This window comes from Pinus tabuliformis, chromosome 8, assembly GCF_031772625.1.
Source record: "Pinus tabuliformis cultivar Carrire ecotype Pingquan chromosome 8, CPIR1, whole genome shotgun sequence".
Taxonomy (NCBI): domain Eukaryota; kingdom Viridiplantae; phylum Streptophyta; class Pinopsida; order Pinales; family Pinaceae; genus Pinus; species Pinus tabuliformis.
Genome location: NC_142294.1, coordinates 651553164 through 651625252, shown reverse-complemented (window position 1 = coordinate 651625252; position 72089 = coordinate 651553164). Strand labels below are relative to the sequence as shown.

At 37.0% G+C, this 72089-nt stretch overlaps 1 long non-coding RNA gene across 2 annotated transcripts; it reads right to left on the bottom strand.

The window, feature by feature from the left end:
- Positions 1–46822: 46822 nt before the first annotated feature.
- Positions 46823–48370, bottom strand: LOC149237229 (uncharacterized). Of its 2 annotated transcripts, XR_016245243.1 has the most exons (3): positions 48207–48370; positions 48039–48100; positions 46823–47189 (listed from the first exon to the last, which is right to left on the bottom strand). It is a non-coding gene; the product is annotated as an uncharacterized LOC149237229 (long non-coding RNA). The 2 variants fall into 2 exon arrangements; XR_016245242.1 differs by lacking the exon at positions 46823–47189 and having other exon boundaries at positions 47542–48100.
- Positions 48371–72089: the final 23719 nt, after the last annotated feature.

Below are 72089 nucleotides of genomic sequence, written 5' to 3'. Positions count from 1 at the left end.
GTCAATTGTTCACCTCTCTTAGGCAAACCAGTCAAAAAGTAAATGTATTTCGGCTCCATTTCGAGCTGGTGGCCACCAATAAAGAAACACTGGTCCTGTACATTCCACCTGTCTACCAGCCACTACAAAAAGTCCACTTGGGCCCTCATGCTAGGTATGGCCCAGAATTTGAATAAATTGCATGCCTTCAATGCATCAATCGAAGGTTGATGATTAATCGCGGCAAGTTCCACATCCTCGTGCTCTCGTTCCTGCCAGTCAAGCATGATGTATACCCTACATTCAATAAAAAGGCAGATTAGAATATTATAAATCAAAATTTTTGGGTGGAATTTGGAAAATTTAAGTTTGAAAACCTATGCTGCGAGGACCGCACCCTCTATATTAGAGACAGTACGTAGGTATGCACTCTAGCTATACAGCAGGTGCGGGCCCCTGACTTTTTTCCTTTTACGAAAAAGTCGGGGTCCGTAGGTTTCCTATACTGCGCCTGCGGACCCCCGCGCGCAGGTTTTTAACCTAAATATTTCCTAAAAATCAAAATAAAACCCTAAAAACAAATCTCAAATGGATGAAATGCAAGAGTAAGATGATATGGATTACCTGTAGGTGACGGTGTTTGATTCCAATGGACGGATTTTCCGCAATCTTCACGGGAAGTTTCTTGCCAAAAGCTCTCTTTTCTCACTCTGAAGTCAAACGGTAAAAATGAATTTACAAAAGCCCTTTTTATAATATTTTTTGAATAAATGAATTTTTAATTTGTTTATTTTTCACTTTAAAGAGGCAACTTTTGAAGCATTTTTATTTATTTTAAACAGGTATGAGTAATGTTTGAGTTTTTGTGTAGAATAACAGATTTTTCAGGCAAAATTGATCATTTTTGACAAAAAACATTAGAGTCATCTTTAAGCTCTTTTCTGACTCCTAAAAGATTTTCGAGTTTTTCTTTTTAAGCTCGTTAAAACGGAATTAAAAAGACGGTCCACTTATAGCCCTTTTCTGACCGTAAAAACATGAAAAGATTGCCGGATTTTGTCATTTCAAATTCGATATTGGTTATAAAACGACGTGTCATTGATCACTTTTTTACTTTTTCGGATCAGAGGCACTAATTATGAAAAGTACTCCTTGATCGTAATGGTCAAGCAATTCTCTCAAGTATTATTTTATACTTTTTCGGGCTTGGGAGACAAAAATTTATGAAAAAGGACAATCATGGAGTTTTCTTAAGTTTTTCAGACTCCCTAAAATTGAAAAACGCCAAGTTTCTCCTATACTGGACTCGTTAAAATTTAACAGTAAAGGACATGTTCAATTACAAACAGGAACATACCACTCCTTCTTAGGGTTCGAATTTAAACTAAGTTGGACTCATCTGAAGGATGAGCTTATAATCAAGCAAATGTTATCCTCCTCAAGCTTGTCAAAAATAAAGAGGTACTTGCCAGAAATGGTGGGGGAAAAGAGAGAAAAATGAGCTTGTTTGCTATACTTTGTGTCTCAGAAAAACATTTAACCACTCTTGAACACGACACTTTTTATTCACCTGGGTTGGGAAATCCTTTGCCTAATAGTTGATCAAACCATATTGAAAGTCTTCAGCCGGTTTCTGGGTATTAACTTTGGGTAAATTGTCACCAAACCATCTGTTGTATCGTTATGTGTTCAAGAGGTTAGTGCAAATAAACCATTCATCTGCGAAATATCTGTCATCCATCTTGACCATCCTTGAGTCAGTCCTTGCAACTATATTTCTTCAAACTTGATCTATGATTTCGTGTTGTGGGCTTGCCTACGATGGATCGCTTTCTATCGACTTCAGCTCATTATCTAGAAATCATCAGTACCTTGGAATCTGCATGCCTCAATGGCAGGTTTCTCGCCTTTGACGACAGGTTGCATCATTGACCTTCGATCAAAGGATTCCGTGACATGTTCGACATCAACACATCTATTCACATTTCATGGATTGTACTGAGTACTTTGAGAGCCATTGACATTACTGGTGGTTTCTCTCACACTTGTTAACAGTTTACATCATTGACTGGTAATCAAGTGGTTTCTACCATGTTTGACTTCGACACATTCATTCACATGGATAGAATCGTACTATTTCGAGAAGGAGAAATCAAGACCCTGGATCTAGTTTCCACCATCCAGGCTGCAAGGAATTTTGTATTCATTATACAGTAGACTATTCATAAACAGATGGCTGCGCCCATACTGTGTCTACATGTGTCTATACTTGTGATGTATTGCAAGATCATTCCTATATCAGAGCAGTTTAGTTAGTTTTCTAGTAAGTTTTGATCTGAGTATGGGAATGCCTACCTCAACGATGATATGATCTCATATATATATCTTGCATTGAATGTTTTTACAGGTTCCAACTAGGCTCTCCACAAGATGATCCTCGAAATGATAAAGTACTTCACTCTTCTTAGATGATAAATGAAATCCTCATCTACTACAAACTTCGCACTTTAGGGGGCAATCTGTTACACAAAATATTGTCACCATGACTTTCTGTAATCAGTGTGGGTCTATCATCACTCATACTGACCTCCTATGCAAGTCTCAAACCTCAGCTCTTCATGTCAAGCTTTAAAAATGAGAGAAAGTCCTTGAAAATCAATAAAACTCTGGTTCTGCACTTTCTCTTACCATTACCTGTGGTCCCACACCCCTTGGTCATGTTACCTGCGGACCTGCCCGCTCTGTCTCTAAAGGAGTGAGTGCGGACCCCTGTCAAAAAGGCGCAAGTTTATTTCTTAAAAACTCACTTTGGGTTAATTCTGGACACTTCTAGAAGGAATCTAGAAGTGGTTGGTTCGCCCCTAGGTGGTTCATGCATCCCATAATTAAAGGAGCTAACCCCTTGATGAGAGGAGCTTATCCCTTTGAAGGAGGGCTCTATCCCTTTGAAGGTGAACCTAGTAACTTCTCTCCTCTGCTCTATAAATTAAGGCATTGGGCTGGTTGCTAGGGGGGTTGAAAGCTGAACGTTTTTTAGGGAAAATGATATTGGAATTGAGACTTCCTAGTTAAGCTCGAGAGGAGAGATTACATACCTTTTGGCTTCATTGGGAAGAGAGTGAAACTTGTCAAAGTAGAGGAGATTCTTGCTGGACGTTGGGAGGAGCTTGTACAACATCAAGGCACCAAGGTTGTAAAGTTCTTCTTTGATTAAAGTTAATACAATCAGATTCATTTTTCTCAATAAATTGTCTTATATGGTTTATTTCATGAATTTCTTGATCATCATGATAAATATGGTTTATTATATTGACTTTTCAGATGCTATTTGATGTGTGTGCCTGTTTGCGTTTGCAGATTCTTTACAAAGGAGCTCATTTGGATCAATGGAGCGTGGCTTTCACAAACTAGCACTGGACCTGAGGTAGGCCTAAAACATCTACTAGCCTTTATTATAAATTGCATATTTAGAGAAAGATAGAATTTGTTTGGTTTGCTTGTCGCTAGATATCCATAGATACTAGGGAGGTCGGTCTTGTCGGCAAGAACGATTTATCCGACCGACAAGGGGGTCCCCATGGAGGTATAGATGTGGTTTGGTTGGGATTGTAATATGCATGGGATGACCCTTGCATGCCATGTTGGTATGGTCTAGGCCTAGGAGGTCTCCTTCAGTTGATGTAGGAAAGCTTCTCAGTGACCCCTTCAACTCCTTGATATACTGCTTTGAGTCTGGGAAAATAAGGGCACTTATATGTGGAGTGGTTTTCTTCACAGACCAAGAAAATCTCAATATAGTTCAATGGACATTCGTTCTTAGGATGCCTCCTGGTGCATCTAGGGAAAAAGATGGCCAAGGATCTCTCTGCTTACTATTGCTTCCTTTTGATGTTCATGGTGTCTAATTACAAGGCAAGGGTTTGTATCATCTCACTTTTGAAATCTTCCAACATATTTCCAATTTCACCCTTGATGGATGAGTTGGAAGACGATGTACTGGCCATAGGTTTACTACCCCTACCCCTTTTCTTGGTTTCCCTAGAATGGTTTCTAAAGATAGTATTGATATCCTCATAGGGTGATTGGTAGATATCTCCTTCTTATAACAAATGTAAGGTATCCAGAAGATCATCCCTTACTCCTTTGAGCAGGACCAACTTTAGTGACTCGGGTTCAAGTGTGCACCTAGCCCTTTTGTAACTCAGCTGGAATCTTTCTTCATAATCTTCTAAGGATTCATCCTGGCCCATGGTCATCTTGAAAATTTCTTCTTTAGTATCCTTTGACTTACAATAGTCCCGATATTTTTTGTTAAAATCTTGCTACATCTGAGCCCAATTTGTGATGCTATCTCCAAGTAAACCCATGAACTAGCACAATGCTACATCCTTGAGGGTAGATGAAAACATTTTTAATTTTTTCTCATCATCTGTATAGTCATAGGTTCAACATATAACAAGAAACTCAAATAGGAAAGTGTCGGTGTCCTCTGTGGTCAGGCCATGGAAATGAGGTAGGGTAGAGGGGGCTTATATTCTTCATCTTAGTGTCCCCGTTGGTTTCCCTGATAGGGAAGGCACCTTCAACTCTCTCTTTATTCTCTCTGTCATTTCAGTTTTCAACCATTGGTTTAGTAGGAATGGGTTCTTATTCTTGTTCTTCCCCTGTAGGTTCTTCAAATATGTCAGGTTGCTCACCTAAAGGTTCCTCTAGTTCACAGCCACCGAAGAAGAGAGAAGGTTGGATGTTGGATGTAGTGGGGGTATTTGGCAAGAATTTCCCTAAATTGTCCCTATTCCTATGAGGCATGAAAGAAAATGTTTTTGGGTTGGTTTTTGTAAGATTTTTTTTTTTTTAAGATGGAAAGTACTTTGCATAAATGAAATTGTTGATTGAATGAAAAATAATTGATAGAATGAAGAAGCTACTTGTTGAATTGAATTTCTACTTGCAGAATGGAAAGGAATGTAGATAATGAAAGATGAAAGAAAGTAAGCTACTAGATTACTTTTGCATAAATAAACTAATGGAAAAAAATTGAAGACAAGAAGTAGAAGAAAAGAAAGTAATAATCACATTCTACTCAGACACCTCCCCAGCAATGGCGCCAAAAAGTGATGAGCACCAGTATTGCAGCAAGGATGTTGCAACTCCTAGGCTACCAGCTTTACTTATCAACCCAGGCTTCGTACAAACTTGGAGGTGATAGTGCTCTATGCACAAGTAAAAGTGAAGTTCATGCCCGTTGTCATTGTTCATTTAGCGAGAGACCCTAGGGGTTCCAAGACAGACTTCTATAGAGTTAGAATAAGCTTGATTCTTTGATGGAAGAAGAGAAAATCTATTCTAAGAGAGCTACTCTACTGCAGTAATGACGAAAACAACATGTAATTCTAAATCACACCATATCCTAATTAACCATTTAAACAACAATGCTAAGTAGAATTGCTAAATCAACACTAATCTAATGCTGCTATCTAAGTTACAGAAGTAAAGAGCATCAAACCATACTAATGTGTGTGCAAGAAAGCTAAACTAAATTTGTTTTCACTTTTTTTGTTTTTCTTTTTTAAAATCAAGCATGTAGTTTAATTGTTCTTGTGGATGTGACAGGTGGATGGAGGGTGGTTGATGATGGCTAGAAGGCTTATGGAGTGATTGGATGGTGTGGAAGGGTCCTAGGAGGCTTTTTGTGGCTTCCTAGAGGTTTCCCATCAATTCGGCCTCAAAAAAGTCCGTTTAAGGAAAACCTACATGTTGTACTAGAAACCTCTAGTACACCTACAAGATACAGCTGAGAGCTAATTGTGAGGTGTTGGGAAGCTTGGAAAGGGTGCATGATGAGTGGGATAGGGTGTTAGAAGGTCTAGGAACACTCATGGGTCAATATCCAAGAGAAGAGATGGCTAGATTCACTCAATGTGTCTAAGGGAATTTCAATAAAAAAGGACAAAAAACTAGTGAGGGTGACAGTGGAACAAGAGATGGTTAAGGTTGATGAGGTGGAAGATGGATACTGGTGATGAATTCTAGACCTCCTCCTAAAGTACCTATAGTACTTAAAACATGTGTTTCTTTCAAGAACTATGCAACAAGATACATCTTCATAAACTAGAAAAGCATGAATCAATTGCCCATATTATGCCTGAAGAAAGTGCTGAAGGAAATGAGAACATGAGTGAGATCTTATTGCAAAAATAGAGTAATGGAAAGGATGACAATGAAATGAACCAAGTACTGAATCAAGACAACAAACTCCAAAGCTCATGCAAGAACTAGAAATATGTGTTTCTGTTGTTGCTGAAGGGTCTCTTCCTCAAGTCATGGCCCCAGAGGGAAGAGGTGAGGCCGAGACACTTGATGAAAACCTTATGGTGATATTTTTCTCCTTGCTAACCTGCTAATTGAAAGAAGGCACAAATGGAAGCAAACTAACATACAACCAATCTACTCTACACTGTTGTAATGGAAATGCAGCTACTTAAGCAAATGAACAATTAAACTATGAATCTATGCTAGCATACATGTAAAATAAAGAGGAGCCTTGGCTGGTAGGGTTGGGCCCTAACCCAAGAGCTTCAGCCCTTTGAGCTAACTCAGTGCTGGCTCAAAACAAAACTCATTCTTATTATCAAAACAATGGATTACATCCAAAACTGTCACAAGTCTTGCAGCTCGAAAATAGAGTAGAGTTTTACAATAAAAAATCTGAATCCTACTGAGGTCCTAGGCCTCTCTACTTATACATCTGAAGTCTCCAACAACTTCCTTAAAATTAGGGAGTTTCGGCTCCCAAACTCGAGATAAACTGGTGCTTTGTCTTTCACTTGCTTGGCTGCCTTCTAGTCCTCATGATTTGGTTGTTTTCACTCCGAGTTGATGGAGGAATATTCGAATGGAGGGGTAGTAAATGAGGAGGATTTACCTCCTATAATTCCTCTCCCTTGTCCCATTCGAGTTTTGACCAAGGTATTTGCCAAAATTCCTTGCTTTTATCCTTTAATCCCACATTAAATGCACATTAGACCACAAAGAAAAATATCCAACTCTAACTCATCTCATAAACAATATATAATCAAAAGTATGCAATAAGTTGTGAGAATAGTTGGTTTGAAAAGGCTAGGAGGTGAATTAAGGCCCATATAATTACCCAATGATGAGGCTTATCAGTAGATCTCAATGGAATTCCACTAACGTAACCTAGGAATGGGCTATACCTCAAAAGTACTATGCTTGACCCCATGCATGGTACATTGTGTACCTACTGTCTATATGTGTGTTGAGTGTGTTTGCAATGTGTTTTTTAGAGATTCCCATGGTTTTTGTTGATTATGTTTACTTTTGGATTGCAGATGTCAACCTCTATCGAACCATATATTGGTTATGACGATGATTCTATCCATAGTACTCGGAACCTGTCCTCCACAACATGGGCTATCATTGCTCCAGATGGTGAGCTAGTGAGTATGCAAGGGATTTGAATTGGTCGCTCGACTAAAAACATCGCTAAGTATAGCACAGTAGTTGAGCTACTTTATGATGCTATTTCACATGCTATTCGTTGTATAGTCATCAGGCTTGACTCACAGCTTGTAGTACTACAACTCGCGAACGTCTATTCAGTGAGAAATCCCACCATCCTTCGCATGGTTTTGAGAGCGCATCTTCTGGAAAGACATTTTGATTTCATATGATATGAACATATTTCTAGAAATATGAATAAATTAGAAAATTCCCTAGCTAATTTTGTTTTAGATCAACATTTTCAAACAATGAAAACAACTTTCAATTCACATCACATCATATTGAAAGCATAATAGGAGCTAGGAAACAATATCTATCTATCTATCTATCTATCTATCTATCTATCTATATATATATATATATATATATGAAGTTTGGTTTTACAAAATGTGTGCCCCAAGACACATATGGCTACATCGTCCATATAAAAACTACATGTGAAACATCTAAGTAGACAAATCAGTAGTGCTCATGATAAATGACACTGCACGAGATATTTTCCACAATAATCGACAAATATGACTAGGCACTCCAATTGTGTGTCGTTGAAGTTGCAATGGAAGTTGATCGACCATGGTCTCATCAACCCCATGTGCCAGTCCCTCCATGTTGCGCTCTACCTCTGATAGAATCTCTACTACAGATGGATCTCGTAGTGCATCCCGTCCTACTGCAACAACCTATACTGGTCTCTCTACCTCCTCCTATGTCTGTCTCTCTCGGCGATGAAGATATGTAGCACCCACTGGTCGAACAGGACCAATGTCTACATGAAAAGAACAAATATTTTAGTCTCAATAACATAAAAAAAAAAACAAAAAAAAATTGTAAAACTTTAAAAAATTTAATGGTCAAAGTATCTTACTTGAAACATCCCATTTCTCACCCTCAAGGAACTCAAGCTCGGGATCATCACAAAAATCCATCCCTGTGTAAGGATAACCATAAATGATGATGAACTGCCTGCGTAGCCACCCAAAGAAGGATGGTGAAAAATTGATCGCTGATGGGCCTTCATGTCGGCTCATATGGTTTATCCACCTCCTCATCCGTGGGGTGCTCGGATCGATGGGCTCAAATACAATCTATTGAGGTTACAGTAGTGTCACTCGCTCTAGACAAAAGAGGCTAAGATCACTCCATAGCCGAAGTTCTTCATCTTTCCCTCCTTTTTTTCGTAAGTTGTTCCTTCAAATTGACCAAGACACCCTCACTCCAGTTGAATATTGCCAGCTCTAGACAGTCTATCCCATACTGTATGTATGATTTTCTTGCCATATGTAGTGTCGCATTGCCTGCCAATCTTGTTATAATGAATAAGTTTGTTCTTAGAGGTAATTGGGTTACATCCTTTATGCTAATATTCCCATCCCTAGTAGGAAGGGATCGAGGTCTGCAATAGGGAGTAATATAGTCTTTCACCATCTTGCTACCACTTCTTCCACCTAGAAGAGAGACTGGAGCACCTCGCTTTGACAATCATGTCAGAAAATAAATATCCTCTACCTGTAACTCGAGAAGATTCTCCCCAAACTTGAACGCTTGTGCCTGAATATCCTATGAACAGACAAAGTACTTTAACAAATCCATTTGTTTCCTCATACTAGGTAGCCAAAATAATTTCAATAACCCAAACTTTTCTAGTGCCTTGATGGTAGCAGGGTCATTTTCTGCATCCTAATATTGTTCCTCATGTTCTCTTTCTCGCCATATGAATGCCATTTTGTACTGATGGGTACTTGAAACATCAACAAGGGATCCATTAGGCTCTTTCCCATGTAAAAAACTTGACAAAATTTGAGGCAAAATTGACAAACAACTTAGGAAAATGCAAAAAGCGCACCCAACAGTGTCTATGAGAGCATTTCACCTCTGCCTACAATGTTCCCCTGCCTAGATGCAATGCAGATTTCAACACTGTGGGGGTGTGTTGGTCCCAGGACATCTTTTATGGACCATAGGGGCCTCAAAGCCTAATTTTTTTTGCATGAAATTACAAAAATGGACCGTAGAAAGATAGAGAAAGGTTTCAGTTCCTACCTGGAAGTGATGACACTTGAAATGGTTCCCTGGATTGGCAGCAATCAGCTTAAGAAAATTGAGGGAAAAATGGCTCCAAATACTCACCACTGAAGGTAAAATGGTAAAAAAGACAAGTCACTTTGAATATTTATGGTCAATTTCTGGTTATTTTATTCATTTTTAGTGTTTTGACATATATATATGCTTCATTTTTACTATGAAACGGGTATGTTTAATCCTTTTTGTGGTGTTTTCAGGTATGTTTAATCCATCTTGTGGTGTTTTGAGCAAGTCGACAACTGTTAGCAGGTTTTCATTATATCTTGAACAGGTTACTTTGACCAAAAAATACACTTTTATCTATTTTTTAGGCACTTTAAACCTACAAAAAAGGAACCCCCATGGAGTCCTCTTTCAGCTCTTTTCAAACTCCCAAAATATGAAAAGACTGTCAAGCACTTGCCTTTTTGAGCTTGTAAAAGTAAATGAAAAGACGTCTACTCAGTATAAGTTTAACCCTTTTCCAGACCCATATATACTAACTACGAAAAAGGAAAACATTAGTCGAACATGGCTATGAGGTTCTCTTGGGTATTTTTTTCTACCTTTTCAGACCTAAGGGACTACCTATGAAAAGGGACATTTGGAGTTTTCTTTTTCGCCTCTTTTTCAAACTCTCTAAACATGAAAAAGAAGTCAAGTTTTACCTTCAGTGGACTCGTTAAAACATCAAATAGTGATGGACTCGTTGATCATGACGAGGTTGAACCACTCTTTCTTACATTTCATTAAATATATTAGGAGGGATCATCCAAAGGATGAAATTACAGATCAAGCATATGTTATCATCCTCAAGCTTCTTAAAAATAAAGAGGTACTAACCAGTATGGTTGGGGAAATTGGGAAAACAAGGGGTTCCATTTTTATAATGGTAGCAAGTCGCTCTTGGACATGAAACTCTTCCACTTCATCTCTATGGTTGTTGGGTTGGGTAATATTCTTGTCTTTTGGTTATCATACCATTTTCAGAGCCTCCATTTTGGTTTTGGGTCAATGTTGCCAACTCCATTCATTGTCACTGGTGTGTTCAAGAAAAGTCCTTTAGTTGATCTCTACTACAATACTCTTAAGCCTTTATTTCATGTCTGCCTTTCCTGATCTAGTTCCATGTTAGCAACATTCTGATCATTCTGTCTCAATCATCATACATGTTTCATGTCGTTGATGGGGGATACATCAAGGCCCTCCTGCGATGGGTCACTTCCTGTTGACATCAACACATCATCTAGGAGGTTGACTTAGAAACACCCCTTGATACCTTAGTGCTTTCATAAATTAATGATAAGTTTCCTCGCTCTTAGCAACAAGTTTACGTCAATGGCCTTCAATCGAAATATTTTGTGTGGTTTTTGACATCAACTCATTCATTCACGCCATACAGACTGTAATGCAGTTCCTTAAGAGCCATTAACATCATCGGTGGCTTCTCCCGCGCCTATTAATGGCTTATATCATTAGCCAGTAATCAAATGGTGTCTACCATGTTTGACTCCATCTCATTGATTCACGTGGTTAGACTTGTACATTGGTTGGTCATGTGAATGAGATAGAATACCCTGGATCTAGTTTCTGCCATCCGGGTGGCAATTTTAGGATTGTGCAAAGATCGCAATGTATGATGGCCTTGATCATATAGACAGTCATCCAATCACAGGTCCACCAGTTACATCTGTGGATGCGTCTTTTGATCATTGTACATGTTATGATTAGCTTGTGAGCTAAGTATGGGTATGCCTCCCTCAAAAAACAAAGACGCCATGTTGTAAATGTATTGTAATAGATGAAGCTCGCCAGTTGTCCTTGATCCCTACTTATCACAAGGTAAATCACTTCAGTCATCAGTCATCATCTCCGACTTTGCGCTTTAAGGGCATTCTGTTATAGGCCATTTTGTCACATCCAATCAGTGAGCCTCCTAATGGGATCAATTAACATCATATTCCCCCTTGTCACCATATTGCATAAAGCCATATGCATGTACCTTTGATTTTCCAATGTTTGAGCCCTAAACTGCTTCATCTGAGCCAGTTTGAGGACCAACTCTCCCTGTAGTTCTATTGCAGTGCATTCACCAATAGGTTGCTCCACTGTGGAAAACGTTGGTCACCAACAAGTTCCTCCCCTTTGCACTTGTGTTGGTTCTAAAAATCTGGGAGAATGATTGGGAATCCGGAAGCTTCCCCTTATAGGAGGTTCTATAAGTTGTTTCAACTACTTACCTTGGATAAAACATTTTGATCGTATCCTTCCCTACATTGGAGTTTTCACCACTTATCCCTTGATCCTATCCCTACTTCAAAGGGAGATATATTACCCTATATTGGTAATTGGATAAGAACTCCCAACTTACCATCATGGAAAAATTTAGGGGCTAATATTCACCCAGCGGGCTAATTTTTCATGATTTTTCCACAAAAAAGATTCGCCAATTTCCAATTTTTATAAAAGATGATTCGCCCAAATTTTAGAATATAAAATTATTTTACCTTATAAATCGCCAACATTATATAGAGAATATATATAAAATCATTATAAATTTGAATAATTTTACAAATATATCAATAAACATTTTATAGTTTGCATATTAGGGATTAGTGAGAGTCGCCAATGATTTTAAACTTCAAGAAAATTTTCCATCCTTAAAATTTTCCTTGCTTACCATACTTCTCTATATATTGCTACCCTTCTATGTGGTTGGGGGTTGGCGTTTGGAAAGTGATTCTGCCCTTATGTTGTTGTAGTGAGTCGCCATAATATCATGCATTTAGGGTGATTGGACATGCATATTGTGACAAGGAAAGGACAAGTCAACAACTTGGAGGAGCTCTTCTACAAGATGAACTGCTACTTATGGCTGTAATATCCCTCCATTTATAATAATGAAAAGAATTCATTATTTTCCTATATGTGATGTTGTTATTTCACTTATTTCAATACCATGTTGATATATTGAATGAAGTACTTAGATGATATTGCATAGATCTCATAGTTTGTTGGCTTGTGTTATCTAACTGTGCAAGTTCTAATTTTGGCAATCAGAGTTGGGATTGGAAATTCCAAGCTGAAGAAGGAGTGAAGTGTGTAGAGGATTCCAGGTAGGACTCACTCCATCATCTATTTACTTTAAGGAAAAACATTATGTTCCTTGTCTCTCTGTTTTTCTAGGTTAGCCACCGACCTAGGGGATATACTTTTGTCTGCAATTGTAAATCCTGTATAACAACTAGGATAGTTTGTTGAAGCCCTTGTGAAAGATATAAATACAAGGTGATTTCGAGGTCATTTGTCATCATCTAAGTGCACCCATTCATATAGAATACATCTTTGAGGTTACCAAGATAGAGGAGGCTATACAAGTTTTCTTGGGATTATTTGTATTTGTTTTTTATGTCTCTTATAGGGATGAGTAGCTGCAAGAGGTTTTTGCATTTGTTGAGGGTGGATTGGATGGTGTATTGGGGACAATTTTGGGTGGTTTCTCTTCCTATCAACAGGTCTCATCCTTGGGAGGTTGCTACAGGTAGGTCTCATGCCTAGATCACCTTGGATAGGGAGCCAAGAGGCTGGAAGGAGGTCGTAGGCCTTGGTTCTCTTGCATAGGGAGGTTTTGGCACATGTTTGAGGGATGGTATTAAGCCTAGGACAATGACAAGTTCGAGTAGAAGGGTTTGGAGGGAGGTCACAGTTTTTGAGGAGGCCTAGTAGGCAAGAAAAGTGTGTTGTAGCAGCTTTCCAATAACCCTAACTAGAGATCAGACTTGCAGTAATAAGACACCAACCATTGAGAATGCAAATATGTGATTTGTTTATGTATTTGTATTGAATTGGATGTTAGTGGATGAGAGGTCCTAGTTTGGACATTTGTGTTGGACACTCATGGTCTATTGGAGGGCAGCGTGAGAGTGGAACAAGAGTATCCTAATGCAACACCTTGATGGACTAAGGTGGTTGCTAGGAGAGGTAGTGAAGAAGAGCTTGAGGTTTGGCTAGCTAGGAGCAATTCAGTATAGCCCATGTTCATTGTTGGAGAAGCGTCATTCGATGATGATAGGTGGAAGCCCCCCTGCCCTATGTTGGTCATCATTGGAGTAACATAAGAAGACTATAGTGGGAAGAAAAGTCCCAAAAGAGTTGCGAAGTAGTAGTGGGAAAAAGTCTCAAAATTTTGTGGCCTTGAAGGATGAAGGAGCGGCTACTGAGCGTGAAAACCCTATGTGTTGGTTGTAGATGGACTTAGAGGGTAGATTCGATCACCGATTTTAGTGGCCTAAAGGAGTTGGTGCATTGATAGAGGCAATTTCTATAGAACGTAAGTGAAGGAACCGTGATGTACATGATATGACAAAGAAATTGTGATCATCGACTACATCAACTAGATTGTCAATGTATCTTGTATCATGTATTCTTATACTAGTAGAAGTATGAGGGCCATCATCCCTAGTACAAGAGCCCTAGAATGTTGTATTATCAATTTGATTAATATAACGAAGTTGGGTTGTCATATAAATTTATAAAAAATTGTGTAGATTTTGTGCACTAGTAGATTTATTATTATTTTTTTGCAAAGTAGACTTGTTGTGATACTTGGATTGGTGGCATCAATGATTTAATATTCTATTCTAGACTCTAGTATTGTGGAAAAACAACATGGAGGTCTTTCCATTTTAGTTAAATATTTTTGTGTTAAAGCTCTAGGATGTGTCTAATTATCTTGTGTGCAAGATAACTAGACAAGTTGTAATTGTTTCCATAGGTGAAGAGGAAGATTTTATCCTAACGTTGACTATAGCAAATCTAGAACTCATTTTCAAGTATGATATTTTGAGAGAGACTACCTCCAATTTTAATTTTAATTTAAAGAACAAACTTGGCGATGGAGGATTTGGATCTATCTTTAAAGTGTGCATTCAATATTTCTTTCAATTATTTTTTATAGAATTAGATATTTTAAAGCAACAGATCCATGTAGAAATGAAGAATAAAAATGATTTCTAAGTGAGTGGATCTGCAGGGGGTTCTCCCTAATGACGGAGAGGTTGCAACTTGTACATGTGTACAAGGCACGCAGGTGTCAAATTTTTGAATGAAGAAAATCTCATCAATCATGTTCAACACATGAATCTAGTGGAATTTCTTGGTTTTACTACTAAAGGTTTTGAAAGGATACTAGTTTACGAATACTTGCAAAAGAGTATCCTTGACAAGAATCTATTCTGTATACACTTGTTCTGAATCGTTGGATGGGTCTTTGGTTCCTTTATTGATATACGTAGCTTGCAGATAATATATTTATGGTCTGTGATGCATTGAAGATGCAACAAAAGCTCATTTACTTAAATGGAAAGAGAGGTATGAAATCATAGTTGGATCTGCACATGGTCTAGCCTATTTTCACGAGGAATCTCATATTTAGGTCATCCACATAGATATTAAAGAAATAAATATTTTACTCAATGATAAACACATACCCAAATTAACAGACTTTGGATTGGCCAGATTCTTTACAAAAGATCAAAGACACATTAGCACTCGAGTTGCAGGAACTTCTCTTATGGTTCCCCAAAAATTATTTTAAAGAAATAGAGAAAATGAAGCAACTACAACTCATACATCTTAGTATGGATCATGCAATTTTGAAGCGGGTAGGTTATGGGGATTTGATTGCATATGAAATTGTGAAAGGGTTACATGGTGCCTAAGTAAGCCTTATGTGAACAGTTGAAGGAGAAAGTAGATGCATTTTTTCTTTTTTCTTTTTTTGGCATTGTCTATCGAGGCCACAATTTTGCTCGGAAGGTTATTTTTAGTCAGAATCTGGTCATTTTTTTAATCCTACCAATGGAGTTTTTGAATTGTTTTTTGATAGTGGAAATGGATTGAACACCATAAAAAAGCCATTGGGAACCCACAACCCCGAAGCTTGATAGTTGTAACACATATTTCACAAAATTTTTGCCAAATTTTATAAAAATGACGTCAAAATTGTAACCTCAATAATCTACTTTCTTTTTAAATTTATTTGAAATCTAGTTAGGTGAAAATCAATCAATGACTTTTGGGATTATTTTTTATTATAAGATCACATCATCCTGTATTGTCACAAAATATCATTTTAAATTTCAAGATGACATCATTCTCTCTGTGACAGCCCCACCCATGGTTCTCTCATAAAATCCACTGTAAATATTTTTTTACAAATATAAAATTTAAAAAGGGGGATTGAGTCAAAGAGACACGAATTTTATAGCCGAGGAGGAGGATTGCTTGCTTGGGATGTTGAGGTTTTCTTGTGTCAAAAATATGACTTATTGGACAACCATTAAAGGTTGGTTGGTGCATGATTTTCATGTACTAGTTCCTAAGTTAAAATGGGTGGCAAAGAAGGTACACACGCCCATGCACTTGGGAACCCGCATAAGGAAAAAAGGATAGGAAAAATTCAAGGAGGACGAGAATAAGCAAGGCAACAAGGACTAGGATGGAACACCCCTGCAGAAAAAGGAAAATAAGTAGCAGAGAAAAGAGGGATGGACTCAATGGGGAGGGAATTCCATTCTCTCATTTATTTATGCAGGAAAAGTGACAATTGGAATAACAATTAGCAAGGAGCAAAGAGACGAGAAGAAACTCACAAAATATAAGACAAATGAAGGGATTGGTCTTTTGGTTCCCTGGAGGGTATGGGTTGGGACACTAGTCTCTAGAGCTCTATGGCAGCTTGGGGTCCTTCAAGGCTATGGGTTGAGATAGGTATCTCTGGAGCCCTGTAACACCTTGGGTTCCCTAGAGGTTGTGGATTGAGATAGGAATCTTTGGAGACCTATAACAACTTGGATTCCTTGGAGGTTGTGGGTTGAGATAAGAATCTCTGGAGCCCTGTAACAGATTGGGTCGTGTGAAGGCTGTGGGTTGATATAGTTGTCCCTATAGCCCTGGAAAAATTGGAAAGATACCATTCTTGACTTGTTATTTTAGTGGATTCTAGACTTCTTGGAAAGGAGGTGAATCCTTGGTATTATTCAAGAGGGTGGAGGGGTGAACCTATGGATTCCCTTGGAATATTTTACTACTATAGGTAGTTGGTGGGATTGAGGTAGAGGTCCTCTGGAGTCCCTGTTCTAGCTGGAATATTGGTGTTATAATCCTCTAAAGAAACCCCCATTAGTCTCTGGAATCTAGCTCAGGGGTGATAGTTGCAAGTGAGCTTGGTTGCAACCATCTAAGGTTGGGTGGAGATTCCTTGTCCCAGACTCATTTTCCCCACAAATCTAAAGATAAATATCCTTTTGTATTTGTTTAAATGTTAATGAACTTGTGATGCATTCCAGTTTGAAATGGCTTTGGATTCTGGATCTTTGAGCTGAATAATGTCATTAAATAAGTTAAGTTTGAGTGTGCTTCAGGATTAGAAATGAAGTGTTGCGCAAAATGTTTGTTTATAACACATAATAAGCAGCATAATGTATTCTTTACATGATAACAAGCGTTATGTTATATTCCATAGCTGGAATGTCGTATTGTAGGAAATGCTTATCTATACTGATTATCAGCACATATGAAAATAATACAAAGAGATTATGAAATTCTATAAGAAGTGAAAGGATCCATAAGGATATGGATTAAAAACCTGAAAACAATGGGCAAAAAGACCCTTTCTATTAATCTGAAATGATTACATGGGATACTTCCTACTTAGAAGATTCTAGGAATCAACATGAATATTTATTCACCTAGCTACAAGCCTGTGAATATATATAGGAGACATTATGTTAACGCTGAAAGAGATTTTCTATATTTTTAGTGTAAGGATAGCCTAAAGCCCTTGCATGAAGTCTTGGTCAGCCTTGCATCTTGAGTGGCCTGGATGTGTTCCACAAGCCTCAAGGCATAGCTAGTTAGGCCCATGAAGCCCTTTCATAGCACCATGGAGCTACATAGAGGCCTTCCTTGAAGTCTGGAGCTCCTGACATGTGGTAGGAGATGTGCATCCTTTCGAGAGTTCACTGTAGATCCACAACAGAGTGTGGCTACAGGAGTGCCTTTGCCTACATGTAGGGAAATTACCTATTAAAATTTTTGGAATGTCGGAGGGCAAGTAACTCTTTGGAGAGGCCTTTCACCCAAACTCAAGAGGGGTAGCACCATAGGGTGTGTTAGCAAGCCACTTTCGCCTTCGTCGCCACCGAGCGATGATGTTATTCTTGATATTTATTGAACCCCTATGGTAGAACCCTGGTTAGAATTATTAGTGAGAAATAATCGGTGAGGATCTGAAGGAAGCTATCATGACACTTATCAAAATCCAAATTGGGTTCATCGCACAAATCTTGACAAGGTTTCCCTAGTTGGGCCATGGCAGGGATCATGAGTAAGCTTTGATATGGCCCAGGGATGGCCAAGCTCTGGACTTATAGGATAGGCTTGGGAAACATTATTTGTTAACTAAGCAGAACCCTAGTTATGGAAACTTCCCATTAGGGCGCAGAGATTCTTATCTATTGTGATTGGATGAAGTCAATAACGACGTAGCCTGGAGGTGAAAAACCTAGAGAGTATAACCGAGAGGTTGGTTTTACATGTCAATGGAATCGACTAGAATGACGTTAGCTGGGATGAGCTAGATGACACACAAGCCCAACGATACTACCATTGATTTGAAGTGGAGCCCATAGGCCACATAGGGCTGGAATCTCTTTCCCGAAAGAAAAGAAGAATGCACCAAGGGAAGCGTCGAGAATATAAGTGCGAGATGACATCATCTCACATTTCTTGTAAGTCTCATCCTGAAGGAATTCTGGGTGTAGGAAGTGAAGGCACTGGGAAGGACTCAATGAGGTGACGTGAGCTAGTTGCGGTGGCAAGACCCATAAGGTTGACTTTATTTCCATTGGTGAAGGAAAGACACATGGCTAGGTCAGCCCAGGAGTTCTAGTTAAAGTAGAAGGTGGAGGGACATTGGGATAAATGACTCAGGGTGACGTGGCATGGGCTGCAGTGTCAGCCATTAGTGGGGAAACATACCAATAGGAGGAGGCCATGTGAGACTACTTCACACGTAAGCCCAAGAGTGAGGCCCAGAAAGTTAACAAGGTGCACTCTCTGGAAATTGCTGAGAAGGTCAGAGCGGGACAATGTAAGGTGAGTATGTGGTAGGGTCCTCACTAATGGAGATATCCCATTGGTGGGATGGAGGTCTCCCCTGACAGGTCAACCCTCCATAGAGACCCTAGGAGTGCATAATGGTGTGATAATAAATGCGTTGGGTGAGTAAGTGGAGAAGGTCGACCCCCTCGACTGCCATGCAGGATAATGAAAAACTTCCACGTGGCAATTAGATGATGTGGTAGGGCCTATTCTTTGAGAGGTGATATCTCGTAATCTAGAGGTTGGATTGAAATAAAATTTATATCACTATATTTTTCTTGAATATACAAACACACTAATGATGGTTATATTTGATTTAAGTGAAGTTGGAAAAATTGAAACTTTTACACCCCATTTTCATAATGATGCCTTGGATATTGGATATGCATAGTGACCACCTCTCACTTTGGGTATTGGATAAGGGGTGTTGTTAGACTCTCTTGTTGCACAATACAATTTTCTTTGTGATGATGGAATGATTTTTTAAATCTAGGAATTATTGAGATATATGTAACTACTCTTCTCTTTTTTTTGTAAGCTTCTGCCAATGATTCCATTAATAAAAGAAAGTATTACATTGAGTACAAAAAGTATTTTGCAGTTCAAAAAGAAAAATCTAGGAGACCATAGCTTCAACCAAGTGTACCCAAATACCCATCAGAGCTACTAGTTAAAATTTGGAAATAAAACTCAACTAAGACATCGAACAAAAAAGAGCCAACCTATGAGAGTTTGATTTATCTATGGCCACCACCAATACAATTTACAAAATATTGAAGAGGATGACAAGATTAGAACCATATTTGATATAAGAAAAATAATATTCATACTTCAAAGACAAAACAAGAAGGTATTGACCAATGAGTTTCCTAAGGAAATAATAGTCGCCACCACAAGTTCCACATCCACTACCACCTCAATACCAAACTCCACAAACCAAAACTGGGCAATTGAAGGAAATCCCTGCTGAATCAGAACTCTGAAGTGATGAGGTAGGAAGAACTACCACCAGTTCAAAGGCTAGACTAGTTCTTGATATTGAAACCAAGAGAAAGTGGGAAAGAAGAAATTCTCTTCACCACACTAGGAAATGTTGCAAAGTCGCCACCCTTATAAGACACCCACGCACTTATAATGGAGGGATGACGTCTCAAGACCCGACGTTAAAATGAATTTACCATTGTGTGCAAGGTCCGGGCATGGACAAGTGTAATGTTTGTTACGCTGCTTGAAACCCAAATTCCTCCCATAGTTCATGCATTCATCAATGAGGCCGTTGAACTGTAGGTCAGACTATTCCAATATAGTAACCAATCTGCCCAACAAAAACTAATCCATGACAATTGTTAAATGAAAATCGAGGAAGCCACATAGAATTTCAGACCTCTCTCCTAATACTACCTCCTCTGGGCATTTATCATGACATGACTAGGTTAGGTGACCCCCTTCCTGGGAATGGGGCTTACACCAAGTAATAGCAAAGAAGTGACAGGTGTGGCACTCTTTTCAAAGGTCATCAACACATACTCCACTCGTACTCGTCGCATGCTAATAGATTATTATCTGCCGTTACATACCTCATTAGCACCCCCATTGAGGGATATTTACCTACTCTTCTTAGGGGAATATGTACCTACTTTTCTCAGTGACGATAAAATCTTTTTAACTTTTGGAATTATTGAGAAATATGTATCTACTCTTTGAAATAGAATGTATTCATTAAATATTGATTATGAAAAGGTATCCTTAAGTGTCATGAGTTGGCTTTGGATTTATTGAAGATACTTCATTCTAATAAGCATCTTCTAAATTGTTTCTGTCGCATCTTATAGTTGAGTTGTCTTTGTCGAGAATGATTTGTCCAATTGCATCATTATGATAACCATCTTCTGAGATGTCTTTGTGGCATATAACCATCTTCTGAGATGTCTTTGTGGCATATTATGGTTGAGTTGTCTTTGTCAAGAATGATTTGTCTAGTTATGTGATAGTGTCTCATCCTTGATTTTTAGCATGGGAGATTTAAATATTTAATATCATTTATAATTTCTTCCATACAATTTAAATATGTAATATGGTTTGTCCATTATCTGATAATGTCTCATCCTTAATTCTAGCATGAGAGATTTAAATATTTAATATCATCTATAATTTCTTCTATACAATTTAAATATGTAATTTTATTGTAAATGATTATTAAAAAAAAAAAAAACCTTAAATTTATATTGTTTATTTGATACAAATAAATTAAATAGTTGGTAACCCTGGATTAACATTAAAACATTTATGTTATAATGAGTTTTCTATTATCAAAAATTAAAAATCATAAAAATTAATTAAATTATATATATATAGTTATTAAAAAAATTAATATATGAGCTAAACATATATAAAACATAATTCTTTAACCATGGAGATATCTCACTTTATCATGGGAAACTTTAGGGACTAATATTGGCAATGGCAAGTGGGCTAATTTTCCATGTTTTTTTTTCCCAAAAATAGATTTGGGAATTTTCATTTTTGGTAAAAATGATTGGCCAAATTTTATAATATAAAACTATGTTACATTAAAAATCACAAAAATTTTATATAGAGACTATATAAAATTATTAGACATTTGAATTTCTTTTTACAAATTGCATATTATGGAATAGTGAGATTCAACAAGGTTTCTAAACTTTAAGATAAATTTCCATCCTTCAAATTTTCCCTGCACTTTATCATAAAAATTCTTAATTTGTAAATAGACTTTGTTACAATACCATAGATTTTCCCTAAATATTGAAATTCCTATTATCCATTTATTAATTATTAATAAGTAAATTAAAATTCTAGAAATCTTATCACAAAATAAACACACTAAAAATTAGATAAAATAACTCATTTTTTCTAAAAAAGAAATATTATAATTTTTTTATCTAATAAAATTTTGATTAAAAAACTTAATATAAATATAAATCATAATTTTTTTGGGAATTTTTTGGGAAGATGGTTATTCGAAAATAATATGTAAAATTAATATAAATATAAATCATAATTTTTTGGGAAGATTTCTCTTATATTTGGGAAGATTGTTATTGGAAAGTAATATGTAAAATTAATATAAACATAAATCATAATTTTTTGGGAAGATTTCTCTTATATTATCCCTGCTGCAGGCATGGTATAAACCCCAAGGGCATCGAGGAGATTTGAGCTCATGACCTCCCGACAGACAAGGTACTTAACAACAAGGGCTCAACCAATTGAGTTATCCTTTAGCCCTATGAAATGTTATATTTATTTATTAGTACATGTCAATTACTTATTGATCCTTATTAATTTAGCATTGAGCCAACTTATAATGTTTAACTTTAAATAATTAAATATATATTTTTTAATATTATTAAAAAAACTATTTTTCGACCATAATTTGAAGGTTTTCTTGTAGTCTTTGCACAATATAATGCCATATGGATAACTACCGCACATATTTTATGCCACAATTTATGGATATGGTTGCAATATTCATGCATGATTTTTATATATTTGTTTAGTGATTTTTTATTCTTAACCTTTTCAAGAAATCCATCTGAAGATAAAATCCATGAAAATAACTCATATTCAGGCAAATAACATATTTACCATCAATGACCTCCGACCATAATTTAAGCGAGACTTTGCCTAAAAAATGTAAATAAATATACTTATTATGAGTTCCTTCCCACCATTATTTATGTTCTCGACACTTAAGCAGGAGTAAAAATGTAAATGTGTAAACTTTGGTTTCCACCATTAGCAAACAATTAATTTATCCACTTCACATTTTAATTTATTAATTTTTGCCCAAGCAAGACAATAAGATTTGATTTGTCTATTAACCACTATTAACCTACCTAACATTGACCAATATATATTATCATTTTTTTACAATTTTTCTCCTAACATAATCTCTAATTTGAATAATAAAGCCTAAACTACCTTAATTTATTCCATTAATAGATGCCATACATATAAGATGATTAATTATAATTTTCAAAGCCAAAAGGGGAAAGGTTTAAACCTCTTGTTAAAGCAAAGATTTTCCAAGGTTAAAAAAGTGGATATCAATTATAAAATGAACCAAATCTCTTATAAATACTTTTATCATATATTAAATCAACACGATTAATTTTATAAAACATGTCTCTCATGTGTTTAGATGGGCTCAACAATGATTGCTAACCATGTTAGCATGGATAACGTGATCGCGCGGGTATTGGCATGGTTAAACATTAATACCAAAACTTTCAACATGAAAACGTATATATATATATGCATGAACATCAACATCAAAACCTTGATGATCCTAAAACAGGGAGATTATAAACTTAATTGGATAATTCAAACATGGCATGAATCCAATTCATAGAGCCCTAACCATTGGATTTATGGAGCTCTAACCAATACTCTAGGGACTACCATTTGCAATAAGGGAAAGGCCACATGTCTTAGCTATCCAAGAGGCTCTAACATATAGTTGATGGTTGGGAAATTCCAAATATAGAATTTGGAATTAATTCCAGATTTTGTTCTCATGGGAAGATATATGTTTTTTTTCCACAACACTTACATGCTTATGTGCAACACCTTTATTTATTTATTTATTTTTTTCCAAAGTACTACATAATATGTTATAGAATTTGTTAAATATATTGAAATGGGTATAGATTTATCTTAATTACAAATCATTTATCTCGAGAAGGATTAAATGTTTTGATATGTAAACTTTTTTAGAGTGCAAAACTTGAAAAAAAGTTTGCACCTCAAGAGATTTAATCTTTCTCATGGTTAAGATGGACACACACGCCATGTGTAATTTTTCATTTTTTAAATTACATTTTTGAATGTATAAATGAATACAAAACCTTGAATGTCTCTTTGGACTTGGATTATATAGACTACATAACTTAAATTTTCAATTTCAACAAATCTTTACTAAATTTTAGACTAAATTAACTTTTAAATATACTTGAAAAATGACCAAAATATAAAATGGTAAGAATATTTGAAATGTTTGTTTGTTTGTTTTTTTTTTGTATGTTTGTATGTTTGTTTTTTGTTTTGTTTTGTTTTTTGTTTTTTGTTTTGTTTTTTGTTTTTTTATTTTCAGTGCATTCTATAGCCTAGAGCGATAAGTGATTATGTCCATGTGCAACCTAGAGTTGACACGTGTTCCTTTTAAAATAAAAGTAAGATATTCTCTAAATTAAAAAAACAATGTCAATAGCCCCAAGGGATAGCTCAATTGGTCAAGTTCTTGTTGCTAATTACCTTGCCAATTGGGAGGTCACGGGGTCAAATATCCTCGATGCCCTTGGGGTTAGGCCCAATCAAATAAACCGATGAGTAGATCCCTTCGGGTGGATCTGCCCGGATTATTACCCATGGATGTAGCGAAAACTCAGTGACTGTGAAGTATTCGAAAACATCAATGTTGGCTTGGTTGATATTACAATCCATTGTCAAAAATCGTGGTAAAATTATTTTGCTCTTACTCTTAGCCATAAGTAAAATATTTCAATATTCATATGAAGTAACATAGTTTTATACCAACTTTATATATATATATATATATATATATATATATATATATATATATATATATATATATATATATAAAGATAACCATTATAACCATTATAGAATATCTTAATATCCAAATAAAATAAGTAATTGAAAGTAAAACAAATCAATTATTTTTTAATAGGAGAAAAACATATGTAATTCATTCAATTTTTAATATAAAATTAATATGTAGTATTTAAATTTTTTATTTTAAAAAAATCAATATGTGTGATAAATAAAATATTTGAATATGCACGATCAAGTAATATTGATGTGTATTTAAAAATATATTAATTAATAAAAAACACTTTAATGTTTAAAATATGATTATAAATAAACCAACCTAGATCCATGTTAAGATGTGATCCATCAAGCGTTGAGAGGGATCAAATCTCTCGAGGTGCAAACCTATTTTTTGAGTGCAAAATTTGAGGAAAGGTTTGCACCTCTAGAGATTTGATCTCTCTAGGTGCTTTATAAATCTAGGTTAAGATGGATCTAGGTTGGTTTCAGTCGTGTGCAGCCATGGAAAATTTGCTGAACATATAATTATTCTGGTCATTTTAAATGTGCTAAATATGCATAACATTAATCTGGTCATTTTAATTTTAAATTTGCCTAATTACCTCAATTTATTGAGATGATAGATAATGTTAATAACTTGAATGATGAGAAATGATGAAATATAAATATTGAATGCAAAGTGGCAATGTAACATTGATGAATGATAGAAAACATGATTAATAAGAATGTAGTCTATTATAGCCTTCACTGTGATCAATAACAAAGTATTTTTTTTATTGTTCTTAGTGTCACACCTATTAGTTTTGCCATCTTTTCATATGGATCATATGAAAAGGGCAGTTGGATTCGTAGAACATTCAAATATTTAACTTGAGTTATTGTAGTAAATGTCATACCTTGTTTCTCTTGCTCTCCAATACTAATAGTAGTTTCTCCAATGTCAATTATTGTGACTAAGTCAATCATTGTGAATTATGGAGTGTTAAACCCCAAGTAAATTTCAATGGTAGTTGTTTTCTATTACCTAAGTGAGTAACAATGTTGAATGATGGAAAATGGGAATAATAAGAATGTATTAAACAAAGTCTTTCGGTAGAAATCACATGAGAGAATTTTTTGGCCAAAGAATTCTCTCATGTGATTTCTACCGAAATACTTTGTTTAATTCATTATGGATCACAGAAGCTTGAATACAGAAAGAAGAATGTAGTCAATTACAAATAGTTTGCAGTTTCAAGAAGAAAATATTTCATGTAAGTGAACATTTTATTTAAGATGAAAATTCAAGTATGTTATTTATGGTTAAACTATTGTAATACAGAAATCAATGCATGTCGTCAATATTTTTTTGTGCTTACACTGAAATCAGTGCACACTATTAATCTAATTACTTAAAATTAATGCACATCATACATCTAGTTACATCAAATAGAAAATCAACATCTACACTGAAATCCATGCATGTAGTACAAGAAATCAAATAGGATTAGAAATCAACATTTACACTAAAATCAATGCATCTAGTGCAAACAATCAAATAGGACAAGAAATCAACATCTACACTGAAATCAATGCATCTAGTTCTAACAATCACATAAGATTAGAAATCAAAAACAACATTGAAATCATTGCATCTAATGCAACAAATCAAATAGGATTAGGAATCAACATCTACACTAAAATCAATACATCTATTTTAGTAAAAACCAAAATATTCATGGCTTTCTAAATCCAACTTATTTTACTTTTTGTAAAATATTTACTTCCTCATCCTTTGTGGTTAATAATGTTAAATATTATATAATACTATAAAATATGTGTATTTATCTCTGTGTGTCTCTTTCTTATTCCCTCTCTCTCCCCCCTCCATCTCTTTGTCTATCTCCCTCCCTCCCTCCTCTCTCTCTCCCTCCATCTTTCTCTATCTCAGCCTCTCTCTCCATTTGTATCCCTCTCTTCATCTATCTCTTCTTCCCTCTCTCTCCCCACACCATCTATATCTATATCTACCTCTATCTCTCCTTGTTTGTCTCTCTATCTCAACCCCCAAAACACACATTCTCTCTCTCTCTCTCGTCTTCCCCGCCCATTTATATATCTATCTCCCTCCATCTCTCCTTCTTTTTATTTCTTCTTTCCTCCCTCTCTCTCCTCCTCCAACTCCATATCTCTCTCAGTCCCCCCACCTCTCTCTCTATCTCACTTTCTCTCCCACCTTCCTCTGTCTCTCACCCACATCACTCTCTCTCTCTCTCTTCACCCTCCAACTATGTCACTATATCCCTCCCTCTCTCCTCTCTCTGTATGTCTCCTTTATCTCTCTATCTCACCCCGAAACACACACACACTCTCTCCACCTCTCCCTTGTCACTCCTTATCTCTCTCTCCCCCTTTCTCTCTATATGGTTTTCTTCTTCCATCCTTCTCTCTCCCCCTCCAATTCCATATATCTCTCTCCGTCTCTCTCCTCTTTCTCAAGTATTCTCTCTCTTCCTTCCTCACTCTCCCTCTCTCCCACCTCCTTGTACCTCCCTCTCTCTCTCTCTCTCTCTCTCTCTCTCTTCACCCTTATCACTTCCTTTCCCTCCACCTCTATCTCTCTATGTCTTTCTTCTTCCCTCTGATATATATATCAAGAGTTGACATATATCCTAATATATTAATATATATTATAATATAGAAAATTTAATATATATATATAGTATCCTAGAGCAACCTTGCAGCCTGCCTGATACGTAACTACTAGTAAATCTCTAGGGTTCTACGACCTGTCCTCCTCTTCGTAATCTGGGTTGCAAACAGGGGGACTTGAACCTTGAGTTTCTCAATTTTACATATTTCACATTACTTCAATCACCAATTGAGCTGCCCGGAACATATAAAATTTAATATTATATTAAAATTAACATTATATTAATATTAATGTTTATATTATAATATTTCAAATATAATATTATATTAATACACAATTATTAAATTAATCATTATATTGAACTTAATAATATTAAGATTATAATATATTATAATTAAATATTTAATGTTAATGTTAGAATTAATAGTAACATTAAACCTCATATAATTCTAAATTATTTTCTCTATAATATATTTTAAACTTAATATTATATTAATTTCTTTAGGTTAAATTATTAACATATATTAAATTTAATGCATTATTGGAGAGATTATAAATTATATTATTATTACAAATTTAGTAATCTGGGCATTTAGAAAACTATGTTTGATACAATGAGAGTCACGATGTACTGTTGCCTACTTCTATTATAGACTTACAAAGAGGTGCAAAATCAAAATTCTGAGAGAAGCCTCGACTCCTAGGGTAGTTTTGTTTTGGTGAAGAATATTTTTGCAAATAGAAGGGCTGCCATAAGGAAAATCTGTCTTATGACTTTTTTGCTCTCATTACTGATCTTAGCACTACCTGCTCGCCAAATATTAGAATAACTATTTTTCCTCGGTCTCACATGGTGTTGTACGTTTAGCTTTATATACTATTTATTATTTTTGGCTCGGTCTGTTGGATGATGCGTGTTATGGGACCAACACAAACCTCATTAGACTTTGTCTTTACTAGGCTCTTTGTCTCTTGTATGACTATTGTTGGTCTACTAATCACTCCACATTTTTTGTTGACCTACACTTGGAGCCTTTAAGGTGATGCTCCCCTCTGTGAGTGGGGCGGTCATTGTCTTCTTTTAGTCTGTTTTGCCTATTTTTACTCTTTTCTCTTGACTATGCTTTACATACTCACGTCTAAGATTCTCCACATTTTTATCATATTCCTCATTGCTATATACATCCTATACTATATCATTGGTGACCAACTGGGGAACTTCAGACAGAGACCACATGCAGCTATGGGTTAACATTTTGAAGGTTGCATGTCCCACTTCACAACGCGACCATGGCTCCTGTTTTGACGCCACAGACTATACCACCCTCTAGTGGAAGTGGATGGACTCTTTCATCATCACTAGACCTTGAAAAAACATAGGTTTTCGATGTTACAGTAGATGGTGGACGTGTATTGGATGATGATGATGATGTTGTTGTCCAGATTAACCTCACCAGACCATGCCCTTCTTTGCCTCTGGTTAATTTCTTGCATTACCTGCAACTCATTTCATTGGGGTGGCCAACGTTTTCTGGTTGGATATCACCAAATTTTACTTGAGGACGTTTTTAGATTATTTCAAATTTGATCTGGGTTGGCGCTCCCAAGGTGTCGTGGGTGGGTTTTGGGAAATCTATTATTTACATCCTCCTCTGCCTACATATGCCCCCCTCTTTTGGTATTTTCACTCAAAAAACTAGACAAACTCTTGATTCGGGGTTGGTTTTCTGTGATCTCTTTTGCATTCTTCATCAAATTTCCATTTTGGGACGGGGATCAATGGCGAGAGGGTGGGGGCATTTTATGTCGTGGGTGCTACATGCACACTCATTTTTCCACCTGATTCGACATGCTTGCTTATATTTTTCATCCCAAGGTGATCTATCATTTACTTCGCCATCCATATTTATCATCTATACATACTACGGGATCCCTTTTTCTTGATCTACCTACCCTTGCCAACTGACATTTCCACACCTACCCTGCCCCTTCCCACTAGAATTTCCACCTGAAAATAACTTGTTGGAAGCCTATGGACCTATCAGATTTATTTAGGTCGGACATCTCATAACATGAGGCATTTATTCGCGCCACCCTAGAAGCAGAGCTGACCCATCCACATGGACCTCCCCCGGACCCATGCCTCACTGGGTAGAATGCTTTGATGTTGACAGAGGTTTCCACACAATCTAGGCTACATGGTGGGTTCACATACACACCAAAATTACATGCAGGTGATCATCCAGATGTCCCACTTGTGGCCCCATCCTGTTTTCATAGCTACCATGACACATCTTGGGCCCCAAAGTCCAGAACTCATTGAAAACTATCACACCCAACCCTCAAACAAAACTATTGAGTTTCAGCTATGATGTTCTACTGGACAATGTGATTATCCTTCAAAAGCGGGCTCTAGTGGGGCATTGGTATTTTTTGGACATGCAAGAGATTGAGATGCAAACATGGGTGGAGGAAAAATGGAAATCCATTCTCGGTTATTCACCCACTGTGATTCATTTGATGAACTCTTGGTAGAATTTTCATTTTCTGCATATGGAGGACTTGGAGAAAATACTCAAACTGCCATGGGTGCAAGGGCGGGCATTGTTGGCATTGCACCAGTGGTATATCGACTTCAATCCACTATGTGACACCTCCAGCAACAAGTTAATTTGGGTTAAGCTGCCAGGTCTACCTATCGACTTATGAACCAGATGAGTTTTCACAGAGATCGGGAACACAATTAGTAAATTTATTTATGCAGACCCAAAGTGCTTGGGGGCTAGAGATATTGATTGAAGGTATTTTTGCGGTGGACTTTCTAGAGCATATAAACTTAGTATGGGACAAAATTCATACTCCTAGATTATTGGTGCATTCCCTTTCGGTGTCTTTTTTGTCACCAGACAGGACACCTATTGGCACAGTGTCCTCAAAGAATCATAAGGAAGGGGCATTGGGAACCTTCGACTATTTTTACAAATGGAATGGGCTGGATGGATGATCAACACCACGGAGGAGGGCCAAAGGAATCCATTTGGAACTTCCATTATCATCGACCACGCTACACAAGTACTTCTCCACAATCACTACCCTCCTTATCTAATTTTCTTGCTAAGGAATCCCACAACTCTTCACCTCCCAATTCCACACTATCCCCTCCCCATAATTCACCTGCTTCCTTTGCCCTCACATGCTACCCCACATTCACAACCGCCCTCGACGTGGCCGTACTCTTCTCCCTCGTCCGCGGCTACTAGGTAGACCTATAAGCTTTTGGATCCAAAACTTGGTCTGTCTCTACTAAAAACCCCTCATAATATGACCCCCAAATCAACCTAAAATCTTTTGTTTCCCCCCAATCTCCAAGATCACCTATATCTTCCCCTAGGAATTCGATCGACAATGACATTGAGTTCCTTCTTACCAACCCAAAACTTGACCTGAGAACTTTGTCCATTTAGTAGGAGCGACCTTGGACTTCTCCGACCATTAGCCCCAATTTGGCCCTCAACATCACAATGCGACAAAAGGAAAAGAGGGGTAGTCGACACTTCCGGGGGCGACCCAAAGTCAAATCGATCACTTTTTCTGATTCTGCCTCTCTCATGGACATCTCTATTGGATCCACATATGACCCTCGGGCCCTTATAACAAGATCACCCCGTTCACTCGGCCACATGACCCTCTGCCTCAATCTGGATTTGTGGGGATTGGGGGACTCGCTGAAATTCCTATCTCTTAGAGAAATTTTCACCTATGTGAACCCTCTTATCATTCTGCGGTAAGAATCCATGATCAATGCAAAAAATATCTTAGAATATTTTAGAAAGATGTTTTCGAATTTGGACATGGTAGTTGTTGACTCCATAGGCCTTTGGGGGGTATGGAGGCTTTATTGAATCCACGATGGGTACAATTTCGAGCATAGAGTTGTTTTGCTGGTATCTTCCTATCAGACCAACTCATGGGTTTATTTGGTCGTGTGCACATTCTTAACTTGTATGCTCCATACCAGGATAGGAATACTTTTTGGAACATAATGGAATCCTTTGATCCCCTAAAAATTGAATCCCTCATTGTGGCAGGAGATTTCAATGCCACCATTTCATTGGATGAATGTTGGGGCACAGTTCAAAGGAGAGATCCACTAGCAGATAGGCTAAATTCCATTTTTTGTGATGACAATTTGCTGGACATCCGACCCTAGATAATGGATCCCACCTAGCACAATGGCAAGGTTGGAAAAAAACACATTACCAAATGGTTGGACATATTTCTGGTGAATGAAGAACTCATGGAAAAATTTGGATACATACATTCAGAAGTCCTAAAAACTTTCATTTCTGACCATCTGCCCATCACTTTACTTTGGAGAAGGGACGAGGTGCGGCTGGGGATGCCCTATAAATTCAATCGGATCGAAGATGAAGATCTTAACATTTTGATTTGGGATTCTTGAAACTACCATAGGATTGATGAAAACTCTCCCATGCTAGCCATCCACAACAAACTTCATGCCCTAAAAGCGGAAGTAAAGAAGTGGAAGAGAAGGAAGAAAAGAAATATGTACAGGGAACTTGCATAAATTAAAACACAACTGGAAAAACTGGGCAAGGAATTGGATCCCCAGACCTCATTATAAGCATTAAGAATTTGGAGGATAAAAAACAAAAGATCCTTCATATACAAGAAGTCACATATTGGAGATTGAAAAACAGGGCACTGTGGATTAAAGAAGGGGATCGAAATACAATTTTTTTTCACAGGTATGCTAACTACAGAAGGCAAATAAACTCCATCTGGAATATCAAAGAAACATATGGGAACATGGTACATTCCCTCCCTAAGATCCAGAATGCAGCTGTAAATTTCTTTGAGGAAGCTTACAAAGCTAGGATGGAAAATGGAATTAAGGACCAAATATGGGGATTAGATTCATATCCCAATATGTTCGCCGCAGAGACGAACGAGGAGTTATATAGACATGTCAATCTCGAGGAGATACATTTTTTCCTAAAATCCTTTGTGAAAGATAAATGCCCTTGGAGCAGATGGATAGACGGTTGAGTTTTTCTTGCATTTTTTTATTTGATTGGATCGGACTTGGTGGACATGGTAGAAGAATCTAGATGGGAGGGACACATCTTGGGGGCTGTCAACTCTAATTTCATTGCCCTCATACCAAAAAGTAGTGAGTTGATCTCTTTCGCTGATTACAAACCCATCTCTCTCTGCAATATGGTATACAAGCTTATATCTAAGATCATTGCTATCAGGATAAAACATTCCTTATCCTCCCATATCTCTCTGGAACAATATGGATTCTTGCAAGACAAATTAATACATGATGTGGTGGCCACAATGCATGAATGCATGAATTTCATCCACACAAGGAAAACGGAAGCAATTTTCATGAAGATAGACTTACAAAAAGCATACGATAGTGTAGATTGGGCATTCCTCCACATAATCCTACATATGTTTGGGTTGGAGACAAGAAATATTGATTGGATCATGGAATGTGTCACTTCTGTTAACTATGTTGTTATCATTAATGGATATCCCACTAAATTTTTTCGAGCTAGTAGGGGACCCCGACAGGGATGTTCACTGTCTACCTTGCTTTTTATTCTGATTATGGATGGAATCAACCACAAAATTAGACATTCTTGCTTGGAGGATGGTTTCTGTGGACTGGCAGTTGATCGAGAGATTAGAGTATCACATAGTTTCTTTGTGGATGACATTTTAGTTTTTGGCATGTTATTGAGAAGGTATTTGGCTACCTTATATCATATTTTTTGCATATTTGGCAGAGCCTCTGGACTGTTGATAAACAAGGGGAAGTCCTTGCTATTATTTGTAGAGGGGAAGCAGGAGGACATTGAATATATAGAAAATATTTCTGGTGTTGATTCACTACACATCAGTAATGGTTTAAAATACCTAGGTTACAACATTAACCCAATAATTATAGAGTCAACGACTGGTGGTGGATTGTTGACAAATTCCATAAGAAGATCTCGGGTTGGGAACGCCGGTGTTTAACTCTTGGAGGTAGAGTCACTCTCAAACAATTGGTCCTACAACAACTGGCGGTATACTCGGCTCATCTTTACTGCCTCCCTGCCAAGATTATACAAAAGATAAACAATATTATGGCAAGAGTTATATGGGTCGGCTTAGGGAAAGCATTCAAGTACCACCTCACAAAACTTGATAATATCACTATTCCTAAAAGGCTTGGTGGATGGGGATTATTGAATTTAAAACATTTTGGATGGGCCTTACTAATCAAGTCCCTATGGCACGTAATTTTTGGGAGGTGTATATGGGGAGACGTCATAAGATCGAAATATCTAAGAGGCATCAAGGCTAGATAGTGGATGAGAGATGGGTTCATTGGCAATACATAGGGATCCACCATATGAATTAGTTTCAACAAGGTAAAATTATGGTTATTAAAGAGACAATGCTGGACATTTGGTTCAAGAGAGGAAATCATATTGGGAAGAGATCATATACTAGCTCTGATATTGAGAAGCACTACATTGTATCATTGATCCATAGTCTCAACACGAGGGGGTACTTATAGCTGGCCCAGAGCATAAAAACATGACATTTTATCACTCCTATCTGGATGAGGACGAAGGAGATGGGACTACCTGGAGAAAACATTGAGAGATGGGAATGCTTGACCAATGAACTACGCAGAGAATGGATTTGCAGAGACAAGGCATGGGACCAAATTGGATGGGATGGGAGGATACATAAAGGTGTGATATCTATAGCAGATACATATTTATACATTTGCTGCACCACACACAACATACATAACGCTGTCAGGTTTTCCAAATTATGGAAACTATAGGTCCCATACAAGATGATCCTATTTACTTGGCTGACATGGAGGGACAAAAATTTAACTTGGGAAAAATTTAGGAAGAAGGGCATCAATGGACCTGGCATATGTGCTTTTTACAAAATGCAGGAGGAGAATAACACACATATTTTTCTGCATTTCCCATGGGTTGTACATGTATGGAATAAGACCCTTGATATCTTAACTTACAAACACAGTGCATATGACACTATTGAAACATGCTTAATATGGTGGAGCTAGAGGTCTCACAAGATAAGGGTTGTTCCCATTGTAATTCTCTGGGAATTGTGGAGAGCCAGGAACTCCAACATTTTCATTGGCGAAATCCTTAATCACAATAATGTCATCAATAACACCATTTCTTGGTTGGGACCACATTTTCATACTAATCCATTTCATAAGAATGTATTACATAAAAAAGCGCCCCAAATCTATCTTTCCCTACAGGTTTCTTCGGTGGAGTAGCACATGATGGGAGATGTGGATGTGGAGCTTGGATCTGCATGGACTACAATCAACATGACAAAATTCACTGGTGTGGAGGCCTGGTAACAAATATGAGAGCAGAAGCGATTGCTTTATGGGGCTTAATGTGGTTCGCTAGCTTCCTTAACATTCCCATAATGCAAGTATACGGGGATTCTCTGGCCATAATCAGCCATGTATAGGGCTTGGTCCCCATAACACACCCACACCTACAAGCATGGCTTTGGAATATTGATTTTCACAAGGGCTCCTTTCAGCAGATTCAATTCCAAAACATCCATCGTGAGTTCAACAGAACTGCGAACAATATGTCCAAATTGGGCTTCTTGGACCGCCTTGGCAGCATGTACATCACTCTTGGGATTAACAATTCTCTCATGGACATTGGCTCCATGCCCCTGCTTGGTTAACCATTTCTGGAATATGGATCCTATGACCTTTTGATCCATGGTTGTCACTATTAATTTTTGTGATTTTTTACTTCTACACTTTAGACATTGTATATGATTTATGTTTTTTCTTCTACTACAGTGGAAGTGCTCTCCTCTGACTGACACTTTCCGCATTATATTCACTGAGACATATGATCTCACCCTGGTTGATATTGACTTTTTCACTATCTCTGTTATATGATGGACAAGAATGAGGAATATATATAAACAATATGCACTAGTTTTCATTTCATATTAATAAAAACACATTTTTTCTTACTGAAAAATATAAAAATATAAAAATAAAATAATTCTAATATCAATTTTATAATCTATTTCTACTTCTAAATTTTCACTCAAATTTATTTATAATTTATTATTCTTTCCAAAATTATTTTCACCCCATTATATTTTATTTATCCATACACGTGTTCTCGTTTTTATTTTTTATTAACTTGATAAAAAAATTATTCATGAAATTCCCATCGTTTTTAATTTATCCATATTTTATATTTTATAAACTCGATAAGAAATTTATTCATAAAATTCCAATAAGACATTGAAATATGATATCGTACAAACCCTTCAATTTACTCTGTAATGCGGCCCAAACTCATCCAGACCATTGCTCATAGGTGCTCGCTTAAAACCACAAATCCTATTAGGTCTCTTCATTTATGCTCACTGCCAAAATCCACTCATCCTCTAGCTCTTCATCATCTCCTCAACATCATCCTGCTTCTCAGATTGTTGGAAATAATACTGAGAGGGGGGGTGAATCAATGTTATCAGGTTAATAATTTTATTTCCCAAACAGATTTGTATACGCTACTTCAACTAAGTGAACCAGCGTGTACACGTGACTGTACTTAAAGCAACCAACATATATGTAGAGAACTTTTGATTTACCCAATTTATCATGCATTGAACTTTAACCAGTATATCAGAGATTTATTAGACAGTGCAGTAAAAGCAGAATAAAGCATCACACATAAGCAACACACATGAACACCAAGATTTAAGGTGGAAACCCAATGTGGGTAAAAACCACTTGCTGTTGTCGTCTTTGTCTTCTTTTAATAATAATAAAATCTGTTTACAATCTTGTACTAGTGCAAACTTATACCAGTACGCAGGCTTCTACCTGCAGAAGGTTACAGCCTTCTCTCGTTCTCCAGCTTCTACTGGAAGGGAGCTACAAACCCCTAACTCTTGTACTAGCTCTTATGTTTACTAGTACGTAGGTGGTGACCTAGAGAAGGCTACGACCTTCTTTCTTCCTTCAAGGACCATGTTTCATAAATTTTCAAACTGGCTCCATCAACAACATCATAATTCAATCATCAAATACATCTACATCAACCAATCATTGAAACTCAACCACAACTAAATCAATCAATCATTTTGACAACCCATCGTTAAATCACAATCAATCTTACCATTTAGAATACTGTCACTAGAATACATTAACCGGAACCCAAACCAGAACCCAGAATTCTGCAATAGAAAACAGAAACAATTGAAACATACTTTATGAGGTATACACTACTTCCATGTGTCGAACCTGTGTGTATACGTGCTTTTATCAAAGCCAACCAGCGTACACATCTGCAAATATTAATTCATAATTCTGCAGCTATTCCGAACTTCAGTTATACCGAAATCATAATATTTACAGAATAACACATGCTTCAGTATTCAGATCTAGACTATACATGATCAAACCATATAATGATAATTCATTTCAAGCCTTAAGATCTTGATTCATCATTAGATCTTATTCTTCATCAACCGCTAAGGCTCATCCTTGGTTCAGATCAAGCACAACACCATAAGCCAATAACTTGCATACTAGATCTCACACTTCATCAGATATTCGATACTTGCACTCCTGGCCTAATGATATTCTCCTCCTTATATAGTTTTAGGCCCTTCTCAATACCATGGACCAAAACCACTTAGGACCAATACCTTGGGCCAAATACCTAGGGTCAATACCTCGAACAAAATACCTTGGACCAATACCATGGATCAAAATACCATGGACCAAAAACTTAGTTTTCCAAGATATACGCACTTTTCCTTCTATTAAAGTGTGTGTGTACGTATACACTACTTGTGTTCAGTGAAGCTACGTGTATACGCATCTTGGTCAAGTTGAACCTACATATACCTCTCTTTATTCATTCTTTGTAGTCTGATCTATAATTCTTTGTTGTTAACCTACTGTCCTGTGATCTTCCATCTGAGTGAGTTGCCATCAAGGACAACACCTATATCATAATGCCAACAATCTCCCTCTTTGGACTTGATGGCAACAACAACACCAAGTCACTCTCCCCCTTTGACATCAAGAGCAAAGGGTCATGCTCCCCCTTTGACATACATTATGCTGGTCATGCTCCCCCTAAGTACATGTTGAATTCTCTGATATGCTGAAATGTACTGATTGAGTCCACGCTCCCCCTTAACACAAGCAAAGTCCGCAAAAAGATTTTCTAAAAGAATAACATGACTCTATAACTCAACTATGTGAGGATGAGCTTCCTATCACCAATGACTCATACATACATCCATCTCCCAACGAAGTGGGGATATACCAAATTTTAATCATCCACCCAACCAAGTGGGGATATACCAATTGTTTATACATGACAAAGACAAGAAATATTACATCATCCATCCCGTGTAAAGTGGGGATATAAATTACATCATTTGTCTAAGAGGACCCATTCAAATGTATGAGAAGACTTTTACATGACTTGAGCAGCAAATGGTATAAATATCTGAAGCCATAGCTGGAGTCAACAACCATAATGCCAACAATGTTGAATGTATGTGAAGGCTAATGCTCCCCCTAAACCGGTGCTACCTGTGCATTGTTAACAAGTCAAAGATCAAGGCATCTTTTTTAGTCAGACAAAATTAATGAACATAGCATATCATCAATATCAGTCAGAGCACCCATATCAAAGCCAACCCCACTAGTTTTCTTGCCTAAAAAACATATACGCTCCTTGACCCACAGAAACCCGCGTGTGTACTCGACTACACTTCAGGAAACACGCGTATAATCACCTTTCTCTGAAAGGTTTGATTTAACAGTAGGATGATGTAGTAACTACTCCCATATTTTGTCTAAGATATTCAAATGTCTCTCAGGGCAGTGGTTTAGTGAATATATCAACAACATGTTCTTTGGAGGGAACATATTCCAATTTGACCTTTTGTTCAAGCACTTGTTCACACAGAAAATGGTATTTGATGGGTATGTGCTTGGTCTTGGAGTGCATGACTGGATTCTTTGAAATACTAATGGCACTTGTATTATCACATAGAATGGAGATGGGTGGAGGACATGTGATCTGAATGTCTTGCAATGTTTGCATCATCCAAAGTAGTTGTGCACAGTAAGATGCAACAGCGACATATTCTGCTTCAACTGTAGATAACACAATTGAAATTTGTTTCTTGTTGAACCAAGACACTAACCTGGAACCAATATAGAATGCACCACCACTAGTGCTTTTTTTGTCATCAACACTTCCTGCCCAATCTGCATTTGTATATGCATAAAGAGTAATATCTGTATCTCTAGGATACCATAAACCAAAGTTCTGTTTTCCTTGAAGATATTTGAAAATCCTTTTGACTGCCTGAAGGTGTGATTCCTTTGTATTTTCTTGGAATCTTCCAACTATTCCTACTACATGCATGATGTCAGGTTGGGTACCTGTTAGATAAAGCAAACTGCCAATCATGGATCTGTAAGTTGGTTGATGTACTACTGCTGATTCATCATTCAAGCTGAGATTGCATCCTGTTACCATTGGGGTAAATACAGGTTTAGAATCTTCCATGCCATACTTTTTCAAGATCTGTTTGAGATATTTGTTTTGTGAAAGAAAAATACCATTTTTATTTTGTTGAATTTGTAGACCAAGAAAATAGGTAAGCTCACCAAGCAAGGACATTTCAAATTCTTGCTGCATTACTGAAGCAAAATTCTGACTCATGGATTCTTCACTGCTACCAAAAATGGTATCATCAACATAAACAACAATTATTAGCAATTTATCAGTGTCATATTTGTATATAGATTGCTATCTGCTGACCCTTTTGAAAAACCCTGTTGGTGAAGATATTTGTCAAGACGGTAATACCAGGCCCTTGGAGCATGTTTTAGACCATAGAGAGCCTTTCTGAGTCTGCATAGAAGTTTTGCATCATTTCCAAGAATGAATCCTTTTGGTTGTTCAATATAGACTTCTTCTTCTAAGTCTCCATTAAGGAAGGCAGATTTGACATCCATTTGGTATACTTTGAATTTCTGAAAGCTAGAAAGAGCAAGAAACATCCTTATGGATTCAAGTCTAGCAACAAGTGCAAAAGTTTCTTCAGAATCTATCCCTTCTTGTTGATCATATCCTTTACAAACAATTCTGGCCTTGTTTCTAATAACTTATCCATTTTCATTCAGCTTGTTGTTGAATATCCATTTAGTTCCTATGATATTTTTATAATTAGGTTTAGGAACTAATTCCCAAGTATTATTCTTTTCAATTTGCTCAAGTTCTTCATTCATGGCCTTGACCCAACATTCATCCTTGCATGCTTCATTTACATTTTGAGGTTCGGTGGAGGATAGTAATGTTATATAGCTTGAGGTTTCTGTAACAGTTCTTCTTATTTGTACACCTGCCTCTTTTTCCCCTAAAATTTAGGTTTCTGGATGATTTTTCTGAACATACTTGGACGAAGTCTTTTCTTTTACCGTTATCTCTTCTTTTGGTGCTTCATTGGTTTTTCTTCAGAATCATTGTGATTTGATGTGGGAAAATAATCCCCATCTTCTTCATTGTCATAATCTTCAGTTTTTATTTGTTTTGGATTTTTGCATGCTTCATCAACTATAACATCAATACTTTCAACAATTTTCCCAAGTATTTTATTATAACATTTATATCCTTTACTTCGAGAAGAGTAACCAAGTAGAATACCTTCATCTGTTCTGGGCTCAAACTTACCAAGTTTTTCATCAAACCTTTTGATATAACATTTTCTTCCAAAAACTTTAAAGTATTTTACAGTAGGAGTCTTACCATACCAAAGTTCATGTGGATTTTGAGTGTTGTTTACCCGAACATTTGCTTGGTTGAGAATAGTTACGGCGGCGAATGCAGCTTCACCCCAGAAGGTTGCAGGTGTTCCAGATTCATCTAGCATAGCACAAGCCATTTGTTGAATAGTTCTGTTCATCCTTTCTACCACTCCATTTTGTTGAGGAGTCCTTGCGGTGGAGAACTACCTTTTTATTCCATGTTGCTCACAAAAGTCAAAGAATTCATTCGAGGTAAATTCCCCTCCTCGATCAGAGCTGAGGCATTTGATTTTACGGTCTGATTCATTTTCAACCAAATATTTGAAGGCTATGAAATTTTCAAATGCTTCATATTTATGCTTTAGAAGACCTATCCAACACATTCTGGAAAAATCATCAATGAACACAATAAATTATTCTTCTCCACGAGGTGATTTTTTCCTTCATGGTCCACATAAATCAGTATGGAAAAGTTCAAGAGGCTAACTAGCTGACCTTGCTTTTCAATGAAGTGAGCTCTGGTTTGCTTACCGAATTGACATGGTTTGCATACTGTATTTTCAGGGATGCTAATATCTGGAAGATCACGAACAACCTGGAATCTGCATGCTTTTATTATTTGAGAAAAGCTTAGATGTACCAATCTTCTATGTCACAGCTAGTTTTCATCATTTTTTCTTAGATAGCACTGTTGTTGTCCTCCCTTGAGTATGTATAAGTTGTTTGGAGTTCTTGTACCTTTGATCACAGTTTTTCCTGTATCAAGCTCACGAACAACACATCTGTTTGATTGAAACACCAATTCATTTCCTTGATCACACATTTGACTGACACTCAACAAGTTATGCTTTAGACTGTCTACATACATAACATTCCCAGCTTTAACATTTTCTTTCAAGAAAACAAAGCCTTTAACTTTTATGACAGTAGGCGTGTTATTTCCAAATGACACATTCTTTTCCTTTTCTAAGGCATTATATGAGTGAAGTTTTTCCTTGTTACCTATCATATGTTTTGAGCATCCACTATCAATGTACCACTAATTTTCTTGTCCTTCTGCATACAAGACTATACTACATCTTTCTGTTTGAGGTTCTTTCCTTCTCCGTATCTTGCGATTTAATGGAGTTTTCTCCTTTGGAGATGTTTGCTGAAATTTTCTCCTGCATTCAGATTCTTCATGGCTAAAGTTGTTACAGATTGAGCATTCTATATCATTTTCAAGAAGAGAAAAGTTATTATAGGAACTTTTCTTGATCCCTATCACATTCCTTTGATTTCATGCTTTTCTAGTCATGATGGTTTTTTAAGTAACACATTGAACAGCTTTGTGTCCAAAATTATGACATGAGAAACATTGACCATTAAAGAAGTTCCCGTGATTATCGAATCTATTGACTTGGTGATTATAATTTCTATTGATATTCATCTTTGGAGCAAATTGAGTATGGTTTACTTGAGGTTGGTTTTGGATTCTGTTCATCCTTGAAGCAAATTGAGTCTGATTTACCTAGTGATCTGCTTTATGCCTTTGCTGATGATTGTCATACTGTTCACTATTCTTTGCTGAATCAAGAGAGATTTTAGTGGAGGTTAACGGCTTCTGTGATTGAGATGCTTATTCAGTATATCCAAGACCCGTCTTTATCAGAGGAGAATGCTGCACTTTGATAATTTCATTTAAGGTTTCTGATCCTTTAGCAAATCTACGATTGAGAGATTTCATTTTCTCAAGATCCTTTCTTAGACCCACAATTTCACATTCTAGTTTTTCATTGTGTTTTTCTTTTTTAGCAAGTTGGTATGTCAAGGTATTTATAATCATATTATCTTATTCTAAATAGATTTTGAGTTTAGAGATTTCTTAATGAAGGTCATCTTCTTCTAAAGCATCCTAAAAATTATCATCGTCATAGGCCATTAGAAGTCTATAGTCATTACTATTTTCATCTTCATCACTATTTGATAAACCATCGCTATTTTCATGAGTATAGTAACTCTTTTTACTTACAACTTGTTTTATATTCCATTTTGCATATTCCTTCCCTTTATTAGATTTATCTTTATGAGGACATTTGGCAACATAATGACCGACTCTACCACAAGCAAAACATTTGAAGGGTAGTTTACCTCTAAATCTTCCGGAACCCCGTTGAAGCTTCTTGACAAAGTTTACTTCATCTTCTTCTTTTGAAACATGTCTTGATTCATCGAGTTCTTCCTTTCCTTTTGCTGAAGATTTAAATGTGGTTTCTCTCATATTTGATGGACCTCCTTTTCTCATCTCAAAGGCAGTTAAGATTTCGTGAAGCTATGTCAAGTGATAGTTTGCAGATCCTATTTTTCTTCTATGGTAGACACTTTTGATTCAAATTTAGCAGACAAGGATCTTAAAACTTTCTCAAATAAGGTAACATCCTTTATATCTTCACCCAGATTCTTCATACAATTGACAACCTCATTTATACGTAAGAAGTAACTAGCTATATTTTCATCATTGTACATCTTAAGAGTTTCATATTGAATTCTGAGAGTTTAAAGTTTAGCACGTTTTACCTGAGAGTCTCCTTTGTAGCTTAGAATGATTTTGTCCCATATTTCTTTGGCTGATTTGAGATGCATAACCTTGAAAAACTCTGATTGTGACAGACTTCCCAATAATGTATTGACAACCCTAACATTGGTTTCATATTTCTTTTTACCTACCGTATCTGTAGGAATTGTTGATGGAAATGTATATCCCCCTTCCACGATTTCCCAGAAATCCATTCCAAGTGATTGTAGATAGGTTGTGGTTCTTATCTTCCAATAAAAAAAGTTGCTCCCATCAAATATTGGCGATCTGATGGATCCCACTCTTTCTTGATTGCTCATGATGATGGATCTCCCTTCAAGCGATCAAACTTCTTCTGAAGGATCTGCTCTGATACCAATTGTTGGAAATAATACTGAGAGGGGGGGTGAATCATTATTATCAGGTTAATAATTTTATTTCCCAAACAGATTTGTATATGCTACTTCAATTAAGTGAACCAACCTGTACACGCTACTGTACTTAAAGCAACCAACATATATGCAGAGAACTTTTGATTTACCTAATTTATCATGCATTGAACTTTAACCAGTATATTAGAGATTTATTAGACAGTGCAGTAAAAGAGGAATAAAGCATCACACATAAGCAACACACATGAACACCAAGATATAAGGTGTAAACCTAATGTGGGTAAACACCACCTGCTACTGTCATCTCTATCTTATTTTAATAAGAAAATCTATTTACAATCTTGTACTGGTGCAGACTTATACCAGTACGCAGGCTTCTACCTGTAGAAGGTTACAACCTTCTCTCATTCTCTAGCTTCTACTGGAAGTGAGCTACAATCCCCTAACTCTTGTACTAGCTTATATGTTTACTAGTACGTAGGTGGAGACCTACAGAAGGCTACGACCTTCTTTCTTCCTTCAAGGACCACGTTTCATAAATTTTCAGACTAGATCCATCAACAACATCATAATTCAATCATCAAATACATCTGCATCAACCAATCATTGAAAATCAAGCACAACTAAATCAATCAATCACTTTGAGAACCCATTGTTAAATCACAATCAATCTGATCATTCAGAATACTATCACCAGAATACAGTAACCAGAACCCAAACCAAAACCCAGAATTCTGCAATAGCAAACAGAAACAACTGAAACATACTTTATGAGGTATACGCTACTTCCATGTGTCGAACCTGCGTGTATACACACTTTTATCAAAGCCAAGCAGCGTACACATCTGCAAATATTAATTCATAATTCTGTAGTTATTTCGAACTTCAGTTATACCCAGATCATAATATTTACAGAACAACACATATGTTAGTATTCAGATCTAGACTATACATGATCAAACCACATAATGATAGTTCATTTCAAGCCTTAAGATCCCGATCCATCATTAGATCTTATCCTTCATCAACCGCTAAGGTTCATCCTTGGTTTAGATCAAGCACAACACCATAAGCCAATAACTTGCATACTAGATCTCACACTTCATCAGATATTTGATACTTGCACTCCTGGTCTAATGATATTCTCCTCCTTATATAGTTTTAGGGCTTTTTCAATACCATGGACCAAAACCACTTAGGACCAATACCTTGGACCAAAGACCTAGGGTCAATACCTCAGACCAAATACCTTGGACCAATACCATGAATCAAAATACCATGGACCAAATACCTCAAACCAAAAACTTAGTTTTCCAAGATATACACGCTTTTCCTTCTGTGAAAGTGTGTGTGTACGTGTACACTACTTGTGTTCAGTGAACCTGCGTGTATATGTAGCTTGGTCAAGGTGAACCTGCGTATACCTCTCTTTCTTCATTCTTTGTAGTCCGATCTGTAATTCTTTATTGTTAACCTGTTGTACTGTGATCTTCTATTTGAGTGAATTACCATTAAGGACAATCCCTGTATCATAATGCCAACACAGATTTGGTAGCAAAAGCCATGGAGCACAAACCATACTAAGGTAGAATATGAGATGTATAATGACCTAAGCTTTTTTTAGGTTTAATATGCTTAATATAGATGGATGTATTTTCGCATAATTTATTTAATTTATATAGTGGTACTAGTTAAATCAATTTTATAAACTAAATCTCGCCATTAATATAAATAAAAAAAATAAAAATAAACTTATGTTAAAATAAAAATAACTTCAAACTAAAATAATAAAAATAAAAGCTTTATGTTATTATTATTTGTTGGGTAGTGAAGGTAAACTTGACTTGATCAAGTTATAGGTGATTTTTGATCTCTAGGTTTACGAGAATCTATGGTATTCATGTGAGATATAACCAGTTTAAATGGGGAAATTAAAAAAGACTAAATCCATGTTAACTCAAATTTAATTGCTCTCAGGGGTTTAATAGATTTGGAGTTCTGATGAATCTAGGCTAGTGTTATTAATATGATTTAAATACATGTCAATATTACTTAATTTTCCATAGTAGAAACTTTTATTTATGACTCACATTGAATATTTGTATTATTATTAATATTTTTTAAATCCCACATATCAATTCTATATTAAAAATTGAGTAAAATAAACTATTTTACTTTTAATTACTTGTTACTTCTGAAATATTTTCATATGCATATTCATATATATAAAGTTAATATTGAAATATATTATGTAGCATGGATATTTAAACAACTTATTTACCTTATATTGGAAGATTTTGAAGGAAAATATAAGTTTTTTTACTTTTATATTTATATTTTTACTTTATCTCGGGAAACTCTTAACATAAAAATATTTTATTTATTGCTCCCATAATGAAAGTGAAATATTTTAACCATGTCTCCTTCATACTGGGTTGTAAGATTAATTACTACATCCTCTTCATAGTGAGAATATTGATGTTTTATAGTGCTTTTAATTAAAACTAATTAAATATGTATAGCCATTTCTATTTTTACTATAGCCATAATTCCTTTTTCTTATTTACAACATATTTAATTTTTATTTTAAAAGGACACCTACCAAATTCACATTGAGCATGGATGGAATCACACATCCTTGTCATACTAGGATATAGAACATAAGAATATAAGAATATATCTTGGGGCAAGTGTCTATTATGACCTTTGGCCATTTCTATCAAGTCAATGAAAACATACCACTTCATGCACTTTATAATGGAGTATACTAGTTCGCTTTTAAATGTGCTTCATCACATCAAATATCATGGACTATCTAATACTCTCACCTCAAAAGTAGTCATCATTTCACCAAAACATCTAAAATAATTACTCTTAGATATCATTTTTTGGGATTCAACTGTGTTAAGTAAGTCATTCATCTGTGACCATTTCCATGAGAGGTAGTCATAAATGATGAATTTCTCATGATTTTTGAATAGTCCACTAATTCAAGATTCCATTTTAAAATTTAACTTGGGATCAAGAATAATTTTAAGGATGAAAATTTATTTTAAAATGTAGAAACTTTGACTAATATTATCTATAAAAGTTTGACGATAGGGTAAAATAATCATGTGTAACACCCTTGAGCATAGGACAATTGGAAATTATCTTTACTGACATTTACTTATCTTTCTTTTATTATTTTTTGCATGAAAAATTTAGTAATTTAAGTCCGAAAGATACTTTGAGGAAAAGAATGTATGGTTATTTTGTTTAAATATTATGTTGAATTCTGCTTAGTTAAGGAAATGATGGGAAATACTTGATGAGGAAAATCTTGGCTTGAAATGGTTATTTTTACCTTGAAAGGATTAAAAAGGAAAACTTTTCCCTCAGGAGGGGGACAAAAGGAAAAGAAGAAAGAAACAGGTTTTTGGTAGTACACTGTTAGAAGAGAAAAGATCTTGCAGAATGGGGGTCTTCTAGATTTGGTAATAGCCAGTGGAAACCCAAATCAGAAAACCATACTGAATTGTACTAGGGTCTTGAGGTCCTAATGGTTATCGTTTTTAACTACTCTAGAAGCTAGGAGGCTCTGGGGGAGGCCTGGACGTAATTTCCAGACTCACGAGTTGGGTGTTCAACAAGTCACTATCGTGATCAATTCCTTAGTAAGCAGATTATAACATATAAGTATCAATATCTTGAATAAATAATTATTTTTTTGTTGTGGTAGGAAATTTGTCTAGATAATATAGCACTGTTTTGGTATAATATTCTGCTAAGATATTAAATAGAGAAGAGAAATGATTGAATTGGAAACTAGAGAATTTTCTAACTGCTCTGGAATTAGTTAGTATTGCGATTAGAGAAAATAAAAGATTCTTTCTCCTGGTTTATACTCATGAATGATTGAGTATATAATGTTTGGAACAAATATTCTTATGCATGATTTTCTGTAACCCTTGAAAAGGTGTCAAAGCCTGAACGGTTTTAGTCAAATGTGTCTATTTTAAGTGATAACAAAGAAATCAGAGTACAAGATTAACACACCTGGTATTAATGAATTGTGGTAGTGCAGAAATAAAGACTAAACAGTAGTTTAGACCATGTAACCTAAGTGGGTTACGTTAATCTCTATGAATGGAACATTATTCGAGCAAGTAATCAAGAATCTTGTAAACAGAGACGAGGATAGTTAACATCTTTTTAATGGACTTAGCCCCAATTGAAACGAAGTCTGGAAGATGGTTAGCTATGCCCAGTTTGAAGCCTAAGAGCTCACTGTCCACTTCAATTTCTAAGGGAAAACAAGTACCTGGAACATCCGAACATAACCCAAAATCAAGGGTATCGTTCTTGCTGGTACCTTTTCACAACCTGGGTTAAATTAAAAATTGCAGGATTTAGAGATTGGCACGCAGAGCTAGCATCGAAAAAGTTATATATACATATTATGTAACTATCCATAGAAATATTACATTACACAAACCATGAAATCTAAAACATTGAGGCAATTAACCTCCTACATGATATAGACACTTAACACATTGAACTGGGAATTGCATGCATATTAAATAGAAACATTGCGTATTGAAAGACTGTAAATACAAGTATATTATTCAAATCATGCTTATCAGTCCATTACAACTATCATAAATTCAGTAACAAAGATTGTGGAAGCTTTAAACTGGAAGGCACATGATAAATATAACTAAAAGCCATTATAATCTAAAAACAGAGAGGAACCGTCTCATATAATTGTGTCAAGAGCTAAATATCAACTCAAATATCCATACATTGTCTAGGCATGGGAAGGAGAGTATTACCATAAGCCAAAATAAAAACAAGAACAAAACAACAAGAAACCCTAGCCAGAATTTAATCACCAAGCTATGGGAAGAAGCAATGATAGAAACCTAGTACATGTGAGAAAATTGTTAGTTGCAATCTAGCCTTCAAGGCCGATGCGCAAATGAGGCTGTGTGGGTATGGGTTACAAAAATTACCTGAAAAGGGGGAACAAAGGATGAACAGTGAGTAAACATTAGGGAGATACATTTACCAAACCCTAGGCGAGAAAACAACATTCACTTCCCTATGATGTTGTCTAGTGAACACAAAAGGTGCTGCAAACTAATCTGGGTGACAAGGGAAAAGAACTATTAACCAGAAAAATGATGTGAAACCAAAATCGTAAAGTGGGAAAACAACGAAACCATGTCATACCTTGACCATAGAAATTTTTGTCCGCAAAAGTGTTATTCTTGTTGCGATAAACTATCCAAATCCTGAAAAAGGAACAATAGATGTTGCTGCCATGAGTTAAAAAAGGAGGAACTCTGTTTTGCATCAATAAACTAACAGGAAATGCGAGCTAAGGTTCAGGGCAGAAACTTGTAGTAGAGCAGTAAACCATGCTCAGAATGGCAACGAGGACGATGACCAAAGGCGAAATTGGTTAACTCAAACCACCCCTTTCCATTTCCACTATTTGATGAGATCCAAGACAAGTGAACAACGATGAGGAGCCTAGGTGTCACAAGCAATGAGAACAGGGCCAGAGCTAGACAACTCATATCAACGAGCTCTAGAGGGTTCTCAATTAATATCCAAGACAAAATTAAATAACTTAGCTCAGTACTAAGGTGAATACAAACGAAATATTAATGAGAAAATTGAAATGAAGTCTACAATTCAACCATTGAGCCGAGTTCCAAAAAATGTATACTTGTGTAAACGATACATTATGATCCACATTAACGACCATCACATTATAAAGTTTATGACTAAGGTTTCACTAGTACAATTACATGGGTTCATATAGTTTTATGAAATGCAAAACCTTGCCATTGAAATAAGCCTAAAATAACTTACAAAGCCGTATTTATAACACCATATTATCTACAATCGAAACATAGTTGTAAATTGATTATGGTAATTAAATAAAAAAAAAATTCTCTTTATTCCATTATATTACTTCTAATGTAATTATATGTGTTAAATATTGTTACAAGTGGTATCAGAGCTCGAATACAACACTGTGGTTGGGTTTGGGCAACCAATTAATAAATTTATATGGTGTGGTCACAAAAGAGTGGAGAAGAAATTAATCCAATACACAAATAGAAATGATTCGCGGGGGAGAAAGAAGTACTCAGCCCATAAGACCGTCTATAAAACCCAACCATACATCTGGTGTAGGTATTAACCTAGCAGTATGGGTGCAGTTAGAGGAAATCGTCAAAACCCCATTGCCATGTTCATGGAAACAATTCAACAGCTAAGAGTTGAGATGTCCAATCTAAGGGTAGACAATGAGAGATTAATGTGGGATCAGGAGTGAATACAAAAGATTTTTGTTATGAAACTAGCTCACAAAAAGATAGAAAATATAGGTCAACGCCTTAGAAATCAACCTCTTCGAGGGGGAAACCTCTTTTAAATTACACAAATGAACAATTCTTGAATTATAAAAATGACTTGACCTCCTTTCTATATATAGGAGTCTAAGGGGTCATAATATAATCAGAGTCGACATAACAATAATAATGTAAGGTGTTTTTGGGAAAACTAGTATTCCTAAAGAATGCTAGCCCTCTAGGTTCGGCAGCTACCCTAGAAACAATAGTTTAAAGAAATTCAATGGTTTATTCTATGTGTAACAGATAAGAGAAAGATAATGGAACCAACCTGGAACTTCCATTTAATCCTTTGCTTGATCTCTCTCCCCTTTGACAGAGCCTGCAACTCCTCCCCGTACTTAACATGCTTGGAGAGTACCTGCACAAGTACAACAACAAAGAACCATCAAAGCATTGTGATCTATTACAACATAAACATTATAGAATCAGATATATAATGAACAAATGATAGCATTCACAAATGATAACATTCACAATTGCACAATCATATGGAAGAAAACTTGAAGAACTTTATTAATAGAAGGGAGAATTACAACCCAGTTGTCTGATCCAGCATCATCCTCCCAGCTTCAATCCTTCTTCACCTCATGAAATAGCAAGATCACTCCAACAATACAATGCTCCTTCCTCAATTACAAACTATCAGCACTTACTTGCAATTCACCACATTCTAGCCTCTAGATCTCTTGGATGATGGATCCATTTATAGATTTTTGCAAGGGTGTGAGTCATCCATGGGGTTTGATTAGTGTAATTCCACTTGTTACAATGGGTTCCACAAGAGAAGGGATTGGATTTTCTTAGATTCCTTATTCATCCTTGGGCGAATTCAAAGAGGCAAGTGGCATAGGAGAAAGTTCTGGAAGATTCCATGAGCAATCAACTGACAAATGTCTCAGACATTTGTCCATCCTCACCCATTGCACCCTATAGAAGGCCTAAACAGTATGCATCACACCCTGGCAATGTACCACTCAATATGCATTGCACTTTGCCAATGGAGCAGTCAGTATGGTTCAATTTAAGCAGCTTCGGGATGGTTTCTCAGGTGGAACTTTTGGGGAATGATGTATTTAGATGACTATGTTCCTTTAGGGTATGAAACAACTCTTTTAAGGGTTGATGAGCCCTAATACATATCGACATATAAGTTTTGGGTTGATGTGTCCAAATATGTTTATAACAGTTGCCCCCTAAAGCATTAGGTCGTAAATATTCATGTCAGGTGAAATGCTTTATCATTAGGATCCGAATTTTCGAACTGGAAGGTGACGTGCATAAGTTGTATAAATTTTGAATAATAAACACATATTCAACAGAGATTATCCCAATTATACACTATTGCGGAATACATGCACAATACATAACCTCCTCTACGTTGATCATCAATTTGCCGAAGCAGAAACGATAACATGCGCACATAGAAGCATCAATCACACATATCAACACAGTATTTTCCTGGGGAAAGCATCTCGCTAAAAACCCCAACTATTTGTATATTATATTGATTGAGAACATGTAACAAACATAGTACAATACTCCTCACAAGTACTCAGTACTATCTCCACCTGTTACACACAATACAACTCAGATCTAATCTCCAAATCTCCCCCGCTGCTTTGTCTGCCTCCACTGCACAATACCTGCTGAGAATGAATGAATGAATGGCTGATCAAAACTCCTATTTACCTTGTGAAAATCACTCACACTGGAAATCATGTGAGCACAGGCTATTCTACTAGGCATATACTAGGCAATTATCATGGGCATACTCAATACATTGCTTGTGCAAAGTCTCATGCACAACTATAGTCACAACTGATAGCAATCTCAAGCTCTAACACCTGCCCCTGTTGAACTATACATGCACTAAGTTAACTGATGTATTCTTCAGTTGCATTATGAGTTAATAATTAGTGAATTAATTAATAACTAATTCACACAACTCATCACTTAGTCTATTGATTAGCTAGACTAAATACAACTAGTTCAACTAAGTCAAACTGAACACAACCACATGAGTTCTAACTGATGTCCTACATGCAATAGCTCAACTGACTCATAAATAAAGCGTATTTCCTTCTGATAGCTGCATGTGCCACATATGTAGCTCAAACTGAAGTGCTCCAAGAGAATAAGATAAAGTTTATAGTCTAAATATTATTATGAGACAATAATATTTGACTTTTCTATTTTTGACTAGCAGTCTAAAAATAGACTGTGATCACTCCTGCTATGATCACTCCTGTTGTGATCATTCCTGCTGTGATCACTCCTGTTGTGATCCAAAAATAGACTTTGCGCCATAATTTGCCTACGGGCCCACTTAGTGATGGCGACTCCTTTCCACTCAGCTCCATCATCTTGTTGCATTCTCAACAAGCATTTCTTGTTGCACACTTTTCAACATAAGTTACAATACAATACATTATCATAATATGATTTTCATGAACTAGCTGAGGAAGGCATTCCCATGCTCAACTTTATAAATTTCATTTCATGTACATAGATTAGATAGTTGTCTGCAGATACAGACTGGTGATTCTTCCGATATAGAGTCATCATCTATGGTTAGGATGACCATCTGTGTAGAGCCTTTGTACATTTGATGTTTTTATATTCCTGAATATATTATATCCTGGATGGATGAAACTAGATCCAGGGTCTTCAAACTCGTCCAATATTTGCTCGATGTACAAGTCAACCCATGTGAAGAGATGTTTTGAAGTCGAACATGGAAAGACATCACCTGATTACCAGCCAATGATGTGAGTTGTTAATAGACATGAGAGGAATCACTGATAATGATAATGACCCTCAAGGTATGACAGTACAATTCACATGGTGTGAATACATGATCCGATGTCGAACACCACGCAAAATCTTTCGGTCGAAGGCCATTGGTGTCAATCTGTCGTCGGAAGTGAGAAACTTGCCGTTGATGTATGCAAGCTCCAAAGCACTGAAAGGGTTGTTTCTAAGTCAACTTCTTGGATAATGAACTGATGTCAACAAGAAGCGAATCGCCATAGGAGGGCCTTAATGTATCCCACATCTACGACATGAAACAAAGTAAATAATTTTCTGGAGGTGAAAAATGAACTGACGACACAAGGTTTAGGAATGGAAGTCATGAAAAAATGAAGGTTGGAGGTATTGCAGTGGATGAGACATTAACTGGATGGTGGTTTCTAAACTGAATGACTTCTCTTGAACATGTCAGCGACACTAAGATGAATTGGTATAATTAACCCCAAAAGATGGATGGTATGAAAGACCAATGGTGAGATGACTGGTGAACGGAATAACCCAACTCAACTCAATAATGGTGATGAAGTGAAAGTGTCATGTTCAAGAGCGACTTGCTACCATAAATTCTTCGAGTTTCTTCCCCTTTTTCCCTAGTCATTGCTGACCAATACCTCTTTATTTTTGTCAAGCTTAAGGAGGATAACATATGCTTGTTATGTAATTCGCCCTTCGGGCAAACCTGTCGCTATTTAATGTTTTAACGAGTCTAGCGACAGTGAAACTCGGTCTTGTCTAGATAGACAAGTTTGTCACTATTGTTTTAATGAGTTTAATGAGAAGGATAACTCGGTCCTTTTCATGTTTAGAGAGTTTGAAAAAGGGACGAAAATAAAACTCCATAAGTTCTTTTTCGTAAAATAATCCCTCAAGTCCGAAAAAGGATAAAATAATATAGGAGGGATGAAATTTCCAATAGTTTAACGAGCTGGAAAAGACAAGCGCTCGACAATATTTTCATATTTAATGAGTCTGAGGGTTTAAAGAGGACTCTATTTTGAGGAACGAGTGGTGTCTAGGGTAGCAACTGGTTCTGGTGATGTTGGAACTTCTCAAAACATGTTGATTTGTGTGAAGAGGTTGGCTAATAAAACCACTCATTGTAACTATTCCTCAAAAAGGTAAGATAACCAAGTGAAAGCATATGATCGGCTGAAGAGATGGTGGTGATGAGATGAAAACAACCAAGGCTCAAAAGGCTGATAGAATGGCAATCAGAAGGGTTTGAAAATGGGTTCATTTTTAGACAAGCTTGAACCATGGGGAACTATGCTTGGATTCGGTTTCATGTTTACACAAGCTTGAAACGGACAAACTATGCTTGGATTCAAAGATGTTTAATTCACTGTTTAGCACATCAAATTATTTCATCAGTCATTCAACCTGCTCAAAACTGTATCAAATCGATTAGAAATACATATATATATATGGATGAAAATGAACTAAAACTAACATTTCATTTTGAGGTACATGAATAGTAAACATAAGAAGTAGTTTCAATATTTTATTTTCATCATTTCATTTCAAATTTGGGATTTAGAGCTCTGAAGTGGTTTTCCCCCTCAAATTTCACTAGCTGATTTTGGGAGATCCTGTGGACCATTCTCTGCGCCGTCAGGACCAGGTAGGAGCTATCCTTGAGCTCTTCATTTCCATTCCATCTTTTCTTGATTCTGAGCAAGTTTTTTCACTTTTCTGGGCCCCTGGGGTTTAAAGATTTTGTTCCTCAATCATCGCACCTAGCTAGTATCGAAATGTGCGATGCATGCTGTGCTGCCCATAGGCTAGTCAATATGCATCTCACCTTGCTCAAAGGCAAGGTGCGATGGGCACAGAAAGGCAACTTTATATAGTGTTTTTTCATCAAATTTTTACCTATTTTTGCTCAAATTTGGATCCTAACTCATCTTTTGTTTGCATTTCAAATATTTGTTGGATCAAGATGGTTGTCACATGGCGTGAACGAGAACATGAAGAGGAGGATATGATTGCTTTACATGACCAGGGAACAGTGGATGCATTAAGAAACTGTGGCTTACTGAATTTTTTCTGTATATCCAACATGAGGTAATAGATCAGTTTGTTGCAATACATTCTCAATTCTTGGGATCCCGTTGACCAGGTATTCTGGATCAGAGGCAAATCCATTCCTTTCACGGTTGAGGATATTTATTTTCTGACGGTTTTGTCGAGGCATGGTGCCCCTATTTCACTATCAGGATTTGCTCATGGGGGAAAATCTGTGAAAGATTACATTGGTCAGTTCTATAGGGATGGATCTCAACCCAGTAGAGATGGTAAGATAAATATCCGGATGTTATTGATCGACCTTTGAGGACCATTCTGTTTACCTTTGCTAGATTGGCTGGCAATGCAACCTTACATTTAACAAACAGATCTTACATGCAATATGCCCTGGAATGCCTAGAACCAAAGGTGTTCAATTGGTGTGAGGCGATACTTCCTGTCGTAAAAGAACAAATGTCCAAAGTAAAGAATGGAAGAACCAAGAATTTTGGTTACGGATCCATATTGACTGCTTTTGCTTTGGAAATAATCCCATTAATGCAACCTCAGAACATTTCATTGGGATTACCAGCACCGAGGGAAACACGGATGAAGAGATGGGTGGATCTTATGGCTAGACATGCCGGCCAGTCACAGATCTCTTTCTCAGATGCCTTTTTCGAGTGGTTAAACCACCAGGAGATGGTGTTTGCAGAGTATCCATATGTCGAAATGGATTTCCGAGGTGATCCGTATTAGGCTTTACCAGTTGATGAGCAGTAGAGTGCTATAGGTAAAATGATTCAACCACATCTTTGTTTTTTCAGTTTTATAATGTTTATGTGTTTTTGACGTTATCAAGACTAAATAAACTCATATGTGTGTGCAGATATTGGACTAGTGTGACCAATGGCATGCCCATGGGAGGCAGATGATGCTCCAGCAAGAGAGGCTGTAGGGAGGGCCATCCTTGATGATCTGGACATATCAGAGGCCCTGGCAGTGCTGCAGGATCAGATTGAGGACCTCACTCTCGGTATTTAGGTTGTCAGGATCAATGAGTTACCTTTGACATTACAGCATCATACTACTGGTGTACCGAGTCGTTGGACTAGGCTCTTGTGCATGATAGCACAGGCGGTGACATGTTATCACCAACATCACTAGTCTAGGATGTTTTTCTGCATTCCTTTTGAGTTTCTTGGTTAGATGACCGATTTTGTCTTGGACACAAAACATTTTGTAAAAACTATAAACAACTATCTACTTTTGATTTTTGGAGTTTTATTTTGGCTAAGTGATGAAATCCTAATGCAAATGTTGATGTGAAATTCTTTCTTTACAAATGCTGCAAATGTCTATTTAACACATAGTTTGCTAATGAATCAGTTAATGTGTTTAAGTTTCTGGAAATATGTTCATATTGAATGGAATCAAAATGTCTTTCCAAAATCCTAACTCTTAGGAACATGCGATAAATAGCTGGGTTCCGAATGGAATAAACGCTAGTAAGCTATAGAATGATGAGTTGTGAATCTAGCCTGACAATGAGTCGGCGTATGCCATGTGAAATGGCATCAGAGAGAAGTTTAATCAATGCGCTATACTCAGTGATGTTGTTCGTCGATCGACCAATACATATCCCCTTGAAGCTTACTAACTCGCCACTTGGAGCGAAGATGGCCCAGGCTGCAGAAGATAAGTTTTACATTCTACGACTAGCTCCGTTGGCATACCCAACAAATGGTTCCAAAAAATTTGACATATACAACAAATGTGAAGTGGATTACCTAACCAAAATGACGACTCTAAAAGAAAACACTCAAAAATGAAATAAAAGCATATATAGAATGAGTTTACCACACTTAATCAAGCATAGTAACGTTTAAGATACAACCCGTTTTGGGGCTGTGACAGTGGAATCCCATCATAATCGACAAGCTCATAAGCTCCTTTTGTCAATATGTGTTTAACAATGTAAGGGCCCATCCATAATGGTTCAAATTTACCTGCGCCTAATTTGTCAGAATCCTGATCGTCAAGCAAGACCAAGTCACCTTCTGAGAAGACACAAGGCTTAACATTTTGGTCATATTGATCTTTAATGTGTTTCTTGTGTGCTTTGTTAGCCAACGTGACATCACGACGAGTTTCATCCAGATGGATTAATTCCAAGAAATGAGCCTCTTCTTCAGAAGTTTCGGGAAGCAAATCGATTGCAAGCTTGAGGGATGAGATTTCGCACTGAATTGGTAAGACTGCTTCCAGACCATACATCAACTGAAAGGGCGTAAATATGGTGGAATTTGTCACCGAAGTCCTATATGCTCACAGAGCTGAGTACAGGATTAAATGCCAATTTCGTTTATGGACTCCAATCATTCTCTGCAGTATGCGCTTAAGGAATTTTTTGATTGCCTCAACTTGTTCGTTAGCCTGCAGATAATATAGAGTAGAACTATCATGGGACAATCCTAATTTGGTAGTTAATTCGATCATCATGTGATTGAGAAAATGCAACCCATGATCTATGACTATAGCTTGTGGTACACCAAATCTAGAAACTACATGATTGAAAAAGAAAAGAGCAGTCGTTTCGCTGCTATTGTTTAGTGTAGGCATCGCCTCGGCCCATTTGTAAAATAGTTGACAACAACTATAATATACCCATGCCCCTCGGCAAGGTGGGGTTACATGTCATGAAATCAATTCCCCATTTAGCGAATGGGCCAACAACAACGACTAGATGTAGTGGTGTAGGTGGTAATCTGGTTTTGCGGTCAAAAATCTGACAAGCATGGCAACTTCTGACTGCAATTATGCAATCTTTGAATATGGTGGGCTAGAAGTAACCAACTCATAAGATCTTTTGTGCAGTAGCGTAACTAGATAGATGCCCCCCACAAGCACCTGAATGAAAATCATTCAAAACTTTTTCAGCCTCCTCATGCATGAGGCACCTTCGTAAAACCGTGTCAACACCACGACGGTAAAGTGTATCACCAACGATTAGATAGTCTTTGGCTTGGTATCGAGTATGTCACTGTTCAGAGCGAGAGGTGTTAGGCCTAAAAGTTTGGGTTTGGAGATAGAACAATATATCTCTGTACCACGGATCGCTTGACGATATCAGAAACAAAGTCTCATCCACGATTGATGCTTTTGATGTTAAATCATTGGAGGACGAGGGACAGTCGCAAAGTAACTCCGCAAAGACAAGAGACTTCTTTGATTTAGATTTGGTGAATTCCAAATCGAACTCCTGCAAAATGGCTATCCATTTGGAATATTTGCCCCCCAGTAATTGACATGACAAAATGTATGTCATAGGGTTGCAATCCGACAGAATGGTAGTTTTGCAAAAGAGTACATAGTGTCGAAATCTTTGTATTGCTCGAATGTCTGCTAAAGCCAACTTTTCAACATAAGAGTACTTGATTTTTGTATCATTAAGATTATGAATTAAATAATATATAGGATGTTCAATTCCGTTATCTTCTTGCACTAAAACCATAGCGATGGTTGTATTTGCAGTGACGAGATATAGGTTGAAGTCTTTTTGATAGTTAGGAGCATACATTAATGATGCTTGTATCAGGGAATCTTCTAAAGCATCAAAGGAAGCTTGCGCAACTTGATCCCAATGGAAGGGTACTCCTTTCTTCAAAATATGTGTATAACCTTTAGCGAGCTCAGAATAATGTGGAATGAACCTCCTCAGAAAATTAGCTTTCCCATGGAGTCTTTGAATCTGAAGAAAATTTGAAGGTGGAGGCATGTCAAGGATTGCCTGAACCTTAAATGGGTTGAGTTGAATTCCGTCCTTAGAAACGACAAAACCAAGTAATCGACCAGAACCAACACAAAACACACATTTGTGTGGATTTAGGCGTATCTTGTAGTGTCAGCAACGTAAAAATATGGCTCTCAAATGCTGCTTATGATCAGTCCATTTTCGCGAATGAGCAGGTAGATCGTCAAGATATGGTTGAAAGATGTGTTTGATGTCATGGAAGACGTAATTCATTGCCCTTTGAAAATTTACCCTTGCATTCTTCAAACTAAAAGCTAATTTACAATATGTGAATGTGCCCCACGGACATATAAATGCAGTTTTTGATTGGTCCCGTGGGCAGATATTGATTTGATTGTATCCGGAAAATCCATCCATGAATGAAAAGATTTTGATTCCGACACATTCGTCAATAATCTAGTCGATAAAGGGTGTAGGATAGTTGTCCTTTGGACATGCTTGATTTACATCCCTATAATCGACGCACACTCTAATCATTCCTTGCTTTTTCATCACAGAAACAATATTTGATACCTAATTAGTGAGAGGAACAGGGTAAATGAAGCCAACATGCAAAAGTTTTTCAACCTCTGATTTAATGGTAGTGGCTTTCTTTGGATGAATAGGTCGAAGCCATTATCGTATTGGTTTGAATTTTGGACACATCTTGATTTCATGTTCAACAATTCTCGAGTCAATGCTTGGCATTTCATCATATGACCATGCAAAGAAATCTTTGAATTCACGAAATAGTAGTTTTCTAGTTCTGATGGAGAACAAGATTTTCCAATGTTAATATTCTCTACAACATTAGGTTTGGTCAAAATATTAATGGCGATAGTTTCTTCAATGTTGGACAGATTTCACTCGGAATCTACAGTATTTACAGAATTTAATAAAAAATCAACAATTGAGGGGTGATTGAGGTCGTTTGAATAATCTTCATTGTCATCTCAAAGGTGGGAACGATGATGGTAATCTTCCCACGATGTCTCTCCTATCATCATTGATTGGATGATTCCTTCGTCTGTAGTATGTATGCAAGACCAAGGATTAGAAGAGGTACCATATTCTAAAGACCTATCTACCCAAACACTCGTCGAGTGTTGATTCAGGTTTGCCGCCCAAGCCCAGAAAATTGATTGCTACAAAGATTCGATGGGGCTTGGTGGCAACTCCTCATGATGATCCTCACTATCAAAATAGTTGGAACTCTTCTTAAACTTAGATGATGTAGAAGAGATCATATGACAGGTTTCCACTGTGGCCACTTCCATGAAACTAGATGGAGACGGGAGGGAAAAAGTACCCATTAAGGAAGGGTCTTTTAGGAGGCCTACTCCAACATTTTGAAGTGATTGTGAACTTCCATGGATCAATGGAATGCTTCCAGTAGTTTGTGAACTGTTAGTGAAAAAGGCTAGTTGGTCAACGATTGTGATTCCACCTTGGAAAGGAAATGCAATCTTTCTAAAATATGTAGACACAACGGTAGCCATAGCATAAACCCAGGGCCTTCCTAGTAAAATATTGTAGTCAAGGAGTCCATCAATGACCTCGACTTCAATATCTACTATCTTTCCCCCCAATTCAACTTGCAAGCTACTTAAAATCCCATACAGAGTGTACATTCTTCCATCGAACGCTTTTAATGTTGTTGGTGATCATGAAAAGGGTGGTGAACCAAGAGTTTTCCAGCAACTCATCGACATAAAACAAGTAGATGCCCACTCATCAATGATGGTTCGACGAACATTTTTATTGAGGGATTTTACCTGTATAAGGAAAGTGAGTTGAGCTGGTAACTGAGGCGTATATCATTTATGATTAAAGGCCACAAGATTGGAATCCATTGGATCGATCCCACCTATCGCTGATAACAAAGCTTGCATTTGGGAGGGACAATTTTGCAATACCTCAAGTGTCAACATAACGAATGGCGATTGAGCCAGATCCTCCACTATATTATAATTCTGAGGAGCTCGAGCACGAGGATTAAATGTCAATTTATGTACGACTCCCTTTGGTGGCTTTATAGTTAATTCAGGAATAATGGGTGGAACTACTTCTGGCAAAGTCGTTGTCGAACCACTAGGTTGATCTGTAGCCTGGTTGTTTGATGACGATGGATTCCCATAATCTTTATTCCTTGTCGATATCAAAACATCATTTTTCTTGTTTGCAATGGATAGCATAAGCACTTGGGATGTGGAAGCATTATCGATAGCAACCAGATTAGTTTCTGGGTTTGGAAATGGATCAGTCAACACCACTGAGGTATTCGAAGCCTTCAAAAGTTTTGAAACCTTAGCTCAATGTGGAAAATCTCTCGTAAAATTCTCCTCGTTACATATCAAACATGGATAACGAGGAAGTTTCTTTGATGCAGTAGGGTTCTTAGATGTTTTTTCAGGAGTGGAATTATCCTATTTTTTCTTATTATTTTTCCCTTTCTTCTTGCCCCTTGGTTGCTTTGGGATTTTTCCCTTGTCAGATGACACATCATTAATCTCTGAGGCAAGAGAATTGTCATTTGCATTTTGAATAGAAACATCAAGAGCTTGACTAGATGGACCTCTTGCGGTTTGCGTGCTTGAGGCACCGATCACACTGTCACCGACATGAGAGTCCCTATTCGATTTAGGAGGAGGAGGAAAGAAAAAAGCTGGTCTAGGAGCGTCAAGAATTTTGTCATAGAGTGTGCCAGATTGTGTATAGATAAAATCTAAATATTGGGCACGAGCAATGACTTGCTCTTTAGTGACAACTCCACCTTTTGCCACATCCTCAGTGATAGATGGCAATAAGGACTTAATAAACCACTTAGCTAAAAGTTTATCATGAACATATGTTTTTACCATTCAACAATGATGCCGCCACTCATGAATATGATCAGATATGTGAGTGGACGTGGTCTGTTTAAAGTTGGTAAGGAGTTCTATTCTAGTTTCGTACCTAATAGGTAACTGAAAGTGGGTTAGAAAAGTAGTGGCAAGGAAGGTGAAGTTATCAAATGAAGCTCTAGGAAATTCAATATACCATTTTGCTGCTAGACCAGTAAGCGTTCTCTAAAAAAGGCGAAGTCTAATCGAATCATCATTCAAAGTGTTAGATGAGCACCACAAATGAAAAGTCATTACGTGATTCGATGGATCTTCACCTGGATTTCCATTGAACTTAGGAATATCGGAGGGGAGTTTATGAGGAATCGCTGGCCACCAAGGGGCGTATGCAATTGGATCATTCGTCAGCCAGTTCAAATCTAGTGATTCTAGAGTTGCTACAAAAGGCAACTGCTGATTCAGGTTGGGTGGAGCATACCCAAGATAAGATGGAATTGCCTGAGCAGTAGGTCTTTGCATACCAGCATAATGTATCTATTGCTAGTAATTCTGATAAGGTTGTTGGACATAACCAGTATAGTGTGGTTGTTGATAACCAGTTTGAAAATGCGGCTGTCCATAACCTACAAAGCCTTGTTGCTTAGGCCCTCAGTAGGCTTGATATTAACCAAATCCAGTTTGAGCTTGTAAGCCAAGCCCAAACTAAGGTTGGATTTGCTGGAATTGTGGTTGCTGGTATTGTGGCAGCCATGATTGTTGGACCATTTTCTATTTCCCAATACTGGAGGATTAACCAAGTTGTGGGTTGAAAATACCCGTTGGTGCCTGAGTCATTCCAGATAAAGAAGCACTAACCTGAGATTGCGGTTGAGTCGTAGAGACAAGTGGCTGTTGTATCACAACCTGAGAGACTTGGGCCTTCTTCCTCGAAACTTGAGTTTGTGAGGGAGGAGGAGCAGGTTGAGGTTGAGACATAATAGGTTGTGCTTGTGTTTGAGACACAGTCATAATAGCAGGCGTAGTGGGAATATTCGACACAGGTCAGATCGGTTGCATTGGATATACAACCCTTGGTTGTTCTGGCAGTATTGGTATCCAACCACTAGATGTAATTCCAATTTGACCTGAATGTTGTTGGCAACTCTCATATGGTTGTTCCACAGGAGGAAACTATGAAAAAACATATTGCTCTCCATATGGTGGCAGTCCAGCATTTAAAGGATATATCGGTCTTTGAAAACTGGTTTGCCCAAATTGATACTGGCATGCAGGATCAAACTGCTAAGTTTCAACATAAGAAGGACCAGATGGGATTCTGGATGAATAAATAGGAGTAGACCATGACGTTGAAGTAGCCCCTGAGTGGACTCCAGCTAGTGATTGGTAACCAGTTGGAACATATGGCGTATCGTAAAACATTGTAGGAATAGCAACAGGAGTTTCCGCTGTAGCTGCATCAGATGACACATTCCTAGATGTTGATGGTTGCTCAGACATGTCTAGTTTATACATGAGTTCTCCAAGCGATTTGACAGGAACTTGCGATGAAGGGGGATTAAAAGAACCAAACTTAGGAGTAGAAGGATACAAATGAATCCCAGTTCCAAAATGAAACAGGGTACTAGATTGGGGGATCCTATACTATCTCCTCTATAGCAATCAAACCAGGTGGAAGAGGTAGACAGTCAGGTCCGTAAAATATTTCTGGGGCCGAAGAAGGTATAGCTTTTGCAGTGATAGATACTAGAGGGGTGACACCTTCTGAATATTGAAACTTAACTTCCAAATGTTTAAGTAAATGAACTTCAGTCTCAAAGGGAGGTTCTTGAACAATTACTGGTTGAAATGTAGCCTTGGTTTGAACTAAGAGAGGTTCTGGATCAACTCTAGATGGAATTGCTTCAGGTACATAAGTTTCTACTGTTACAATAGGATCAGTTATAATGTCCTCTTGTAACTGCAGAACTTCTTCTCTTAAGGCAGATGTACCAGAAATAATTGGAGTAATTGTAGTCTCTGACGATGTTGAAACAAAAGTTTCAAATAAACCAGATGAATTGGACTCAGTTAAATGAGACCACTTTGTTCGAATTGGCTTTGTTTCTAGAGTCAAAGACGGTTGACTCGCTAGTCTCCGTGAACGACGGGGTTTTGATTGAATTTCTTCCACGATTGTGGATTATTTGATCAACTCAAAATTAAGGGGAAAATGATGTTATTCCGAATTCAATTAATTTTAATGACGCTTTGACACAACTTTTCTTTCAGTTTTTGAGAGTCGAGAAAAAGCTAAAGATGACTCTAGTCTCCTTCGATTTTTAATGAGCCTGAAAGGACAAGTGATTAGATGGACTTTTTCTTTTAAAGAGTCGAAAAGGAACGAAAGTGACTACTCTATAAAATATAGATAGAGGGATTACCAAACATATCGCAAAACTGCAATATACACATTGGTGATAAATTAAAATGAAACTACCAAGGACTTAAGTACGACAATCAATCTTCTAGAATGTTGTGTTCAGTGCATTGCGATCAATAAGGCGACAGACTCAGTTTCCTATGGATAAAGGATATAAGCCTATTATGGTCTCCCAATATATATGCGACGGTATGGGGAGCACAAGTCCATGCTATCACTTTCCGTATCAAGGAGTAGAAATCACCCAACCTTCAATGAAAATGATAGCCACTAGTTTTAATGACGTCGGAACACGTCAATAGCCTAGACCTCTAGATATGTTGTGTTAAGTTCCAAAGCATTGTTAGGTTCATTGAAATTTATTTTAAAGTTGATCTTGTTTAGAGTTTTCCTTTTAATGGTTCACCGCGTGATGAAAATTTGAAATTCCTAAGATGTAATCTACAATGATAAACAACCTTTGTTTATTTGAGCAATGAAAATCATAGCTACTAGGGAAAGAAAATAATAGTGGTTTTGAGCAAAGAGCAAAGAGCACCCACTAGTGCATTTCCCTAAATCATATTTTCACACAGAAACCAAAAAAATAATGCTAAATTCAAATGCATGTATTTTTTTTCATTCTCCCTAATGTGAAAAATGCCAAAAAGGAAAACCAAATGCAGCAAAGATCTGAAATTTCACTCAAAATGACATTTCCAACAATTTCTTCTTCAAAAGAGAAAGGAAGACTCAAAACGAAACTTTTCAATTTTGAATAAAAATGCTTTCGACACTTCGAATATAAACAAATAAAATCAAATACATGAATGAAAGGTCAATCAATTATCAAGGGAAGGAAGAATTCACGACACTTATCTTTTCGACACAAAATGACAATTACGACACTTTTTGTACCAAAGCGACAAATTGATCTAAACAACTTTTCGACAAAGGATTGTAAATGATGAAAAAACACACAAAAAACATTCACTATTCCTAATGTAGCTGAGGCTGATCTAAGTGATGCAAGTAAGTTTCAGTAAAGAGGCACTGTTCATTTGCAGCACTACAACCAGACAAAACTGAAAACAAGGTCAAAATTGTTGGGTGTGGAGCATGATTATTTAGAGGTCTTTGTTTCAGCTGGATGTATACCCTAGGAAGTTTGTACACCCCTCCACATGGGGGGGTTCGAGGGGGGCTGATTCCCCCCAGCTGGGGGGTCCGGGGGCCAGTGGTCCCCCGGCGGGGGTTTCGGGGGCAGCGCCCTCGAAGCTAAAAACAAATGTAAAATTGCCTTGTAAAAGTATAGTAATTTCTAGTCAATCTGAGCCGTTCATTAGGCGGATGATCTGACGGTAGAACTTATGTTTATTTTAGGGTTTTTTGCCCTAGAAAGCAACCCCTCTCTTTGTATGAGGGCATTGTATTGAGTCTGTGTAATAGATGTGTATTCTCTGAGCGAGAAACAGAGAGGTGAGACTGTGAGAGAAAACAGAGGATATTACAACAGATCTGTTGTAGGTTGTGTCTCTTCATTTTGCTGGATAATAGAAAGGAAGGACTAGTTGTTCGGGGTGGATGTAGCCAAAACTGGGTGAACCACGGATATCTGTGTCTCTCTGGTTTTATGCATTTTCTGTGTTTATATTTCTGCTATATTTTATGTGTTCCATTGCTCTGTAATATATAATTTTCTAACAACTGGTATCAGAGCTGAAGGTCTATTTGGCTGACAAACTCGCAGGACAGAAGGATTCCTGGTTCGAGTGGGAGCAATGGCGGAAGATGGTAAGTTTAGGGTCGAGAAATTTAACAGCCAAAACTTCTCGCTGTGGAAGATGCAGATGGAAGATTATCTGTATCAGAAAGATTTGTACCTACCATTGGGTGGAAAAACAAAGATGCCGATGGGTATGACAGATGAAGAATGGAACCTTCTCGATAGAAAGGCACTCGGAACAGTACGGTTGTGCCTCGTAGCGTCGGTCACCTTCAACATTTCGAAGGAAACAATGACATAGGGTTTGATTAAGGCATTGGCAAAACTATATGAAAAACCCTCGGCCTCAAACAAGGTATTTCTTATGAAACGATTATTTAATATGAAGATGTTGGAAGGTGGATCTGTTGCAGACCATTTAAATGATTTTAATACTGTTACAAGTCAGTTAAGTTCTGTAGGGGTAAACTTTGATGATGAAGTTAGAGCTCTGTTATTCTTGTGCTCATTGCTAGAAAGTTGGAATGGTTTAGTAATGGCCATTAGTAACTTTGTTTCTGGATCTAGTACTTTAAAGTTTGATGATGTTGTCAGTGCTATCCTTAGCGAGGAAATGCGATGGAAAAGCTCCGGTGAGACATTGGGTAATGCTTTAAGTGCAGAGTCTAGGGGAAGAAAAATGGAAAGAGGAAAGAGCTCAGGATATCACAGTAAATCAAGGAAAGGTAGATCCAAGTCCAGATCGGGGATGGTGTGCTGGAAATGTAGAAAGAAAGGACACCTAAAGAAAGACTGTAGATCTCGGAAGGGAAAAGAAGGATATGCACAACAAGAAAACAATCATGAAGCAAATGTGATAGGTGAGGTGTTACAAGATGCTTTGATTCTTTCTTTCGAAAATATTACTAATTCCTGGGTGGTAGATTCAGGGGCCTCATTCCATGCCACACCTGATAAGAAATATTTTCATGACTATGTTCAAGGAGATTTTGGACAAGTCCATTTGGGTAATGATAAACCCTGTAAAATTGTTGGAATGGGTAAGGTTCTAGTAAAACAACAAAATGGAAACCAATGGCTACTAAAGAAGGTAAGGCATGTTCTAGATTTGAAGAAAAATTTGGTTTCAACAGGGCAGTTAGGCGGTGAAGGTTGTGTGACAACTTTCACAGATAAAGCTTGGAAGGTCACCAAAGGAGCCCTGGTAATAGCAAAAGGCAAAAAGGTTGGTACATTGTATTTATGCAATGGTATTTCTAACTCTATTAATGCTTTAACTTCCAAAGGAGTAGATGCAGCATTATAGCATCATAGGTTCGGACACATGAGTGAGAAGGGGATGGAGATTCTTCACTCAAGGAATTTGTTGCCAGGTTTGAAGAATGTTGATTTGGACTTCTGTGAGAATTGAATTTATGGAAAACAGAAGAGAGTCAGATTTCTCAGAGTTGGGAAAGAAAAGAAGAGTGAAAAATTAGAGCTTGTACATACAGATGTATGGGGACCTGCTCAGGTATCATCTCTTGGTGGCTCTCGTTATTATGTTACTGTTATTGATGATGCAACTAGAAAAACTTGGATTTATTGTATTAAGAATAAATCTGATGTATTTGATACTTTCAAGAAATGGAAAGCTTTGGTTGAGATTGAGACAGGAAAGAAATTGAAGTGTCTCAGATCAGAAAATGGAGGTGAATATTGCAGCAAAGAGTTTGATAGGTACTGTTCAAAGCATGGAATTCACAGAGAGAAGACAGTTTCAAGAACACCACAAGAAAATGGTGTGTTAGAAAGGATGAACAGAACAATCATGGAGCGTGCAAGGTGCATGAGATTGCATGCATGATTGCCTTTACAATTTTGGGCAGATGCTGTAGATACTTCTGTTTATCTAATAAGCAGAGGGCCTTCAAGTTCCTTGGATGGTGGTGTTCCAGAGGAAGCATGGACAGGTAAAAAGATAAACTACTTTTTTTAAAACCTTTTGGTTGTGAGGCCTTTGTCCATATTAATAAAGAAAATAGAACAAAGCTTGAGGCAAAATCAAAGAAATGTACTTTTATTGGATATGGTGTTAATGATTTTGGTTATTGGTTATATGATTATGAAAATCAAAAAATCATTAGGAGCAGAGATGTAATATTCAATGAAAAGGTCTTGTATAAGAATCAGTTGCAGGAAAAGAAACAGGAAAAAGAAAACAAGGAATACACAGTTCTTGATGAGATCACTGAAAAAGTAAAGGTGCCTGAAAATAATAATAATCAACAACCACAACAACAACAACAGGCACCCCAAACACCTGAAAGTGGTGTTAGAAGATCTACCAGGATAAGTATACCCCCTGAACGATACTCTCCTTCATTATATTATTTATTGTTTACTGATTCTGGTGAACCCGAATGTTATGAAGAAGCAATGCAAGTTGAAAGCAGGAAGAAGTGGGAGGTAGCCATGGATGAAGAGATGGACTCCTTAATGCATAACCAGACTCGGGACTTAGTCAGGTTGCCTGTAGGAAAACTACATTGAAGAATAAATGGGTTTACAGGCTGAAGGAAGAAGATGGAGGAAAACAAAGGTACGAAGCTAGACTTGTGGTGAAGGGGTTTGTACAGAAGAAAGGTATTGATTTTGATGAAATATTTTCTCCTGTTGTTAAAATGACTTCAATAAGAACTATTTTAAGTATAGTATCAATTGAAGATTTACATCTTGAGTAGTTAGATGTAAAGACAACCTTTCTCCATGGGGATTTGGAGGAAGAGATATATATGTAGCAGCCACAAGGATATGAGGTAAAAGGGAAGGAGAAACTAGTGTGCAGGTTGAAGAAGAGCTTGTATGGCTTAAAATAGGCTCCAAGGCAGTGGTATCTAAAATTTGACAAGTTTATGTCTGAACAAGGTTATACTAGATGTCACTCTGATCATTGTGTTTATCTGAAAAAGAAAAATGATGGCAGCTATATTATATTGTTATTGTATGTAGATGACATGCGTGTTGCAGGGTCTAACATGCAGGAAATAAATGTGCTCAAAAGAAAATTGGCAAATTCATTTGCAATGAAGGATTTGGGAGCTGCAAAACAAATCCTTGGTATGAGAATAACTAGAGACAAGGAAAATCGCAAATTAACATTGTTTTAGAATGATTACATACAAAAGGTGTTGAAAGATTTAATATGCACAATGTAAAACTAGTTAGTACACCTTTTGCTAGTCATTTCAAACTTAGTAAGGAAATGTGCCCAAAGACCCAAGAAGACATGGATTATATGTCTAAAGTTCCATATGCATTAGCAGTTGGAAGCTTAATGTATTCAATGGTTTGCACAAGGCCTGATATTGCACATGCAGTGGGAGTTGTAAGTAGGTACATGAACAATCCAGGAAAACTTTGGATGGCAGTGAAATGGATTCTTAGATATTTGAAAGGTACCACAAATCAAGCATTATGCTTTGGTGGTTCAAACATTTCTCTATAGGGATATGTTGATGCAGATATGGCAGGTGACAAAGATAATAGGAGGAGCACTATAGGATATGTATTTATTGTAGGTGGAACAACTGTCAGTTGGGTTTCAAAAATCCAAAGTGTTGTTTCACTTTCAACAACAGAAGCAGAGTATGTTGCTGCTACAAAGGCTAGTAAAGAAATGATTTGGTTACAAAGGTTTATGGGTGAATTGGGTAAGGAGCATGATATGGGCACATTATATAGTGATAGCCAAAGTTCCATTCATCTTGCAAAGAACTCAGCATTTCATTCCAGGACTAAACACATACAACTCAAGTACCATTTCATACGATCAATGTTGGAAGATGGAGAGTTGAAGTTGGAAAAGATACAAACTAGCTAGAATCCTGCAGATATGCTAACAAAAGTTGTAACCAGGGAGAAATTGAGAATATGCTCAGTTTCAATTGGTCTTCAAGGATGACGATGAAGATGAGAAACAACCAGGTACAAAGAGGAGTCATTGTCCAGCAAATGAAGCAGTAGTGGATTTGCTACAATCATTCTCCAAGTGGGAGATTGTTGGGTGTGGAGCATGATTATTTAGAGGTCTTTGTTTCAGCCGAATGTATACCCCAGGAAGTTTTTACACCCCTTTACACGGGGGGGTGCAGGGGGGCTGATACTCCCCGACTGGGGGGTCCAGGGGCTAGTGGTCCCCTGTCGGGGGTTTCGGGGACAGCGCCCCCAAAGCTAAAAGCATATGTAAAATTGCCTTGTAAAAGTATAGTAATTTCTAGTCAATTTGGGTCATTCATTAGGGGGATGATCTGATGGTAGAACTTATGTTTAGTTTAGGGTTTTTTGCGCTAGAAGACAACCCCTCTCTTTGTATGAGGGCATTGTATTGAGTCTGTGTAATAGATATGTATTCTCCGAGCGAGAAATAGAGAGGTGAGACTGTGAGAGAAAATAGAGGATATTACAGCAGATATGTTGTAGGTTGTGTCTCTTCATTTTGCCGGATAATAGAAAAGAAGGACTAACTGTTCAGGGTGGAGTAGCCCAAACTGGGTGAACCACGTATATCTGTGCCTCCCTGGTTTTATGCGTTTTCTATGTTTATACTTCTGCTATATTTTATGTGTTCCATTGCTCTGTAATATATAATTTTCTAACAAAAACCCTCAATTTCTAGAATGGAAAAAGAGCTCAATCAATCATCGCATCTGGGCTTCACAGAAACGGAGATGCATCACACTTACTACACTGAGGAGGTGTGATGCATACTGAGTTACAGTGGAAGACAGTGCGATGGTCCAGGGAGTGCAACTAAAATGTGTTTTGGCTCAAAGGTGGAGGTGTTTTCAATGAGTTAAGGTGGGTTTTTATGAACAATAAAGAGTAAAGTATGATTGAATGTCTTGAGAGGTTACTGAGCTACAAAAAGGGCATCTAGATGTGCTTGTAATTCAAACGTTTAATTCATAAACTAAACTAGAGATTGACTGAAGCAACATTCATCTACTATGCAATTGCAGAGAAATAGCAGCTCGAAGGATACCTAGTTGAATTTAGACTCTATCTATAGTTTATAAAACAAAAAATAATAACAGACAAACATCTGTTCATTCCCCAGCAGAGTCGCCAATTTGCTTCTGGGAAAACTAGTATTCCTAAAGAATGCTAGCCCTCTAGGTTTGACAGCTACCCTAGAAACAACAGTTTAAAGCAATTCAATGGTTTCTTCTATGTGTAACAGATAAGAGAAAGATAATGGAACCAACCTGGAACTTCCGCTTAATCCCTTGCTTGATCTCTCTCCCCTTTGACAGAGCTTGCAACTCCTCCCCGTACTTAAGATGCTTGGAGAGTACCTGCACAAGTACAGCAACAAAGAACCGTCAAAGCATCATGATCCATTACAACATAAACATTACATAATCATATATATAATGAACAAATGATAGCATTCACAAATGATAACATTCACAATTGCACAATCATATGGAAGAAAACTTGAAGAACTTTATTAATAGAAGGGAGAATTATAACCCAATTGTATGATCCAGAATCATCCTCCTAGCTTCAATCCTTCTTCACCTCATGAAATAGCAAGATCAATCCAACAATACAATGCTCCTTCCTCAATTACAAACTATCATCACTTCCTTACAATTCACCACATTTCAGCTTCTAGATCTCTTGGATGAGGGATCCATTTATAGATGTTTGCAAGGGTGTGAGTCATCCATGGGGTTTGGTTAGTGTCATTCCACTTGTTACAATGGGTTCCATAAGAGAAGGGATTGGATTTTCTTAGATCCATTATTCATCCTTGGGCAAATTCAAAGAGGCAAGTGGCATAGGAGAAAGTTCTGGAAGATTCCATGAGCAATCAACTAACAAATGTCCTGGACATTTTTCCATCCTCACCCATTGCACCCTATAGAAGGCATAAACAATATGCATTGCACCCTGGCAGTGTACCACTCAGTATGCGTCGCACTTTGCCAGTGGAGCAGTCAGTATGGTTCAATTTAAGCAGCTTGTGGATGGTTTCTCAGGTGGAACTTTTGGGGAATGATGTATTTAGATGACTATGTTCCTATAGGGTATGAAACAACTCTTTTAGGGGTTAGTGAGCCCTAATACATCGACATATAAGTTTGGGGTTGATGTGCCCAAATATGTATATAACATAAGGGCACAATAATAACAATAGTGAGCTTCTATGGGGCACAATAATAACAATATGTGGGGACTACATGGGCACAACAATATAATAAGGGGGTTGTACTAATAACAATAAGGGGTTACACTAGTAGTATAAGGACCTAACATGCCCCTCTCCTTAAAAATATGTTGTCCTTAATGTTTGAGTAGTTATTGATGCTTCTGTATAAAATTCTTATCCTCCCATGTGGAATCTTCAGCGGGTAGGTTCTTCCACTTGATGAGATGCTATGAAATTGATCGATTTTGTAGCTGTCGGTTCTTTTTTTTGTGACTGCTCCAGGTTCCAATATGATTTTTCCTTCCTCGTCAAGTTCTGGTAATATTGTTTGAAATGGAATCTTCTGCAACTTTTGAATGAGTGGACACACTTCTTTGTCCTTCTTCCATTCATCCCTTGCTTCATTCATCCAATCTGGATAGATAATAGAAATGGCATACAACAATGCTTCCACATCCTCATCCTTTCTTGAGAGTGCATCTGCCACAACATTTTGCTTCCCTTTTTTGTAGATGATTTCAAAGTCATAACCCAACATCTTTGTGACCCATTTTTGTTTCTCTTCAGAGGATAATCTTTGTTCTAAAAAGTATTTAAGACTATCATGATCTGTTTTTACCTTGAAGTGTCTTCCCATTAGGTAGGGTCGCCATTTCTCAAGTGCATGTAGTATTGCCAACATTTCCTTCTCATAAATAGCTTTGTGTAAATACTTTCCTTTGATTGGATGACATTCAAAAGAAATGGGTCTTTCATCTTGCATTAAAATAGCACCAATTCCATTTCCTAAAGCATCACATTCCACAATAAAGGTTTTTGTGAAGTCTGGCGTAGCTAAGACTGGTGCTTGGCACATTGCCTCTTTAAGTTGTTCGAAGGCCTTTGTTGCTTATGGAGTCCATGAAAATGCATCTTTCTTCAATAATGTTGTTATAGGTGTTGCTATTCTCCCATAATTCTTAACAAACTTGCAATAATACCCTGTCAACCCGAGAAATCCTTTATGGATGTGGGTATTTTCCATTCCTTAATGGCTTTAATTTTGCTAGGGTCAACCTTAACACCTTCATGAGATATAGTATGA